Source organism: Equus caballus, chromosome 22 (assembly GCF_041296265.1).
Source record: "Equus caballus isolate H_3958 breed thoroughbred chromosome 22, TB-T2T, whole genome shotgun sequence".
In the NCBI taxonomy this organism is placed as follows: Eukaryota; Metazoa; Chordata; class Mammalia; order Perissodactyla; family Equidae; genus Equus; species Equus caballus.
Genome location: NC_091705.1, coordinates 21,592,056 through 21,653,003, shown reverse-complemented (window position 1 = coordinate 21,653,003; position 60,948 = coordinate 21,592,056). Strand labels below are relative to the sequence as shown.

Here is a 60,948-nt window from a genome sequence, read left to right as displayed (position 1 = left end):
ATCAAATAATTATAGGCAATCCATAAAAGGGAATATTACGCAGCTGTTTAAAAGCATGAGGCAGCTGTGTGTGAATCAATACGGAATAAAGTCCATGATACATTTTTAAGTGAAGCAGCAAGATGCAAAAGAGTATAAAGAGGAAGCCACTGGTCCTATAAAATATTTACATTTGCATAGACTTTTTGCTGGAGGATGCACAAATAGCATATGACAGTGGCTACGGCTAGGAAGGGGAACTGGGTGGCTGGGAAATAGAGTAGAAGAGAGACTTCCTTTTCACGTTGTCTTTTTTTATCTTTTGAATCATGTAAATGTGTTATCTATTCAAAAATAAAAAGCAGAATGAAAAAAACCTCTTGTGCCTTTCAAATTCAGTCTATTCTCTATTCCCAGGATTCCTGTGATCCATCCTGACCGCACAGAGCAGCGGGGAAACCGGGCTGTATTTTCTGCCCCCTCTTCCAGACAACCTCCATCCACCACGCGCCAGGTGAAGCTTGTTTCTCTGCGCCCCCGTTTGTCAGCTTCCCGGGAGCCACACAACCTCGCCCGCCACTGGAGGGCAGCATGAGGCTTCCTTCCGGGCTGGGAAGTATGGAGAGATTCCGGTGGGCCCCGAAGAACAGGCTGGCTCGCACAGAAAGGACTGGGGCTTTCCCGTATTTAAAAATAAACAATAAGAAATAAATTAATTAATTAATTAATTAATTAATTAATTAATAAACGGTTTCAACTTGGGAGAAAAACTCATCCCAGAACCCCATTCCAGGCACCGGAGCAGCCGGCCATACCCTTCCGTTCCCAGGGGAAGCCTGTGCATCTTCTGGGCGTTGGGAGGGCACTAGGAAGCATTGGGGAAGGGGAGAGAGGTGACCCGCAGCTCCTTGCCTGTCATCTCTACTCGGCTCTATAGAATCATTTGGGGAAGACTAACAATCCAAACTCAGGAGACCTGGAGGGTTTGCCAGTGACCCCCCCCCCCCCCCACCACCACCACTACCACCATGCGACCTTGAAAAAGCCCCTTCCCTGCTTTGAACCTACTCCACATCTGTAAACTGAAGTGGCGACTGTAAGGTTGATTAGGCACTTGATTTGTGACGTTGACTGAACTAAGCACCTTATAGACTTTCGGTCCCATTTTACAGATGAGAAAGCTGAGGCCTTAAGAAGCAGAGCTGGTAACAGAGCTGGCAAGGAGCAGAGCAGGATTTGAATCCACGTTTCCCTTGCTCCTGAGCGCCTGCTGTCGACACATCCTGTGCCTCCAAGGCCTGCGGGGGGGGGGGGGGGGGGGGGGAGGGGTGCGGGGGGGATTTCAAGAGAGATGGCTGAGAAAAGCGTTGGAAAGGGGCAACGGAGCCCTTTCTGCGTGCCAGGCGCGCACCCCTCAAGGAAGCTGCTTCCCCCTGGAGATGGCCTTGTGACATTCTTGCGCCCGGGTCGGACAGGTGAGGAGCGGGCTGGGACCCGGGGCCTGGAGCCGCCGCTGCCCGGCTCCTCCCGCGCCGCGCGGCGGGTGTCCGAGGCCGGGGTGCCCGGGTGGCTGCGCCCTGCTCCCGCGCTTCCGTAAACAGTCCAGAGGAGTCGGCAGAAGCGCGCGCGGCCCAGATGGCCGTTTCTGCCGGCCAGGGAGGGGGCGGTCTGCAGGCTCGGTGGGCAGCGCCCCCGCCCCACCGGCCGATCCCCCACCCCGCTCCCTTCCCTGCCCGAGGAGCGGCGCACAGCTGCGGGGCGCGGGAGCGCATGGCTGCACCCCCAAACGGGTCCTTCCAGCAGACGGAGTTCCTGTTTTCATGCAAATGCCTTTGTTCGCGCATTGGGGACCGACAGGACGGAACCGCAGCTGACGCGGACTGCGGGCCGCTTTTCCACCGCCGCTTCTGTGGGGCCTTGAAAGACGAATGCGCTGGGGACAAAAACGCCGGCGCCGCGGAAACCGGCGGGAGCGGCGCTCCGATCGCGTCTCTGAGCCCGCCTGGGAGAGCGCCCTGCGCCGCGGGGCGGGGCTGGTCCCTGAAGGCCCTCGCTCCTGGCCACTCCACCCCTGCCTCAGTTTCCCCATCTGCACAGGGAGGTGTTGTATATAAGAGCTCAGCGCAGTGCTAGGTCCTTGTTGGAATTCGTTTATCCAAGCACTGTGGGAGGCAGCGGGGAGCAGGGCAGGCAAGGAGACCGCTGTGGGAAGTTTGCATTTGAGAGAGAGAAGGAAGACAATAAACAGTAAGGAAATAGACAAGATAATTTCAAATAACAACAAGTGTTAATATAATAGCAAGCAGAAATATACTGCTTGTGCCAGGCTCTGTTCTAAATGCTATAAATATGTGTGTTAGCTCCTCTAATCTCACAACAAACCTACGAGATAGATAAATTATCACCCCCTTCACAAAAGGGAAAATGGAGGTTGAATCATCAATTCAAGGAAAATGAGAAGTTGAATAATATATTCAGGGAAATACAGGTTGAACAATTTACTCAAGCGTCCAGTAGATGGTGGAGACCAAATTTGGACTCAAACAGTTGGCCTCTTTATTTTTTTCTTTCAGATTGGTCCTGAGCTAACATCTGTTGCCAATCTTCTTTTATTTCTTCTTCTCCCCAAGGCCCCCCAGTACATAGTTGTATATTCTAGTTGTAGGTCCTTCTGGCTCTACTGTGTGGGACACCACCTGCCTCAGCATGGCCTGATGAGCTGTGCATAGCTTGAAACCCAGGATTCGAATGGGCGAAACACTGGGCCAAGGGGCCAGCCAGACAGTTGGCCTCTCAGTCACTCCATTCTACCACTTTCGGCTGTGCTAGGAAGGAGGTAAAATGGTGACATTGTAAAGAGAGCAGTGGGGCTAGAGGACAGCTGTTTTCAAAAGGGTGTCAGGGAGCATCTCTATGTCACGGGGCCCTCTAAGCTGAGGCCCGAATGAGGAGAGGATCCAGCCATGCAAAGAGCTGAGAGCTCCAGGCAGAGGGACAGTAGGGGCAAGGGCCCTGGGGTGAGGTGAAAGGAATAGACTCTGTTTTTCATAAACATAAGGAAGGGCAAGGGGGCTGGAGCTGAGTGAGCAACAGCAGGCAGTGGGAAAGGAGATGGCAGATGGCCAGAGGCCGGTGGAACGGGCTTGGCAGGCGTTGGAAAGGAGCTGGGATTTTATTCCAGGTGTGATGAGAAGTCATGGTGCTGTAATGGCCACAGAAGGTGTTGCGTGGGTGAACAGGTTGGACTAGATGGCGGAGGCCCTTCCTGCTCTGCCAGGCGTGGGTTGGAGGAGGAAGTGGATCACTCAGGTCTGAAACACGCCCCCTCCCACCTGATCTCCTGGCCTCTAGGAGATTCAGGCCGACATTCACCAAGTCCCCAGACCTTGGTACCCAGCACAAACTTGGAGATGTCAGATCAGCTCAGCCCTCATCTTACAGACAGGGGTGAGACTGAGGCTCAGACGGAAGGAATGGGTCCCCGCGTTTCAGGGGTCAGGGATGGCGTCTGCTTCATTCACTGATGTACGCCCCACTCAAACCCAGGCAAGGGGGGCCCTACTCTGGTCCTCGTGTTTTAAAGGGCCTCCCTCTGGCCCTCCTCCAGCTGTACATTTCAGGGCCGAGGTAACATACCCACCCAAGCCTGTGCCCCCTTTCTAGACATACTCCCGTCTCCCAGGATCCCTGAGATCCCTGCCCCCAGGTCCCAATGGACCCTGGCCCTGTGCAGGCCTCTTTCCAGTTTGTTCTCTGGAGGCAGAACACTAGGCCCAGGGTTTAGCCAAAGGGCAGTGCGGAGCATGGGGCGGGGAAGGGAGCATGGACCGGCAGCCTGGGGTGTCTACACACCTGCATGTGAGGTCTGCACAGTGTGAGGTGGAGATGGCATGAGAAGGGAGGGGAGCAGGCTGGAGGGCCAGGGGATGGGGCCAGCTCCCCCCTGCCCTCTGCGTTTCAGTGCAGATGTCTGACGAGCATCCGATTTCCAAGTTGAACGCGGCCTTCCAGGTCGTTATGAAGTTATATTCATGGAGGGGAAGGATAGGGCATTTTTAAAACAGTGTATCACCTTGATATATAACGTTTACATACTTAGATTTTGAGGGTGAGTGGGGCCCAGCCTCCAGCAGTATCAGGAGTGGGTCTAGCCTAGCACACCAAAGATACTCACTATTTATCAAAGAGATGGATTAATCTCATTTAACTTAATCCTCACACAGATTGTACAAGGGAAATAGCATCGTCTGCGTTTTATTGATGAGGAAACTAAGGCTTGGAGAGATTTCGTGACTGGCCCAATTCATCACGTTAGAAAGTAGCAGAGCTGAGCCTCCAGCCCTGATACGTCTGACTCCAAAATCCATTGCAATTGGCTCAGGAGAAGCTCACACCCATCGCGAATACGTCAAATCTACTCTGACTGCCGGAGCGTGTCACTCGTTGGTCTAAAGCATGTTTATATTACATGAAAAATGCCTTCTCTTCCTGGTTCTTCCTTTGTCCTCTCAGGCCCTTTAGGAGGTCACAGGGCAGGAGCTAATGCTCCACTTAACAATTATGGGGAAACTGAGGCCGTGAGCAGTAGCCTGAGGCATCATCAAGGCTTAAACACACAGGGTTTCCTTTTCTTGGGTAATACGAAATCTGGAGCTGGCCAGACCAGGGCTGGTGTAGCTGTTGCACCATACTCAGCAAACAGCTTCTGCTTTATGGTCTGTCCGGGTTATTTATTGCTGCTTAACAAACTACCCCAAAACACCATTTCATTATTTTCTACAGTTTTGTGGGTCAGAAATTTGGGCAGGGCTCAGCTGGGTGATCCTTCTGATCCATGGGCATCAGCCAGTCACTTGGTCGTATTCAGTTGATGGTTGGGCTCGTCTGGAGGGTCAAGATGGTTTTACCAGGATTCCTGGGGCTTTGGTGGGGAAACCTGAAATGCTGAGCTAGCTGGGTTCCTCCCCCTTTCCATGTGGTCTCAGGGCCTCTCCAGGTGGTCTCTCCAGCAGAGTGGTTTGACATTTTTCCATGGCAGCTCATGAATCCAAGAGGCCACGGCAGAAGCTACCAGTGCTCTTAAGGGCTGGGCCTTGAATTGGCAGAGTATCATTTCCGCTATACTCTGTTGACCCGAGAAGTCACAGGCCAGCCCAAATTCAGATTCCCAAATAGCCTCTTCCTCTCGAAGGAAGGACAGCCAAAGAATCAGCAGCTATCTTTAATTCACCACACGGTCCAAGATGGCTGCTTGAGATCCAGTCATCACATCTCAAATTCCCCCTGGCAAAGAAGAAGAGAAGAATAAGATGTATACCCTCTCTTTTAAGACATTTTCTAGAAGTCTCACAAAACATTTCTCATTGGCAAGAACTCACATGGCCATACTGAGGATGTGGAAGGGAAGCTGGGAACCGTAATCCTCATTCCAGGCTGCCATATGCCGAACTGAAAATTATGGATTCTATTGACTAAGAAAGAAAGAGAGAGTGGATATTGAGGAACAGCTAGAAATCTGTTCCACTGTTGAATTTTTTGCTTCCAACAGCCAAACACATTCCTAATGGACATTTCGTTTGCAATCTTGCCCCTCCTAATACATCCTCCACACTGTCACCAAAATAATCTTTCCTTCTTAATTATTCTTTTATGTTCCTAAAAGGTAAGTCTTTTCTTCATTCCCATGCCAACAGCAAGTGTCTGCAGTTTTTTGTGCGGAGGCCATGGGATTTGAATGCCTGAAACAATAATAGCATCCGCCACACACCAGGCACTGCGCCAAGCGCTATACGGACATGTCTTACTCAAGCCTCACAGTAACCCCATGAGATAGGATCACGCATGAGGAAACAGCAGCTCAGAGAAGTTAAGTGACTTACCCCAGGCCACACAGTGAGTAGGGGCAAGGTGGAGATTCAAATCCTTATCTGTCAGATTCCAGGCATGTGCTGAGGCACCCACACATGTGAAGCCCAGGGACCACTGACTGGTAACCACCCTGGAGCATGGGCAAGGCTCCTGCTTGGAGTGGGAGTGTCAGCAGAGGCAAATGAGAGCCCCGAGCCTGCAGACGCCCCTCGTCCCCGCGGTCCTCTGGCCAGGCAGCCCGCACCAAGCCCAGCCTCAGGCAGGCCTGGTTCAAGAAATCAAACTGGCACCAGGGCTTCACATCATTCTGTTCCCTTTACGCCCTGAAGGAGCCCCAGCCCATGAGCAGGAGACTCCACAGAACTGGCTGCAGGGCCAAGCGGCAGTCAGGGAACAGGCTGAGTTGAATGAAGCGCCTCCCAGCTCTGAGGTTCTGACCCCAGCTTCTTCTTGCCTTGACTTCACCCCGTTGGAGAACATACCGTGGCTCCCAGATCCCCTCGGGTTCAGTTTTACCCTGCCAAGGGGCTAGACGAGGGAAAGGGACAGCAAACCTGGGTTCACATCCTGGTCCCATCCTTTTGGTGAGTCTCCGTTCCCGCATCTGTCAAATGCGAGGAATACCCCTGCTCTGCTAGCTTATCCGGGTGTCGGGTGTCGAGGACCACACAGGACAAGGGGGAGGAACGGGCTTTGCAGACCAGGGCTGGTGCAGCATGCAGAACCCACTTCAGCAGACTGCCTGTAGGGACTAGGCATTCATCCCCTCGGAGGGCAGGGAGAGCTGGAGGGGCGGGGGACGGAGGGGCTGCACCTGCCGGGGGCTCCTGCCAACAGCCTCACGGAGGAAGTGGCCCAGAGCGGGCATTTACACATAGGCGCCTGTCGGGGGCACAGTGATTCAGAGCCATGGTTCTGGAGCCAGACAGACATGTGTTTGAATCCCGGCTCCACTCCTTACTAGCTGAGGGGCCCTTGGACAAGTCATGTAACTTCTCTGTACCTCTGTTTCACATCTATAAGAGGGACTGAAAAGGGAACCCATCTCATTGGGATTTTGTGAAGAATTGAATGAGAGCGTGCCTTTAAAGCACCAAGCTTAGCGCAGATGAACTGTCCAACCGGTGATAATGACAACAGTAATTAACTTTTTTTGAGCTCTAATTAAATACTGTGCTATAAGCGTTTCATTGATCGGATTACATGCTCCTCACCCCAACCCGAGATGTAGTTGACAGATTGTTCTCCACTTATAGATGTAGAGATGGAGGTACAGTTAGGTTGAATAAGCTGCCCGAGGCTACAGTAAGTGGTGGAGGCTGGTTTTGAACCCAAACCCAAGCTGTCTGACCCAGAGTCCACCTTAATCAATATTCCATGCTGTTATAATTACTGTTGCCACTACTGTTGTGGACCTTATACTCTGGACCCATAGCACCTCCACCGCTGCCTCAACAGCTGATTGGAGCAGAAGTCACCTGACCCAAAGGCTGCCCACAGCAGGTGATAGAGCCTGATGCAAAGCTCCACCCAGCAGGGCTGAGCGCAATTAGCTAAACCAATCAGCACCAATCCGGGCTCCCATTTGTCTTGAATTGCAGGGAGAGTTGGGACAATGCATAAAAGCTGAAAGACCCAACAAGATCAGATAATGCAAAGACAGTGTTGCAGTGCAGGGGCAATGAGTGAGCCAAAACCTCAGGAGAGAAAGGGGAGCAGAGAGGAAGAGGTGGTGCTGCCGAGGGGCCGTGAACTAGCTCAGTTCCTGGAGCACTGGGTCCTGGATGAGTCCTCAGGGGCTAAACCACATCCTGTGAGGCGTGGTCGAGACTCCAGCCTTCCAATCCCCGCAAGTTGCTTTACAACAACTCCCATGGCTCAGGTTAACCTGAGAGTTTCCGCTCTTTCAACCAAACTGAGGCTAGCTCAGCCTTCACCTTTAACCTCCGGGTACATGCTAAGAATCGGAAGAGGCGAATGGAGAGGACGAGTATGGACATCCCTCCATGAACCCCCAGGCCTGACGCTGGCCCAAGGAGGCCCCGAGAAAGAGCCCGGCCCAGTTCCTGCTACACCAGAACCCCAGGTCAGTCCTTGGTCCAATTCTCCACCTACGATCGTGCCCTTATGTTCAGCACTCCAGACTCCTATGTCCAGCAGATGACTCGACATCTGCATTCTGTGTTGTCCAGGCATCTCAGATCTAACTTGTCCAAAACAGAACTCCCAACCACCCCTCCAAAACACACCCCTCCCGCGGGATTTCCATTTCAGGAAATGCCAACCCCACAATTCTATTGCTGAGATCAAACACCTTGGCGTCATCCCTGTTCTCCCTGTCTCATACGCCAACATTCTTTCATCAGCAAATCCCGTTGCCTCCACCTTCCAACCGTATCCGTAAACTGACCGCTCCTGACCCTGCCTGGTCTGAGCTGCCATCCTCTGTCACCTGGGATGACTGCACCACACTTCTGTTCTGTCCTTGCCTTCTACGAGTGCTCTGTGCTCAGCAGCCAGGGAGCTCCCATTAAAACGCAAGCCAGATCTTTTGATCTTCTTGTTAAGAACCCACCGATTGTTCCTCTTCTCACTCAGGAAGGCAAAGGTCTTTACAAAGGCCTTCATGGTCTTCCATGTCTAGACTCACCAGTTTCCCCTACAGACCCTCCTCCCTGACCTCACCTGCCAGCCCTGTCCCCCACTCTCCTCTGCTCCTGTCACACGAGATGCTTGCTGTTCCTGGAGGGAGCACTCCCACCCCCGGGCCTTTGCATGTACTGTTCCCTCTGCCTGGGGTGCTCCTCCCACATGACTCCTCCCTCACCTTCTTGGCTCACCTCAGCAGAGAGGCCTCCTCTGGGCACCTTATTAACAATTGCTGCCCACGCTAGTCTTACTTCCCCAGCTTCATTTTCCTCTGTAGCCCTTGATGTGCTCTGACCTGCTCTGCATCTTGCTTGCTCTTTACTGTCCGGCCCCTGCACTGGAGCTCAGCTGCATGGGGGGAAGCATCTTCAGCCGTGGTATTACCTCTGTGTCCCCATGGCCTGGAACACAATGTCCAGCACGGAGTAGGTACTCAGTGAATCTCTGCCAGATGGACAAAGAAGCACCCATAAGAGGACTTCCCGGAGACATCCCAGCCCAGCTACCACCCTCGGGGGGATCCTAGCCTGGTCCCCCCACTTCCTTGACCCTTTTAGGGGTCAGCCCTAAGGCCCTGTCCCCAAATATGAGAACCGAGGAGGAATTTGTCCAAATAGGTGGGGATTTCTTTTTAAATATAACTTTTTTCCCCTTAACACAAAAGTCCTTGTGTCGCAGTGTTGGCTCTTCTGTCAAAGCCTGTCCCAGCCTGAGAGCTTGGCACTGGGCTCTGTGTTCCCGCCAAGGAGCCGCTGTCACAGAATCACTGTGAGCAGGGCCAGCTTGACAGGAGGTTCCAGGAAGCTGGGGCGCATCACCTCCCTGGGCACACACCTCAAACCCTCCCCACAGGAAGGACTCAGTGGATAACTGGTGAGGCTGCTAATAGATAATGGGGCATTGCGCTGTTCTCTCCACTTTTCTGTGTTCTGAAAATTTTCTTTAAAAAACAAAGAGGATGTTTTTTCTCTGAAGTTCCTTCTCTGCCACACACCCCCAGAGGACTTCCTAGTGCCCTCCCACCACCACCCATCCCACAACTTCTCTCTCCCGTCCGCTCTGGTTTGAGGAGAGAGCAGTTCAGCTCTGCTTACCAGCTGCCTCTTGCCACACTAGAGTCATCTGGGGACACTTAAAAACCTTTGATGCCCAGCTGGCCCCCCTACTCCCCAAGATGTGGAACCAAATGGTCTGGTGTAGGGGTGCCAGGCACTGACTGCTGATAAAGGCTCCCCAGGTAACTCTGGCACTTTCCAGAGTTGAGCAACCGTCTTGTCATCCCTCATTCTCTGCCGCACCCAGAGGCCTCCTATTCACAGGGTGTCCTTGGAAGGCGGGATAGCAACAGCTTTTGTTACCTGAGCCCCATCCTTGGGGTCCCGCCACAACTGCCTAAGGAACTTGAAGAGTTCCTTCCTCCAAACCCAGACAGCTGCCTCCTTCCCCACGGGGTGCCTGGTGGACAACATTCTTTCCCGCACCTTAAGACATGTGAGTTCCCTGTCACCATTTGGAAAGTGCAGAGAAGCTGACCCCAGCCCCACTTCAGGCCCGGGACCAGGAATTCATGAACAGAAAGGATCCATTGTCTCAGAATCACTTGAAGGGAACAGCTAAAAGATACATTCAAAGGGCCCTGATGATAATGAGTATGCTAATGTGATTTCCATTGGGTGCCCGTGCTACCTCCAAAAGCGATGTCTGACCTTCCTCATGGATTCAAAGCTCCCATTGAAGTCAACGGGGGATTTGGGTTAAAATAACATCAAAGTTGTCACTTAAATGGATGAAACTGGGGAGTTGTGAAAGAAGGGGGAGTTTCACACTGGCCCTGACACTGCTGACCTTGAGGGGGAGACGCAGGCCCTGGTGGGCTGTGAGTGGAGCTTCTGGCCAAGCAGCTGGTGCCTTTGGGTGCACTGAGCCAGCAAGTGTCAACTGGGGGTCTCTTTTACATGATGCATGAGCTCTGGAGGCCTGGGTTCAAATCCCAGCTCCCCACTCACTAGCCAGATGACCTTGGCGAGACAAATCCTTTATCTGATTGAGCCTCAGTTTCCTCATCTGTAAGATGGCATGGATGAGACCTACCTTGCAGAGTTGCCTCCTGGGTTAAAGAAGCATGTACGTGGGAGGAGCCAGGAGCTCTCCACCCTCCCACTGGGATCTGAGGCACAGCTGGGTGGAGAGCCCCAGGTTCCCATCTCCCAGCCCTACCCCCCTCCACTCGGCATATACTCGTGAAGTGCTTCCTGGGTGCCAGGAGCTGTTTGGGTGCTGAGGATTTGGCTGTGAGCAAAACAGCTGAAATCTGCTCCCAGTGGAGCTGCCATTCTAGTCGGGGAGACAGACAGCAAACACACGAACAGACAAACCGTCCGTAAATGGTGTAAGTGCGGTGGAGAAGGAAAAGAAGTCCTTGATGAAAGGGGTGGAGCTTTAGACTCAGACAGACTCGAATTCAAATCCCAGGCACCCCTCACCGGCTGGGTAACCCCTGGGAAAGTGATTTTATCTCCCTGACACTCTTCTCCTACATTCAATGGAATCCATTGATCATTCATCCGCCCATTGAACAAATATTTATAGAGTTCTGTCTTGTGTCAAGCATTCTTTTGAGCGCTGGGGAGGCCGCAATGAATAAACAGACAAAAGTCCTTGCCCTTGGGAGCCTGAACTCTAGTGGAGAGAGACAAATGCTCAACAAATATACACGTATCGAGGGATGAAGGAAAATAAAGCCAGGCGAGGGGTAGAGAATGATGGAGAAAGGTGCTATTCATAAGGTGATCGGTGGAGGCCTCTCTGAGGAGGTGACACAATGGGAGCCCTGAAGACGTGGGGAGTTAGCCTTGTGGGCATCTGGAGGAAGGGTATTTCCAGGCAGAGGAGAAAGCAAGAGCAAAGGCCCTGAGGTCAGCCTGTGCATGGCTGTTGGGAGGTTTAGAGAACCAGAGACAAGGTACGGGATGCACCTGGCATGGCACCTGGCTCAATAGACAGTAGTTATTATCTGTACCCCTTTCATGAAAAAATGGGGGCATGCGTCATTTTCCACTATCACAAAAGCTCTTGAGGGCTCTGTGGATTGACAACTTTTTTATTCCCTTTTCTTGTTTTCTGAGTGAGAACCAGCAAGTCAAACTCCCCAGCCCACCTGCCAGCCTGCCCTCTCTGTCTCCAGTCCGAAACCAACAGGAATGTTTGACGTGTGGCAGTGGCCCTGGGGGCAGGGGGGTGTGTAATGAATGATGGTCATTAAATAATAATGGCAGCATCTTGAATTTCTTTCCTCTCCACAGCCTCACAAATTAGATGCCCTGGAAACGCTGTGCCTGTCACCAAGATGCACCTCCATCTGGGGTGGAAGGCAACATCTGCTAAACAGCTGTATCTAGTTTAAGAGCCGCTACTTAATGAAATTACTCAGCTCTGGTTGGGGCGGGCAGGGCTGAACAGGAAGGGGCAGGCCCAGTTGCAAGCATATATTCCACCTCTCCCCAAGTCGACCCCAACTCCTCTCCCTCAGTGTCACTCCACATGCCTGTTGATCCCGCCAACCTGGACATCTACGCATTTCCAGGCTCTGCCGTGCTCGCCCATGCTACCTTCTTGCCTTTGCTCAAGCTGTCCCCCTGCCAAGAACATTCTCCTCCTGGCCGTCCAACTCCTCTGTGTCCTTCAAAAGGCCCAACTCAAACATCAACACCTCCTCCGGGGGCCTTCTCCAGCTCCCCAGGCTCAGTGAACTACCCCCACGAGCTCTCGCAGTACATTGTGCATTCCTTGACTGGAACATTCAGACCATTACATGGCAATGTCATGTACCCTGCCATTTTGTGAGCTCCTTATGGTTGGTTGCTGTGTTTAATTCATCTTTGTAATCCCAGAATTGTGCCAGAGTCCCAATAGACACTTAATAAGTGTGTGGTTAGTCACGGGTGGGTAGATGCATGGATGAAGGGATGGAAGGATAGAAGGAAGGCGGGCGGGGGGTGGGGGGGAGAAAGAAAGGACAGATGAACAAATGGATCCATTGCCACCATCTAAATCCAAGCCCCCATCATTTCTCACTGGGACAAATACCACAGTCCCTTACTGGTCTTCCAGCTTCCACTCTTTCCTCCAGTAGTCCATTCTACTCAGAGAACTCAGGAATCCTCTACATAAGGAATTACATTCTATTACTCCTCTGTTTAAAACCAGAAGCTTCCACATTCTTAACCTTAGCCTACAGATCTCTATAGGATGCAGCCCCTTCCTGTCCTTCTTACCTCATCTCATTTTCCTACACTCCAGCTGCTTAGGGAACCAGCCAAGCTCGCTCTCTCACCTCAGGACCTTTGAATCTTCTGTTCCCCCTGCCTGGGACTCGCTTCCCCTGGCTGTCTGTGAAGCTGTCATCTTCTTCATCTTCAGGTCCAGCTCCAATGCCACCTCCTCAGAGAGGCCTTTCTTTATCCTTCCAGTTCAAATATCCACCATCTTGATGTCCGAAGGCAAAGAGAGTCTGATCCAGCCAGCTAGGGCTTTGGCTGCTGAAATCCAGCCGGCTCCCCAGAGCATCAGCCTCACCTGGTAAAGACTTCCCCCAAGGGCTAGCCACAAGCCGCCCCTTCCCCGGAGGGGGGCTCACTCCTCCTTCCCGTCAACTGAAGATCCTTCGTGAATGGGCTTGTCTGGAACTGCTGCAATTAAACCATCAGAGCAACACTGGACCATTTGTTTACTATGGCGCTTAGAGCTGGAATGGCTTGTTGTTTTGACAGTTTCTATTTTCAGCTCCATTTCCTAGGGGTAGCAGGGAGAGGGTAGGCAATGAATCCTGGTCTATTCAAGTAAAAAGATGCTTCAGTGAATCCTAGAATTTCAGAGTTACTGAATTCTGGAATCATTGTCTTGGAATGTGAGAGCAGTAAAAATATGCAATTTTAGTTATGGGTTCCTAGATTCATGGGAGCCTAGAATCTTACACAACAGAAAATAGAATCTTAGTGTCAAACGAGTTTAGGCTCAAAGTTTTAGACTGATAGAACCTTAAGAGATTCTCTCACTTGGTTGAGTTCTCTGCTCCAATACCACCTTCTCGAGAAACCGTCTCTGATGACCTTATCTACCATGTCCCCCACACCCACCCCCACATGCTGTCATTTTCTACTGTTTTATTCTGGTTCATTTTTCTTCGGAGCCCTGATCACCACCTGACATCTGATATATTTCTCTGCTTATTTGCTTGTTATGTGTCTCCCCCACACAGTGGGTTGAGGTCAGCAACTCCGTTTTGTTCACTGCTTAAAAAGTGCTTATAACAATGCCTGGCATGTCATAAAGACTTTTTAAAAATGTCCATTCATCCAACACATATTTATTGAGTACCCACTTCGCGTTGGCTTGTCTGAGGATGGGAGGTAGGTCTCGTTTTGTACGGCAAGTCCAGTCGGTAGTAAACACCCAGAGGCTGTGCTGAGAAGGATTCTCTGGGCTCATCCAAGCTCTGTGGGGGAGGGCGATCGATTAGCAATGTCTGGCATGGGCCCAGCAATGCCGAGAGGTAGGCATCTGCTCCGGTCTCTGATCTGACTTAACTAAGCTGAGGTCCAGAGCGGGAGGGGAGAACCCCAGGGTGGCCAGCCTGGGGGTGCTGTAGCCAGGATCAGAACCCTCTGCTGTCTGTGTCTCTGCTCTCCAGCCTCCCCTCCCAGCACTGGCTCCTGAGCCTGAGTCCCTCTCTCGGGCACAGGTTTAATGTCTTCCCCCACCCCCAGCCTTTCAGCTTTCCCTCCTCCCAGGCCTTCCCAGGAGTAAGTGGCTGCTGGAGTCCCTGGCCCTGAACCCCAGCCTGGGAACCCAATTCTGGAACACGGCCTGAACGCACAAACCAGTTATTTTTAAAAATCCAAAAAGAAAAGGAAGAAAGAGAAAACTCACTGCCTGGGTCTGTGCACCAGCCTGGCTCAGAGAATAGAGACTTGAAAGGAACAAAGGGTTTCCTCAAACACGGCAGATCAAGGGCTTGGCTTGTGTGGAAACCAGTAACCGACCACCGCGCTTTGTGACAGATCCCTCAGAAGGCAGCGGCCTCTGTTCCTGCCGCAGTTTGGTTGGGGGGAGTACGGGGGGGGCGGGGGGGCAGGGGACACCCTCCCCACCCCCACCGCCAGTCAGGCTGCTTACAATCATAGACTGTTAGACCTCCGAGGCCCTAACAGAGCCTGCAGTCTGATACCCTCTCCATCAGAGGGGCAGGCAGAGCCCTGGAGGGCTCAGGGTCACTCAAGGAGCCACAGGCCAGTGGACTTCCCTCTTGACCAGGTCCCCTTACTCCTGGGGTGGAGACGGGTTAGGTCCACCCTTACCCCTTGTGCCCACCACAGCTGCCTGAGAAAGCCTTCTCGGGAACTCTCCCAGCCATAAGAACTTCCTGTTCCCTTCCTCCTTCAAATTTCCCCTTTCAAGGTGCCTGTAGGGTGTGGGTTTTACACCCAGATCTCCAGGGTCAGCGCTGATCAGTTCTGAGATCACAGGATTGTCGTTGAGCCCTATACTCCAGGATGGACGAAGTCAATTGATTCATGTGAGGTGGAGCAGATCCCATCCCCAGGCGCTGTGCCAGGCCCCTCACAGGTGGCGCCTCATTCTGGCAGCGTAACGACCCTATGATGTAGGTCTCATTATGCCCCTTTTTCAGATGAGAAAACCAAGGATGCAAAGGCTGAATAACGTGCCTAAAACGCACGGCAGTGATTGGCAGAACTGACGCTTGAACTCGGGTCCACCTGATGCCTAAGCCAGGCTCCTGTTAACCTCTCCCCTCTGCCCCCCACCTCTCCCCTATGTGTCAAAGGTCAGCCATGCTTAACCTGAGTCGTGAGACTGGGGCAGGAGCCCGAGGGGCCAGGCTGGGAAACAGGAGCTTCCCTCCCTTGGACACCATCCTGCACACGAGTCACACATTGGTCCCTAGCACAAGTCAGCCTTCAGCCCGATGGTGGCAGGGACCCCTCCGGTCACCCAGAGTGTCACTGTCTCGCTGTATCTCTCTCCCATGGCTCTTTGCTACCCCACCTGTCAGTCTGTTGTCGGCATGGTTTTCCACCTCTGGCTCCCTGTGGCCTCCTCTCACCCTCCCCATTTCGCCATTCCCGTCTTCCCTTCCTCTCTCACCATCTCTGTGCTACCTTCTCTGTCCATGCTCTAAGTCGCCTTTAATCCTCGAGCTCTAGCTGTGTCTCTCTTTCTCCCCAGCACGTCTCTGTGTTTCTGTACATCTGACTCTTTCTCCCCAGAGCTGTTTCTCTCTTGCTCTAACTCACTCTTCTCTCCGTCTCTGCTGTCTCTCACACTCCCTGTCTCTCCTGCTGCCTCTCCCTCCCCCTACTTCTCTCCGTCTCTCTGTCTCTCTCTCTCCAGCCTTCCTCACCTTCCCTCTCCCCGCCCCTCCTGAGCTTGCTCCTTCTCTCTCACAGCCCCACAATGACACATAATATTCCAGCAAATCCCAGCTTAGCTGTGGGGGGCCAGGAGGGACTGGTCAGGGCTGCTCCAAAAGGCGGATTTGGGGAGGTGGGGGTGCCATGTTAAAGAGAATGAGCCAGCCTCCTCCTCGTCTTCCTCGGAAATCACTGGTCGCTTTCCTGGGAGGCAGATGAGAAAGTCCCTGAATAGGGATTTAAAGCTCTAAGCTCTGATTCCTTCTTTTTAATATTTATAAAGAGAGAAAGGGGATAATTTCAGGAAGATCATTCCAAGGCGAAAACCCACATATTTTCAATAGAATTATTCCAAAAGCCCCTTTCCGGCTCATTGGAGTGTATGATTTCCTAAGTTACAGACGCGAGGTCTGGTTTCCAAGTTCCCTAAAATGACGCAGCTGAGTGAGGGCCAGAAAGGAAGTGTGAGATGAGAAGCCACGGACGGCAACAAAGAGAAGACTGGGCCACATGGGGGCCAAGGGGATAGCTGTGGCCAGCGGCCGTGCCCCGTCCTCCTCTCTTCTGCCTGTGTGCCTCAACAAACCAGCCGAACTCGGGCCATAACCACTGTCAAATACCCGCCCCCCCCATCCTGAGACCCCGAAGTCCAGACCTACAGAGCCAGCTGCCCATGCAGAGGGCTCACAGGCTGCTCAAACATGGGGTGTCCAGAGCTGCCGACCCCATCTTCCGCCCCAAACCTCTTCCATCCTTGGCCTTCGTCTCAGCCATCAGGTTGCCCGAGCTGGCAATCTGGGAGTTGACCTTGGGTCTTCCCTCACCCCTGCCACTTCTAGAAGATTCTACCACCTCATCTGCAGTCTCTCTCCCTCCACACTCTCATGGCCCAAGATTGGGCCTCAGCATCGCTGGCCTAGATCCCTCCCAGCAGGGACTGGGGCCTCTGGCCTCTGGCGCACAAAGCTCAGCTCTAACGATGGTCCTCCCTTCCTCAGAAACAGTCACAGCTCTGCATCACTTCCAGGTGAGGACCAGACCCCTCTAGCCCAGCATCCGTAACCTAGCAACTGTATGTCCTTGTACTCGTCTGCCCATCACAAACACTCCACTGTGGCCAAAATGAGCCACTCTCTTTGCTGCCTACCCAAAAGGAAAGAAAAACAGTTTTCTACCTCTGAACCCTGGCCGAGGCTCCGCCCTTCTCCTGGGATGCCACCCTGCCATCTTGGCATGCACAGCTCCAACCCTACCTCAAGGTCCAGCTCAGATGCCTCCTATCTGTGAGGCATGGACGTAATTGCTCATTGTCCTTCTTTCCATAGGTTCTTTCCCTCTCTCTGACCCATGACATTTCACTAGAACATGAGATGGGCTGCAGGGCCTGAGAGCACCTGAGCTCTGTGGCTAAGACAGAGGGAACAAGAAAAAGGGATCACATCCTCTGACATTCTCCCAAACTGGACCAAGCTGGATTCTGTGGTTCTGCTGGGTGTGTAAAATTGTTAGCAGGATCCCCTGCTAATCATTGCAGTCATCACAGTAATTAGCAAAGCCGTTGCAAAGACCAGTTATTGAGCACTTACTATGAGCCGGGCACCTGCTAAGTGCTTTGCACACATTATCTCACATAGTTCACCATAATCCAACCTTGAGGGGACTGTTATCACCATAGTGGTATAGATGAGGAAACTGAGGCTCAGAGAGAGGTGGCGGCCCACGCACTATCACACTGTGCGTCAGAAGGCCAGGACTCTGGCCAGGCCAGCCCGACTCTGGAATCTTAGTGTCTAACCTCAGACACACTGAGAATGCTGACACCATGCTATCAGCAGGAACTGAGCGACACGCTCCCTGACTCATCCTCACTGAAGGGGACTGACTCACTGTGAGGCCATGGTCACGTCCCCTCTCTTGGGCTCCAGCTTCCCCATCTTCTCAGTGGTCCAGTTCCCTTTTAAAAAATATGGACCTTTCAGATGCCAGTTTTGCAAACCCCAGGGGCACAGTTTTTGTCTTCTTTTCCCCGGAGAAGGGCACAGCTGGGAGAGACAGAGCACAGATCTTCAAAAGAAGTCCACGGGGGCAAAAGCACACCCCCATTTCCCTGGCCCCAGACTTGGCTTGACTTGGCCTGGGCTATCCCCAGGTCCACTTCTGAAAGCCCTCAGGGCTGCTGCCAGGCTGTTCCCACAAAACTCTCAGCCTCACTGTGATTCCTGCCAATTAGCCTCTAATTCCCAGACTCTGGCTTCCTCTCTCACCAGGGCATCTACACCGGCCTCCTCACTGGTCTCCACTCTAGGCCTTATCTGCACAGCAGCCTTGTCATTTCAAACAAAAATCACAGGGTCTCTTTAGTTCTTAAAAGCCTCCATGGGTTCTCATCACAGTCAGAATAAAGCCCAAACAGCTCGTCCTGGCCTCCGGATCCTGTTTGCTCCGGTCCCCAGGCCTCCCCAGTCTCCAGCCACATCAGCCTTCCAACAAGGCCAAGGACAAACCAGGTTCTTTTCCACCTTGGGGCCTTTGTTCTTGCTCTTTTCTCAGTTCCTTTCCTGGCGTCTTTCTTCTCCTCCTTCAGTTCAAACATCGTCCCTTTCCCAAGTCCTTTCCCAATCCTGATTATCCATAGTTGCTTCTGCCCTGCGCTCATTGTGCAGTTAGACATCGACTATTTCTTTGTGTTGTCCATCAGAGGAAGCAAAATGGCAGATTAGGAAAGCCCAAGTTCTTATTCCTTCCACAGAAGCATCAAAAAACAAACAAACAAAAAATCCCCAAATCCAAGGAATGGGCTGAACTATTTTAGCAGCTCTGCAAAACAGTCAAGAGTTTACAGCAACCAAGTGAGCACCCAGTCGAGAAAAGGCCACCTTCAAAACAGTAGGAAAAGTTTTGTGGCAATTTTACTGGCCCCTTTCCCATCTTCTTCCTGGCACAGCAGTTGTCTTAGTGGAGGAGGCAGCAGTCCATTCCCAGGTCCCTCCCTCCAATTAGAGGTTCCAAGCAGACCTTACTTGCATCATTCTAACCTGTCTGAGGGCTGCCTGAAGGACTGCCCCCTGTTTCACCTAAGTTGGATCTCAGGTGGGGAGAAGCAGCAGGCACCGTTCATGACAGCTGAAAGGAGACCATAGACCCATAGATACGTGGGGCAAAATACCATGGGTGGACACATACAATAGGCTGTCTATGGTCCCAAGGAGAATCTGGGGTGCTGGGATGACACTCTTAAGGAAATTAAGGCATTCAAAAGCGGCTGTGTATATGGGGGGAATTGAGAAAGCCACAAGCAGCGTCAACCAAGATGTGTGCTCAGAAAAGACCTGAGAAGACCTTAAGCTTTCACCTTGATGGAGGACCATTCCAGGAGAAAGCCAGTCTGCAAAGACAGGGAAAGATGGCTGTTTATTCAAAGGTTCAATTTTCAACAAATAAATCACAAGAAAGAAACAGAAAACATGGCTTATTCAAAGGAACAAAATTAATTGACAGAAATGACCCCTGAGGAAACCCAGACATTGGATTTATTGCATGAAAACTTTAAAACAACTGTCTTAAATATGCTCAAAGAGCTGAAGGAAAACACAAACAAAGAACTAAAGGAAACTAGGGAAATGATATATAAACAAAATGAGAATATCAACAAAGAGATAGAAATTATAAAAAGGAAACAAACAGAAATTCTGGAACTAAAAAAATAGAATAACAGAAACGAAAAATTCACTAGAGAGGCTCAATAACAGGCTAGAGCAGACTGAAGAAAGAATCAGTGAACTTGAAGACAGGACAATTGAAATTACAGAGTCTGAAGAGCAGAGAGAAATAAAGAATGAAGAAAAGCAAATAGAGCCTAAAGGACTTGTGGGGAAGTATCAAAAGGAGTCCCATATGTATTTTGGGAGTCCCAGAAGAGAGGAAAGAGAGAAAGGGGCAGAGAGATTACTTGAAGAAATAATAGCTAAAACTACCCAAATTTGATGAAATACATATATTTACAAATTTAAGAAGCTGAATGAACTCCAAGTAAGATAAACTCCAACTGACCCACACTGAGTTGCATTATAATCAAACTATCAAAAGCCAAAGAGAGAATCTTGAAAGCAGCAAGAGAGAAGCAACTCATCATGTACAAGGGATCCTCAAATGATTATTAGCCAAGAAAGAAAAAAGAATTTCAACCAAAACTTCTCTATCCAGAAAAACTATCCTTCAAAAATGAAGGAGAAATTAAGACAATTCAAGATAAACAACAGTTGAGGGAGTTCATGACCACTAGTCCTGCCCTATAAGAAATGCTAAAAGAAGTCCTTTAGGTTGAAACAAAAAGATGCTAGATGGTAACTCAAAAACTATATGAAGAAATAAAGATCTCTGGTACAGGCAAATACACGGCAAATATAAAGTTAAAGGTTATTGTAATTTTGGTTAGTAATTCTACTTTTTATTTTTTATAAGATTTAAAAGACAAATGAATAAAAAACTATAAATCTATGTTAGTAGGTACACAATGCATAAAGACATAATTTGCGACATCAATAACATAAAGTGGGAGAAGGGGTAGAGATATATAAGAGTAGAATTTCACCTCAAATGCAACTGTTATAACTTTATGATATTATATAATTCCCATAATAACCATTAAACTCTATATTTTTATAGATATTTTTAATTACCTATAGAACATATTTCTATCGATGTCCTAAATATCTATAGAATATACACAAAAGGAAATGAGAAGGGAATCAAAACATGTCACTATGAAAAAGCAACTAAACACAAAAGATGGCAGTAATGGAGGAAATGAGGGACAAAAATACCATAAGACAAACAGAAAACAAATCATAAAATGGAAAAAGTAAGTTCTTCCTTATCAGTAATTTCTTTAAATGTAAATAGATTAACCTCTCCAATTAAAAAGCACAAACTGACAGATTGGATTAAAAAAACCATATCCAACTATATGCTGTCTACAAAAGACTCATTTTAGCTCCAAAGACACAAATAGGTTGAAAGTGGAAGGATAGAAAAAGATATTCTACGCAAATAGTAACCAAAAGAGATGGGGTGAATATACTCATATCAGACAAAATAGACTTTAAACCAAACACTGTTACAAGAGACAAAGAAGGACTTTGTATACTGATAAAAGTGTCAATTAATAAAATTTAACAATAATAAACATATATGCACAAAACGGCAGAGCTCTAATGCATTGTCCATCCTACTCCCTTGAATGTTAGCTCCACGGGAGCAAGAACTGGATCTGTCTTGCTCGCTGCTTTGCTCCAGTGCCAGGCTCTGTGCATACCTCACATTTGCTCAGTTCCCACTGTCCTCAGAGGTGACCACGTGGAATACAGACAGGTAAGATCTGGGAATTGTCACGAAGCCTCAGGCAGGGGCACTGGTCACTGACCATCCTCAGCTCTCCCAACTGCCCCCCTCCAGGAGTTTGGGATCCTTTCTTTACCATCCCTGAGCCAATCATGAAGATGGGAATGAAGGTGCTTAGGAACTGTGGGTAACTCAAGTCTCTCCAGCCAAACACGCCCAGGAGCCAAGGGCTTGTGGCTGCGCATCAGGGAATCCAAGGGCCCAAGGGAGGCTGCGTCACAGGAGGTCATCTGGTCTGACTGGCTTGTGTTATTTATGAGGACACGGAGGCCCAGAGAGGGCAGGGAGCAGCCAAAGGTCATACAGCAAGTTAATGGCAGAGCTGGCATTCAGACTCAGTTCTGGTGACTGCACGTCACATGCTCTTCTGTAAGTTTTCCCAGGGAGTGCCCATCACGGGCAATTCCTCTAAGTTATCCCCTCCCGTTTCACTTTCCCTTCCAGTTTTTCTTTTCCTCTCCACTTCCGCATGATGCTCTTTGCTCTCCACACAAGGCCGCTTATGGCCTTTTCTGGCTTTAAGAGTTATATCATCTTATTTGACCCTCACAATGGCGCTGTGAAAAAGTACCTTTTTAAGCCACATTTGACTGCTAAGATAACAGAAGCCCTGAGATAGGAAGAGGTCAGCCGGTGAAGCAATGTGGGGTAGAAGCTTGCCCAGCCTCTTTACCCCAGCTCTCAAGGCCCCGTCTGCCTTATCAGATGCTCTTGCAGGTATTAAGAGATTTGTTTTGGTAAAAAGCATCATGCTCACTGCCAGTTTCCTTGGAAGGCCTCTTCTAAGCACAGGGACTCCTGGCTCCCTTTCTTCTATGGATTTCCTCTTTCATCTCAGGATGCCCATGGGGTATGGATGTTCTTCTCCAAACTGGAGCGTGCAGGGGGGCTGCGGCCCAGACCAGGGTGGAGTTACAGGCAAGGGTGTGGGGTGTGCCCAGGTCTGTGCAACCTCAACCCCGACAAGCTCAGTGCACTTGCCCTTGATGGTTGATGAGCTAAATGCTTTGCAGATATTATCTCAAGTTTATGCCCACCATGCCCAATAAGGTCAAAACCTCGCCCTATTTTGCAGTTAAGGACACAGGTTCAGAAGGGGAAGTGGCTTGCGCAGGAGTTCTTGTGGTCATTAGCTGGTCTATGGGACCGTGCTCGTAACCCCTTCACTGTCTTAGATCGTGGACCACTGGGGTCTGTGGCTAGGGGTGCGTGAAAACCCTCAAGATGTGCGGAGCAATCAGAGCATGAGTGAGCATGGGGATTTTCCCAGGTCAACTTGGCATCACTTGTTTTTTCTTCACGGGAGTAAGGAGCAGTGAGGGTTGGGGTTGACGAGGCCCGGGATATTTTTGCTCAAACCGCCTGTTCGAGGCCCACATCAGAAAGGGCCTGATCCACATGGGGAAGGGGGCAGAACTTTGAGATGGTGGGGGTCTGACCAGGACCCAGGATTGCGGAGGAGGGCTCAGAACTCGGTAGGCCCCGCTTCAGTCCGCGGTGGGGATCCCAGGACTGTTGTCACCCATGGGGGTTGGAGAAGGCTGGGGGGATATGGGGGAGCAAGGAGTGTTCCTGGGGATTGGCATGGGTCCCTGGTTCCTCACCAGTTTGGGGAAGGGGCCCTCGTGCCTTTTGGGAGGCAATGAGCAGTTGTCTAGAGTTTCTCTCACCCTGGCTGGTCACTTGTTTCTCTTACTTTTCCTGTCAGTAAGGAAGCTGTTTACTCCCAGAAAGTCATTCATTCGCGATAAGATCAACCTCATTGTTAACGAGCATCCTCACTTCCTGCCTGGGAGGAGGCAAAGGGCGAGATTCCAGCGCTCAGAGCCCCATAAACAGCCAGCGTGAGAGAGGCTCTGGAGACCACAAGGGCCAACAGCCCTTGTCGTAAATGAGGAAACTGAGGCTCCAGGAGAGGAAGAGTTGGGCAGAGAGTCAGAACCCAAATCCAGCCCTCCCCAGATTCCCGGGCCAAGAGTCGCTCTGCACCCCATCAAAGCACCCCGCAATTCCATGAGCTAGCTTTTGATTTTAAGATTCAACATGCCATCCTAAGAAAACATGCTAACGGAACATTCCAACTCAATATTTTAATGCAATACTCTGATATACTGTTATAACATTCGAATGCGAATACATACACCATTCTGACACAGTGTTATAGTTAATATTCTAATGCAACATTTTAGCACAGTTCAACCCACGCTCTAACACTCTAAAGCAACATACTATTCTAACACATAACATTACATAACGTCTTGCTGCAATATTATAAGACATTGTAGCACAACATTTCTAATCTAAGCTACTGAGACCGTATGATATTTCTGTATTATCTGGACACAATCCTAACGCAACACTCTGATGTAACTTGCTAAGTTATTACTCTAATACTTAGGACTTTGATTTCTAAGCCTCTAAATTCCGCTGTTCAAGGTGACACTGAGAGCCCCAGTCATGCTGACCAGCGCTCGTGGCCTAGTTACAGACCAGGCCACCTCCCCCCACATCTGGCCATGCCCAGCCTGTTTCTTGTCGGGGAAGCCAGAGCACATCCCAGCTCGGGGGACCCCGGGGCCTAGGTCAGACAGACTCAGCTGCCCAGCCTCGTCGGGGTACATCTTCCGCAAGGCTCGGGGCGGGGCTCCGTCATCTCTGATGGCTGCCCCTCCCTCCCCTTCTCCTCCACGCCTCGAGCTTCTATGGGCTGGGGTGGGATGGGGGGTGACGAGGGGGAAAGAGGAAGAGGCTGGTCCTGAGGTTCCGATCCCATTTTGAGCACACCAGGACAGCTGAGGACAATCCCAATATTTGGATCAGGCTTTTCTTGCCACCTCCTACATGGGTAACTAGGGCCAGGGCAAAGAGGATCTGCCAGGAAGATAGAGCCTGGAAGGAGGAAGAGAGTCGGGACCTCGAAGCAGCATTAACGGCTTCAGGCCTGGGGGAACCAGGCTGCTGGAGCTTAAGGACCCACGAGAGCAATAGTTTCAGGACTTCTCTTGGCCAAAGAGCCATCTGTTCATCTAGAATCTTACCCCGGCTGCTCCCCACGCCCGCACCCACCCTAGCTTTCCCATGATTCATTCCCTCACTTTCTTTGGGTCCCTTCTGCTCCAATGTCACCGCTCTGAGCAGCCCTTCTGACCAAGCTGTCTTCGACAGCACCCCCATCTCGCGAGGCCTCTTTCCTGCGAAGCTCTCCTTCACAGTATGTACTGTACACATTTGAGAGATTTGTTCATTCTTCTCCCCTGTCAAATCTGGGGTTCTCCAAGCAGCCCTGTGCAGTAGGCTCACCTGGGGAGCTGTTTAAAGTCCCGATACCCAGCTGCAGCCCAGTTGAATCAGGATCCCGCGGCGGGGCCCACGGATCAGGAATTTTTAAAGCTCACCAAGTGATTTCAATGCGCAGCCGAAGGCTGAGAGCCCCTGAGCTAGAACATCAGCCCCGGGGAGCCAGGATCTCTTCTGTCTTGTTTAATGTTGTCTGAGGAATAGTAGGTACTCAATAAATATTTGTTGAATGAATAAACACATTCAAGAAAATATTTACATTAAAAATTTTTCCACATAGCAAAAAACTGTAACAGTACAAAAAGTTTCCTAATGAAACTTGAATTTCCTCCTTCCCTAGGCTGAATTAGTCTTAACAGGCAAGGCAGCATTAACCCACCAAAAGAAAAAAAAGGAAAGCAAAGGGCACAGCATGTGCAAAGGCCCTGAGGTTTGACTCAGCACTAGTCTCTGGCTCTCTCAATATTTCTGCCTTGGAGATTATTTTACCATCTCAGGATCTACCAGCCCCTGCCACTCAGAACTCTGCCAGTGCCCTTCTAGAATGCCTCAACTCCCCAGTAGTTCAGATTCTCCAAATTTCCTTTAAACCTCAGTTTCTTCTTCAGCCAATGGGGATGACTATTCTGCCTCCTGGAAGTGAGAGGTGTTCTGAGCATACAATGAGATAATAGATGTAAAGTGATATATAAACTCTAAAGTGCTGTGCATCCTAATGACTGAGCGCCCTCTCTGTGCCAGGCATGTGCCTTGTTTTTCCGAGATGCCATCTCATTGAATCTACACAACAGCTGGAGGTGAACTCTTATTGTGCCATTTTGCAGATGAGGAAGCAGAAGCTCAGAGAGGTGGGGTGACTTGCCCAAGGGGCCAAACCCAGGAAGTCTTTTCATCTCCAGAGGCTGCGGAAGCCCCAAGGCCTCTGGACCCCATGAGCCCCAGGTCTGCAGGATTCGAGAATTCCTGCTCCATGAGTACAGGTGGCCAGGACAGGGCAGACAGTCTGGTTTCATGATTTATTTCACTTCCACCCAATTGTTTGTCAAAGGGCGGGGTGGGGGCGGCTGGTGGCTAGGAGCCTGGCTGCCCGGTCACGGGGTGGACTTGTCTGACCGCCAGCCAATCCGGGCTGCTGGAGCTGGCGTTGGAAAGGCCCTGGCCCCATCTTGCCAGGACATTCTATCTTTGTCCCCGGATACAAAAGAGGCCTTGTCCTGATGGAGCAGCGCTTACTCCACATGCTCCCGACCGCCCCAGCCCCTCTGCCTCGAGAAAGGCCCACTTTGTCGAGTCAAAAGACTAACTTGTTTCTTTTTTATCAAAACGTGTTGACTGACCTGGTTGATTTATCTTGGGAAAGTGGTGGGCGAGGGAGGGGAGTGAGGTGACAGAAACCAACAGAATCCAGAAGGCTGTGTCGTCCAGCCTGACTCAGAGGTAGGCACCCAGCCCTTGTCTGAGACAGAGGGATAGCTGCACACCAAATGGGATCTCAGGCAGTCAGGACAGTCCCCCAACCTCACTAGTGGCAGAGATTCCACCGTTAGCTATTCATTTCTTTGGCTTCAACCTTTTGTGGCAGCTAAAAATAAAAGCTTCTTTGAATGGGAGTGCTCTGTGATCACACCTGAGTGTGAATTCGTTTTCCTGAGAATAGGGGTGAGTCAGTAGCAAGAGAGAGCACACAGCAGAAAGGGAGCCTCTAGGAGCCCAGAGGGAGGCCAATGAGAAAAGAGGAGGGTACCACTTACAGATAAAATGGGATTAAGTGAGTGAGGAAACATAGACTTTTTCTTTGTTAATTTTCCCCCAAGATCGGTTCTTCTCTTTCCACATCCACCCACTCCATTACTCAGTCTTTTTTTTTTCATTCATCCATTCAAGAAATATTTGTTGAGCACCTACTCTGTGCCAGAGAGTCTTCTAGTGGAGTCTAAAATCACAGAGGAGTCACAGCGGAGGATGAAATCCCTGCCTCCAGGAAGCATCCACTCTCGTGGGGGCTGCAGCTGATAAACAAGTAAGCAGATGAGCTAATGCAATAATCTTTTTTTTTTTTTTTTTTTAAGGAAGATTAGCCCTGAGCTAACTGCTGCCAATCCTCCTCTTTTTGCTGAGGAAGCCTGGCCCTGAGCTAACACCCGTGCCCATCTTCCTCTACTTTATATGTGGGATGCCTGCCACAGCATGGCTTGCCAAGTGGTGCCATGTCCACCCCTGGGATCCGAACCGGCGAACCCCAAGCCACCGAAGCGGAACATGCGCACTTAACTGCTGGGCTACCGGGCTGGCCCCCTAACTCGATAAGCTTGACGGAGCTGTGAGCCATGAGGAGACAGGGCAGGGTGGCGGGGCTGAGCAGCTGCGGGTGGAGGAGCTGCTCCGGCCAGGCTCCCGGGGGAGGGATGTATCTGCTGAGACAGGAAGGAGGGAAGGAATCAGCCATGGGGATGCTGGGGACAAGTGTTCCAGCCAGAGGGAACAGCACACAGGAAGGCCTAGAGGTGGGACCAACATGGAATCTTCCAGGTACACTGAGGAGGCTCATGTGATGAGAACCAAGTACGTGCGAGGGAGAGCCGTAAGAGGAAAGATCCAGAAACCAGATCCGTAGGCCCGGTGGCTCCTCGGTTACGCCCTTGAATTTTTACTCTGAGTGAGCTGGCAAGCTGTTGGAGCATGCAAGGGGGTAACATGATCTAACTTTGATTTTTGAAAAGCCCCCCCTCGCTGCTGTGTGAAAAATGATTGAATAGAGGCTGCTGCAGCCATCGGGGGAGAGTTATCAGTGGCTTGGCCTCCCGGGGTGACAGTGGAAGGGGGAAGAGTGGGCAGAACAGAAAGAAAATTTTTAGTGGTAAGACACAGAATATAAATGAATGAATGAATGAATAAACAAACCCTGGAAGTGGGAGCCAGGAAATGTGGATTCTAGTCCCTATTCTGCCACTGAGTTCCAGTGTAACCCTGGGTAAATCCCCTCCCTTCTCGGGACCTCAATTTCCCCATCAATGGCGTAAGGCCCAAGGAGGTTGGGACAGCTGACGCCAAGGTCTCCCGCCGCAGGGACACCAGCCTGGAGATCCTGAGCTCCTGACGACCTCAAAGGCGGGGCCTGTGATCTAGTGACTAATGCAGCCAGGCTTTGTCGGCCCCAGGGCAGCTGTGGAAAGCTGGTGCCGATGCCGTGACTCAGGCTTGGTCCCTCTGCAGTCAGCAGAAACTGGGACAGCCAGGGGCCTGAGATTCACCCGCAGGCTCAGAAAGGCTGGCGGGATGCCACCACACAGCTGGGGGAAGGGAGCAGGCTGCCAGCCCTGGGCTTCCTGAGCCCCTCTGGGGACCAATGTTCCAGCCACTGCAGCCACCACACCTTTCTCTCTGCCCAGGCTCGGCCCCACCTCCGTGGGCTAACAGGAGGCCAGGACTCGCTGTGCACACATTCCATCTTCTCCCTGCCAGGCGCTTGATGAGGCAGACCTGACTGCCCCCATTTTATTGATGAGGAAACTGAGGCCCAGAAAGTTGTGGGTGGTAGAGCCAGAGGTCTTACTGGATTTGACTAGTTCCTTGCACTGCTCTGCTCTGCCTGCTAAGTATAGAAAGAACGGGAGTGAAAGACAAAGAAAAGAAGCTAAATATGTTTTTAATAAATATAGAAACTCAAACTCACACCCTCATGTTTATCCAGGGCTGAGGACTTTCAAACAAAAGCTGCTTCTTTTTATAGCCTAAGTACAGCCCTTTTGCAATGTCGATAAGTCACTTGGCCATTGTTCACAGCTCTTTTGCTGCTCATTTATTCATTTGCACTTTCAGCAAATATTTATTGAGAGCCTTTCACATGCCAGGACTCTGCGAGGCTCTGAGGAGGGGAATATCACGATTAACAAAAAGTGCCTCAGCATCTGTACTCACTGGCTTACATAGGATTGAGGGGGAGACAGACGTGAACAAGAAATTTTGAAGATTCTACAGTCGTTTTGTAATTCTGGCTTTGAGTCAGTTATTTCCCTCTCCGGGCTTCAGTTTCCTTGTAAAATGGGTTGGTTAGAGTTCCTCCCTCATGAGGTTATAGTAGGGATTAGATAAAATGTTGCCTGGCCCACAATACGGGCTCACTAAACGTGAGTTGTTACTGTTATCATTTGCTGTGAGTAGCGGAACTTCAACAGCCTACCAGTTGGTAACTGTGTCAGCCGGGTCCACTGAGAAGCAGACGCGGACAGGGAAGAGGTTTTGAGAGAGGGAACGGGAGAGGACAGGGAGAGCCTACAGACTGTAACAATGCGCCTCTGACCACTGGGGCTGCGTGGTGGAGAGAAGGCAGATGGGGTAGGAAGTCTCGGACTATAGCACGTTTCCAAGAAAGACTCAGCCAGGCCAGTGGGGAGTCCTTGAGCCAAAGTCCCTTATGGGAGGAGTTCTGCATCTCTCCAGAATGGGCCTGCATTGGGACCCACATCCTGCATAGTCATTGGCTGAGAGCAGCCCCCAGGAAGCGGGGGCTCACCGTGAACAAGGCGGTGTGCATCCCAAGGGGCAGCAGCTGGGACTGTCAGTCAAACACGCTCCCCGCAGCTGATCGCAGTGCTGCATCTTCACGGCTGCCACCAAACCCAGACTTGGCCCTGGAGCCAGTGTCCCCAAACCCTGTACCCGTCCATCTAAATGAGTTCATGCAGCATGCTGTGCCCTCAGCGTGATCAGTTCACTGGCTAGGGGAACAACAAGGCTTGGCCAATGTCAGGAGACACATGGCCTGGACAAGCCTCGGATTGTGCAAGGTGGGAAGTGTCACAGAAACCAGACCAAACGAGGGTCCGATTGGACCAGACACTGCCGACTTCGGGAAGGGGAAGTTGGGAGCACTCTTGCAATAGTAAGGGGAGATCCAAAAATACACCAAGGAGACAGCTGCTGAGAGCCCTTGTTGTTCAGGGGAAATGAACTCCGGGGAGGGGTGCCGTCGCCACCGAGGAAAGGTTGCTGAGGCACTTGGGATCCCACCCTGTCGGAAGGTCTGGGATTTCTAAGGAAACTTCCCGGCTCAGTGTGGGACGGGGCCTTTTCACTCATCTGGTCCAGCCCTGTCGTTACACAGCTGGGGAAATTGGGACCTGAATGGGGACAAGAGTTGCACAATCCCCTAAGAGTCACAGGCTGCTGAAGAGAGTCCTGAGCCAGGATTCCTGTCTCCCAGGGCAGGGCTGAGTGCCTGGTGGGCAACTCTGCCAGCATTTGCCAAGGGTCTGCTATGGGGAGGGGAGACGGGGGCAGAGAGGAGGCAGACGCCCAGAGAGGGAGACAGAGCTCAGAGAGGGAACAGGATGCCATCCAGAGAATGATGGAGACTCAGCAGGGAGCTGAGATTCAGAGAGGGATCTGAGAACTTAAAAGTGGGGTGGGGAGTCAGAAGGGCATGGGGCTCAGAAGACAGGAGCCCTGACAGAGAGACAGTGGCTCAGAGGTGCATGTCCAGTGGCTGGGTTCGGGCTCCGGAGACTTACAGGGGCCCAGGCATCCTGGCAGCTCCTGGAGGCACAGCCTCCTCTCCCCCACCTCACACCCCTGTTCTCCGGGGAGCCTGAGCTGCCACCCAGAGCAGGAGGGACTGACACTCTTGGGCATTAGTCAGCTCGTGGTAGTTAAAAAAAGAAACCTTGGTGGCACTTGTGAGGAGCACATCTCCAGCTTCAGATGCCAAGGGGCTGTCGCCTCCTCCTGCGCCCAGCAGTCGGGCTCCAGCACTGGGCGGGGGTGGGGCGATCGGGCACAGAGGAGGAGGGACCCCTACTCTGGGGAGGCCTTCCTCCCACCTCGCAGGTTTGAAATAATAGTAAGGACAGGGATATCATGAGTAGTATTGTTTGTGACATCATTCTTCTTGCCACTGGCCCACGTATGTCAGGAGGTCTCTGATCCCCACCCTGCCCGGGGCACATTCACATCCAGATGCCCCCTCTCGTGGGCCCTGCAGAGGGCATGGCGCGTGTGGGCCTGGCTGGGAGGGTGGCCTAGGTGCGGGTGCAAGCTGTAAGGGACCTCCGAGGTCCCCCACTTCAGCCCCCGCCTCCCACCTCACAGATGGCAGAGGCGAGGCTCTGGGAGGGCAGTGACTGTCTAATGTCACCCGGCAAGCTGCCCAGGTCACCTGTCCCCATGCCAGGGGTAATTCCAGCAAATGCCCTGTGCTCGCAGAGCCTGCCCCCGGCAGAGGCGTGAAGAGCGATCGCTGCCGCTCATCAGCGCTGGCTCCGAGCCAGGTGCGAGTTGCGATTCCTGCCGTCCTCAGCAGTTCCCGGAGGCACGTGTTACTTTGAACCCCATCTTCTCCACTAGGAAGGTTAAACGAGGGGCCAAGGGCCGCAGCCTGCAAGTGCCAGAAACAGGAGCTGAGAGCCTGCGGGCAGGCTCCAGGGCCCAGGCCGTTAGCCACCAGGCTCCCTGCCTCTTGTGAAGCTGGTGAAGACAAAGCTCAGGTAATGATAACGATTGTTGACTTGAAGCGACCCTTCACCAGCACTGACTCACAATGGCAGGTGCTGTGCTAAGTGCTCTACGCAAAGGCGTTCATTCTCTCCTCCAGCAAACACTGAGCATCTACTCTGCGTCAGACACTGGGCATCCAGCCGTCAGAAAGCAAGCAGGGACGCCTTTCTTCCCAGAGCTTGTGTTCTCATCCTCACGTGAGGTCGGTATTTTTATCCCCATTTTCAGATGAGGCGCAGAGAAGTGGTGTCGCTTGCCCAAGGTCACACAGCAAGGAGTAGCAAAGCCCACAGCTGAGCCTGGGCCTGGCTGAGGCCATGTCCTCTGCTTTTAGGGACCCTTTTCCAGCAACATCCCCAGAGGGGACTGAAGCAGACATGACTGCACTGGCATCTGTCCAGGGTGCAGATCCCTCCAGAACCCCCGAACACGCCATCCCACCCAGCCGTAGCCTGGGTTCCCGACGAGCTAATAGGCTAACAGCCCCGCTCTCCTCAGTCTGTTCTGAGGCTTCCTCCTCCCTCCCCTCCTTCCTCGCGCTAATTATGATGCCTCCTGACATTGTACAGACAGCACACAGTTTATGAAACCCCTCCTCCTCTTCTGGAGGTTATTTTTGCTCCATTTCGCCAAAGAAAAACCCCAGTGGGCTCAGAAAGATGAAATGATTCACCCAAGGCAGCGACCTCCTCAGAAGTGGAGCCCGGACATGTGTACCTCAAAGTGGTCCCGGTCGGGGTCCGGGCAGGAGCAGATGGCGCTGTCCAGTTGGGTCGTTTGATTCGAGTTTAATGAAGGGATTATTTACAAGGGGATGGGCAGGGTGGAGGAACCCACAAAAGATAAGGCAGGACCCCAGGGCTGGTGTAAGAGGAGCTGTTCTCAGCCAGAAGGGGGAGGGGAGAGAGAAGCTGCAGAGATCAGGGACAGACAGAGCCTGCTGACAGCAGCTGCGGCTGCGGGTGGGGGGCACAGCGAGTCTGAGATGACCGTGCAGGGAGGGAGCTGGAGAGTAAACACCCCAACCTCACCGTCCTGCCAGGGCTCCCCGTGGGCCAGATAGAACTAGAGGTCAGAGGACAAGGAGGTCATTGCCATGGTCCCTGCAGGCCAACCTCCCAGCACAGGGAGCAGGGAGAAGGGTGAGAAGAGGATCGTGGAGGAAAACCACCAGATCTCCCGCCACAGTCAGGTGCACGTCCCCGCGAACTCCCCTGCACTCGCATGGATGCAGCAGGCTCTGTTGCAAGGTCACTAACGAATGCATAGTAGTCAGGATGGCTAGGTCACGACACAGAAACAAACAACCCCCAATTCTCAAGGCTTCAAACGGAGTGGAGAATTTATAGCCTGCGAGCTGGCCACTCGTTTTTGGAAATAAAGTTTCATCAGAACATAGTCATAAGCACTCACTCACACGTGGTCCCTGGCTGCTTCCTTGCTCCAAAGGCAGAGTTGAGCGGCCACGACAAGCCTGAAATATTCATTTTCTGGCCAAGGAAGTTTGTCAACCCCTGGCTTAAAAAGACAAAGATTTGTTTCCTGCTCATGTAACACGTCCATCTCCTGTTGGTAGGCTCTGCCCCATGTCATCCTCAGTCAGGAATCCAGGCCGGGGAGCGCCCCCCATAAAGAACCCACCAGTCTCCCTGGCGGGGGGTGAGGGAGGAAACAGCAATGCTCACCAGCTCTTAAGGCTTCACCAGGAAGGGGCCTGCCTCCCTTCTGCGCACAGATCTTCCGCTAAATCAAGTCTTGTGGCCACACCTGACTTCAAGTGGCAGGAAAGTACCATCCCTCCATGTGCCTTACGTGAGGAGAAGCAGAAACAGACTCTGGACAGCACCCCGACAACCGCAGGACGTGGACATGGTGAATAACGGTGAGACGAAGGAAGGTGGACGCTGTGCTGTGCAGCAAATCTCACCAGATTCCTACCCAGTGGAGGGCTCAGCGAAGCCAGGCAGGGCACGCCCAGGGGTGAGAAACTGGAGAGAACAGACATGGCACTCAGCCTTGTGCCCCTAGCCCCGTATTGTGGCATCTTTGAAAACAGAAGGTTCTCAACAACCTTGAGACCAGAGGGTCCCTGGGGCCCTTCCCTAGGCCTCAGCCTTCAGGGTGTGTGTGTTTGGGGCACAGGGGTCTTGGGCATAGACTCCCAGAGGCTCCCTTCTCCCCCCATCAGGGACCAGCAGCTGGCCAAGGACCCCAGAGGCCTCGGCTCAGTTGCTGGCTTTATGACTGGTCCCCTTGCAGCCATGGGGACCCGGCAGCTCACTTCACCTCTCCGAGCCTCCGTTTTCTCGGCTCTAACCATCATGTCGTCCTGTGGTTCCAAGGTGAGGTCCTGAGAGGGGAAGCATCTGCGCTGCCAGTGAACTGATTAGAAATGCAAATTCTCAGCCGACCCACATCCAGCGAATGGAAACTCTGGCCTTGGGGCCCCAGCATTCAGGTTTTAACAAGTCTCTCAGGTGACTTCGGTGCTTGCTCAAGCGTGAGAAACGCTGGTATAACTCTAGGTGTAATGCATTGAGATGTGCGGAGCCTGTGCACAGAAGTGCTTTCCCTGCAGCCTCCCCCACCTCCGTAAAGGATAACTCCATTCTTGCTCAGGCCAAAAGGCCTGGAGTCAGGCCGGATCAGGGCTCTCCTACCCCAAGGCTGTGGCTGAACCTTTAACAGGTATCCAAAGGTGCCCCTTCCTCAGCTCCTCCTCCACCCACAGCTGGAGCCACCGTCATCTGACACCTCCACCAGGCAATCACTCTCCAGTCCGTTTCCGCCATCGCTCCCCGCAGCGCCTCCTCACCCCAGCAGCCAGAAGGATCTGCTTCAAAACTGAATCAGATTCTTCCACTCCTCCGCTCAGAACCTCCAGTGATTCCCGTCTCACTCAAAGGAGATCCTTCCAGGCCCTGCTAGGTCCAACGCCCACTGACCCCTCCACCTCCTCCCGCCAACACGGCCCCTCGCTCTTGCTGCGCTGGCCTCGTGGACCTGCCCTCTGCTCCTCCCGCATGCCAGACACGTTCCCACCCTGCCAGGCCGTGGCTCCAGCTGCTTCCTCTGCCAAAAACCCTTCCCTGGATGTCCCCACATGGCTTGCACCCTCACCTCCTTCAGATTGCCTTTCAAATGTCACCACCTCTGGGAAGCCTTCTCTGACCCGGCCATCACGCGCTGGCCCCTCCTCTTGATTTGTTTTTCTCCATAGCGCTTATCGCCACCTGACGCACATCTTCACTGTCTCTCTGTTTATTGTCTGCCTCTCCTGGCTCGGACACGAGGTCCGTGAGGCCAGGGACGGCCTGTTTTGTTCACGGCTGCATCCCCGATGCCTGGAATATTGCCTGCACACAATAGGCCCTTAGTAAATAGCGGTCAAGCGAATGAAGGAATACATAAGTGAATTTTTTTTAAATGCAACACGCAGGTAAATGCTGGTTCTCCTCCCTGCTCCTGTGGTCCATGACTCCACCCAGGGCCCTTGCTGTGGCAGCTCAGGCCACGCCCGTGGGCACTCCCAAGAGTCACACTGCAGAAGGATCCCAGGATGGAGGGCACTGCTCTGGAATCGGCAGGGCTGGGTCACATCTCGGCTTCGCCCTTCTCTAGTTCTGTGACCTGGGGCAAATTGCATCACCTCTCTGATCCTCAATTTTCCTCATCTCTAAAATGGGGATGATGCTACCATGCACACCTTGTACCTTGTACCTTATAGGGCTGCTGCAAGGACTGAATAAGGTGCCTGTGATGGGCTCAGCACCACACCTGGTACCTCTAAGACTCAATGCTCAGGAATTACTATTGCAAACATTGCTATTGTTTTGCCTCCTTCTGCCCAAATACCCAATGGCCTGGGGTATTCGGGCAGCAGGAGGGTTTATTAAGAATATCACTGGCTTCAGGGAAAGGTGACCTGGGTTTGCATTCTAGCAGCTGCCATCTTGCTATGTGACTTTGCACAAATCACTAGCCCTCTCTGGGCCTCCATTTCTCCATCTGAGTGATGGGAGAAGGGGGTGTTGAAGGAGATAGTCTTCCACGGTCCTTGCAGCTTGGCTCCCCAGGTCCTTCCGGAGGACCAAGCGCATGCTCGCTGAGCCCTCTACGTGGCCCACACCGTGCAGGTCCCGGGCTGAGCAGTCCAGTTGAGCCGCATGCTGCCTTTTCCTACCATCTTCACTGGCTCCGCAGCCAAGGCAGAGAGGAGCCCTGATCAGGGCAAGGGGCAATATCAAGTTGTGGCTGAAAGCACCCGACTTCCAGATCTAAACCGGAGGTCTACTTCCGGGAGCCGTGTGACTTGAGGAGAGTCACTTAACCTCTTGTACCTTGGTGTCCTCGTCTGTAAAATGGGAATACTTGTAACTTGTGAGGATGAAATAAATTACCATGCACCAAGCATTTACATAAGTGGCTGGCACAGAATAACCACTATTTTTACTAACAGCCACAGCTAGTCTTTGGATCAGGCACCATGCTAAGTGTTTTACAAACTTTTATTTAAGTCTCACAAAAACGCTGTGACATGTTTGTCTCCATTTGAGAGGTGAACAAGTTTGGCTCAGAGACTTAAGCCACTTGCCCAAGGTCACACAGCTTGCAAATAGAGGTGGGCTTGAATCCAGCGCTCTCTCAGGCTGGGTTCTTTCCACTCACTGCGCTGTTTCCCCTTAGCTCTCTGTTTACTGATAGGGAAACTGAGGCTCAGAGGGCTCCACCCAGGCTCAAGTCCTGCTGGGCCTGAATCCAGGCAATGTGGTACCCGGATGCGTGCTGTAGGGCCGTTACTCTCATTCATGGAGAAGGAAACTGAGGCTCAGTAGACAAAGGAGCTCTTCCAAGGCCACTCAGCTTGGGGGCAGGGACAGGACCGGGTCTGGCTGCCCACTAGGTAGATGGTGAAGCCTCTGAGGGAAGAGGCCCCAGCACCCACCCCGGGCAGTGGGCCCCCCCTCAGCCCCGCAGCCCCGACTGCTCCTCCCATTCCCTCTGCTTTATGACCTGTTTTATGAGCACAGCCTGGCGGCTTCCATGTTGCCATGGGAACCACCCTTTGCAGGCTCCTGGTAGCTTGATCTAGGATTGGCAATTTTAAGTCGGGAGCCAATCCTGGGGGGCAGTGGGGTCCGAGGGTTGGGGGTCTAGGGGGCCCCAAGGACGCGTGGGACCTACCTGCCCCTCTGCTCTGCCCAGCTCCCAGAGGCCAAGGGGCTCAGTGAGATCATGGCTGGGAGATTGTGGGGCTGCGGGAACCCAGAAGGGGTCTGGAGCCCTCAGGGAAATGAGATGGGCCACTGAGTGTGGGCACGGAGAGCCAACCGAGCCAGAGGGGTGGACACACACACTCAGGGACACACAGCAACACAAGGAGAGCCAACATAAAGGTCCTCACAATGGAATACATAGACACACACAGACTCACACATGCAGAATCAGAGAGATGCACACAGCGCTTGTGGGGAAAGAGACACAGACACGCAGAATCCAGAGGGATGCGTGAGTACCCGGAGACACACACAGACACACACAGACTTCCAGAGACACACACAGGCATCCAGAGAGACACACCGACACACACAGACATGCAGAGACACACACAGAGGATATCTGGGCACCCAAAGACACAACGCAGATGCACACAGACACACAAAGGGGCACACAGACATGCACCCTCATCAGCTGTGTGACCCAGCCATACAGCCTGACCTCTCTGAGACGCAGTCTTGTCATCTGTCAAATGGGCATCACAATCCCCAGCTTGTGAGGACAGGGGAGGAGTAACGGGGGACACACCCACAAGTGCTTAGAGGCCGTCATTCGTCCACTCAAACATCAACATCAAGCACCTCCTGTGCGCCAGGATCTCCCCTGAGCTGCAAGGAGCGAGCTAACGAGGGCTTGCCCTCAGGAACCTCACAGTCTAGTTGGGGAGATAATAAAACAAACACAAACAAAACAATTTTGAATTATGAGACTTGCCATGGAGATAATATAACAAAATAAGAGTGACTTGGTGGAGAAATATGTTAGGCTAGTCAAGGACAATGTAGGGGAGGGAGGGAGGACCACGTAGGGAGGAGAGAGGGGGAGCGGGAGGGAGAGAGGGAGGAAGGGAAGGGAAGGAGGGGCCGAATGGTTAGAGAGAGCAAGGCACCTATTGTTTAGTGGGTACCTGGGTACCTACTAGAGGGAGGGAAGCCAGTGGGGGAGGGCAAGAGCTCCAGGGCAGGCCTGGCTACTGTCTCCGTTTGCCCAGGGAGCCCTGGCCCATGGAAGCAGAATTTCCTCCTTTCATCCCCTAAACTTTCATCTGCCAAAAAGTTAATAAAAATACGGGGAGGAGGGGAAAATGTCCCCAGGAAAGGAAGGCCACTGATGCTGTGCCCTCACTCGGGACAGACTCTTCCAGCGGCTCTGTCAGAACTCCCGCTGCCCTCAGGGTGCAAAGGGGAGGTCGTGGTAACAGAGCTTAGAGTCAGAAGACCTGCTGGGACCCTGCCTTTATCACTTTCCCACCTGTGACTTGGGCAATTCCCCCGCAGTGCATTTGCTGGTGGCCTGACCATAAGCTCCTCCCTGGGTGTCAGGATGGAGTGGGCGGTGTTCACCAAGGACCTGACCAGGAGCAATGGATGCTGGTTGCCCTCCTTCATTTTCCTGAGCAGATATGCAAGGTGGACTGGCTGGGAGTGTGTCCTCCCACTGACTGGTCTGACGAGGCCTCGGAAGGCACAGGAAGGCATGCATGGCCACCAGTGACTGGTCTCAGGGCTGCTAACCTTGCCCAGAGACACCCCAGCCTTGATGCAGCTCAGCAGGTTGTCCCCAGGGGTAAGCCCCTAAGCTGCAAATGAGCAGAATGGATTTCCTGGGCCGCAGGCAGGCAATGAAGGTGCTGCCACCCACCGCTCTCCAGGTCCCAGGATGCTCCCAGCTGGATTTCAGGCTCCTTGGTGTCTTGGCACAGACTGGCAGTGCCTCTCTGGCTGTGAGCCCTCCAGCCGCCCAGCCCTGCCTGACAGGACTGGGGAACTGGAGGAGGACTGGCCGTGCCATGGTCCACCCCCCAAGTCAGCTCCAGAGTCAAGGCAGCTGGCTGAGAAGCCTGCCCTCTCTGAGCTTCATCCTATCTGTCCAAAGGGGATCTGAAGCCTTGTGCCACCTGACTCCCAGAGCAGGGGAGAGGTGACTTCAAGGATGGAAGTGACAGGGCCGTGAATCGTTGGAGACACGGGGCCCTCTGTGGGCCTCCGCAGACGGATTCTACGCAGGATGGTGTGAGTGTGGTCAAGTGCCCGTGGGGCAGCCTGCCACACGCTGGTCTCCCCGCTTCTGCCCTTCCCTGGACCCCTCTCCCCCAGCAGCCCTGGGATTCTGTTATGTAAAATGCGAGGTCAGAGAATGACCATAGGATCCAGCGATTCCACTCCAGGGTATAAATCTGAAAGAGCTGAAAGAAAGGACTTGAACAGACGTTTGTACATCATGTTCACAGCAGCGATATTCACAAGAGCAGAGGCGGAGGCACCCCCAGCGCCCACCGATGGATGAACAGATAAACGACGTATGGGACTCACATACAATGGAATATTATTCAGCCTTGAAAAGAAAGGAAACTCTGACACATGCCACAACATGGAGGAACCTTGAGGACATTATACTCAGTGAATAAGCCCGCCACAAAAAGACACATACTGCATGATTCCGCTTTGATGAGGTATCTAGAGTCGTCAAATCCATAGTAACAGAAAATAGAACATTGGTTTCCAGAGGCTTGAAGAGGGGAGGATGGAGAGTTATTGTTCAAGGGGTACAGAGTTTCAGGTTTTCAAGATGACAAGAGTTGTGGAGATGGACGGTGGTGATGGTTGCACAACAACATGAGTGTATTTGAGGCCACCGACCTTTCCCTTAACAATGGTTACAATGACCCCGGTGACGGATGGTAATTAGTCTTTGGGTGGTGAACGTATCGTCTACACAGAGACTGAAATATAATGATGTACACTTGAAGTTTGGATAATGTTATAAACCAATGTTACTGCGATAAAAACTAAACAACAAAAAAAAGAATACAATTGTAGATGCTGGAAAAAAAAGAAAACAAAAGAAAAAAAGAGTGGTCCAATCTTTCAGTTATGCTCTAGGTTCTTAAAATCTATTCTGTTGATGAATCATTTGGATACTAGTTAAAAATTCAGACTTCAGGGCACCAACTCACCAAACTCGGATTCAATAAAACTGGATTTTTAAAACCAGGAAAAAATGATTAAAATGATAAATTTTATGTTTACATATATTTTATCACAATAAGAAAATGGCACACACCACACACACAAAATCCACGGCAGACCGAGCCTCTCTTCTGCTCCGCATCTTCCCGTGGCTCCACCACACATCCCTGTGGCCCCCAGAGCCGCGTGCACTCTGCACCCCCGACCTCTCTGACCCCATCTGCCACCCCTCCCCTCGCTCCAGACCCACTGGCCTCCTTGCTCTTTTTCCAACCCGCTAACTTCACGCCAGCCTCAGGGCCTTGGCACCTGCTGTCCCCTCTGCCAGGAAGGCTCTGCCCCAGATCTCTACAGGGCTCCAACTCTCTCATCCTCCAACTCTCAGGTCAAGTGTCCCCTCCTCAGAGGTGCTCTCTGACCACCCGGACTGACAACCCACGTCCCACTCCTATCATCCTTTGTCCCTTTGCCTGAATTTATGTCTCTTCACAGCATCAATCACCACCCGGAACAATACTTTATGCTTGTCTGCTTGTCCCCTCTGGCAGAATGTCGACTGCAGAGGGCGGAATCTCATGTTCGGAGGCCCTAGACAATACCTGGCACGTAGTAGGTGCTCAAAAGCAGCCACTGGACGAATGGAGGATGACCCCACTGTTGGACAATGTGTGCCTATGACACCCACGTCTGGTTATAGCCGCACAGGTGTAAGTACATAGGAAAGCCAGGAAGGATGCCTGCCGGGCCCACAGTGGTGAACCAAGAGGGCCAGCGAGCAAAAGGGGCACGGGCAGGGGCTGGCAAAGACCCTTCATGGTTTACCCCATCCACCCAGGTGTCGCCTGAAACCTACAATGGAGAATGGTCATGTGGTACCTACGCACTTTCCACAAAGAGCTCTGAGATGGTGATGCCGTGTCCCATGTAGGCAGTGTCCATGTGTGATTTTCTCACTAGCCTTCCCAACAACCCCTGGGGGACTGTTACGACCACCCCATTTCACAGCGAATCTCATTCTCCTTTCCCCAGAGAGTCACTGAGCTGCTCCCCGCCAGGCACAGCTCTGGGCTCAGGAGCCGCCAGAGTGGAGAAACCATCCCACCTGCCTGGACCTTACCCTTTAGTCAGGGAGACAAGCAATTAACAAGTAAGTGACACTTGTCTGTGAGGGAAGAAGGCTATGGATAGTTGTAAAAGAGGGACGGTGTGGGAGTGGGGCAAGCAGAAGAGGCGAGTGGAGGAGGGGTTGCAACTGAAGTAGAGAAACCAAACCCTCACTGGGAAGGTGACATTTGAGCAAAGACCTGAAAGACGTGAGTGAGAGAGTGATCCATGTGGATGCATGCAGGCAAAGGCAGGTGCAAAGGCCCTGAGGCAGGAGCATCCTTGGCATGCTGAAGCAGGAGCCGGGAGGCCACTGTGGCTGGGGGCCATGCTTTCGGGGAGGGAGGCTCAGAAAGACGAAGTCACTTGCCTCACAAGTAGGAAGGAAACCAAGAGCAATATCTTGGGCCTGCCTGACTGTGAAGTCCGGGCTCTTAACCGCAAAGGGCCTGGCACTTGTCCTAGCGAGGGAAGCCATGGGGGTTGAGCATGGGTTAGGTGCCAGGCACTGCACAAGGCACACTGGGGGATCCTGTGGGTGAAGACCCACCCTCCTGGGCCTGCGGCTCCAGGGGAGAGAGGAGAGGAGCCTGTGAGAGAAGTCAGCTGAGAGCAAGGCAGATTTCCACAGGAATCCACGTGATGGCTGTTTCCATTTCTGTGTGTGCTGACAGGGGCACGTGTGCACACGCGTGCTCCAGAGCGTGTGTCTGTGTGAGTGCAGAGCTCCCAGGTGGCCGGTGGGGGTCTCGAGCTAAGCCGTGGTTTATTCAGCCCTCCACATCTGGGTGAGTGTGAGTGAGTGAGGGCTGCCTTGCTAGTCCTTGTGACTGTCCGTGCATCCCAGGAGGGCTCCCTGTCCCTCGGGGGTACGTCTCTGTATCTGCACATCTAAACTCGAAAGCATGTCCTTGCATGTGTGTGTCCGGGCTTGTGCAATGGCTGAGTTCTGCCTCTGTAGCGTGACCTCCTGGGTTGGAATCTAGGTTCTGCCACTGACTTGGAGTGACGTTGGGCAAATGACCTCACCTTTCCCTGCCTCACTTTCCCCATCAGTAAAATGGGGCTGTTAATAAGGCACACCTCATGAGGTTGTTGTGAGGATGGAATAAATCAATATGTGGGAAATGCTTGGATCAGCGTCTGGCACCTGCTCAGAGCCATGTGTGAGCTGTTACGTTAGGGCTCAGTCTGCACGTGTGTCTGTCTGTCTGCATATGCGTCCTGTCCGTATATCTGTGTACTGCTTCGTCTCCTCTCTGGCCAATGAGAGAGAATGTTCCAGCTGGGGTGGGGGCCGGGGTAAGGACCAGCAGGAGGGGCCTCCACCACGGCCTGGCCAGCTGGACTTTTCACAGTCCAGTGACTTTGCCCTCTGAGCGGCCGAGTGGCTGGACAGGTGGGCACAGAGGGTCCCCTCCTCTGGGCGGCCCCGGGCCTATACTGTAGCCGCCTTGGCCCGATCACAGGGCCTGGGTCTACTGTCTGACGCCCCTCGGGACTAGGAGAGCTCAGAGGGTACAGTCACAGCTGAGCCACCTCTGTGTCCCCACGTCACAGCATTCACTCAGTGACAGCTGACAGGCACTGAGAGCTGGCTGAGTGTCATGGTACCTGGTCGGAACCATACACGGCCCCGCTTGCCGAATCCTCACATCGGTTTTCTGAGATAGGGCCTCCCATTATCCCCACTTTACAGATGGGGAAACTGAGGCACAGATTAAATCTCACAGCAGGTAAGTAGAAAGATCAGAATTTGGACCTGGTTGTCAGGCTCCAGAAGCTACAATCTTCTATCATACCTCTTTTACTGAGCTCAATATACTGAATGAAATTTACTGATTAAATGAACGTTAAATGAGTGAATCAATGAACCAGAGAGACAAGAGAACGAGGTTCAGGGTGGGGTGAGGAGGCTGAGAAAAAGGTGGCGAGTGATTCTGGCAGAGGAGGGGACCAGCTTGGCGCCCTGCTGGGAAGCCCTGGGGATGGGAGGGGACGGTGGATGGCGCCAGATGGTTGGGGTCTGGAAGGCCCCGCAGAGGGGCCTGAATCTGAGCTGGCTCCACTCTTGAGAGACCTGGCCGCACTGAGGTGCCCTGGGGACAGACCACCTGCATCCTTCTTCGTGGATAAATTGGTGAGCTGAGGCCAGGTCTCTGGGAGGGCTTGTGGCTGAAGGTGGACTAACAGAGTCAGAACAAAGCTCTGCAGCCAGTCGGGTTGGAGCCCTGGTGCCCTTGCTGCTGGCCAGGCGACCACGGGGCAAGTCACCTCCTGCTATTGAGTCTCAAGTTTCTCATCTGAATCAACTTGTTGAAAAGATGAAAGTCATTAGCCTCATGCCCAACAAGAGTCCTCAGTAAATGATCATCCACCGTCAAACAAGGGCTTTATAATAACCACAATAAATCAGTTAGAGGATGGAGTGGAAAAGGTGGAGAACATGCACAAACAGATAGGGAATTTAGGAAGCAAGAAGGACACTATATTAAAAAAAAAAAAAACAGCTGACTGGAAATGTTAGAACCATGCTAGAAAAGAAAAACATGGTATCGGAGAGGAAAAATTGTTTTGATAAGATTATCGGCAGATTGGAGTCAGGAGAGGAAAGTGAACTTGACGATGGGTCAAGAGAAATTCTCCAAACTGAAAAGAGAAAATGAGTATAAAAATTTATAGTGCAGGCTTCCCAGATTTGTTAAGATGGCTGAAGCCGAGTGCCAGACACACAAAGCTCAATGGTATCATTCCTTCCTTCATTTAACAAATACGTATTGAGCTCCTAGTGTGTGCCCAGGCAGTGTTCTCGGTACTGGGGTCTCAACAGTCAAAAGGACAAAGGCCCCAGCCCTGAGGGAGCACACACCTAAGGGGAGAGACAGACTCACAAATAAGTAAAACGTATAGTACGTTAGGTGGCAATGTGTCCTGTGGATAGCAAGCACCCCCCACACAGGAGGGGGTCAGGAAGAGGAGAGGTGGGAGAGGCAGTCTTAGGGTGCTCAGGGAGGCCTCAGTGACAAGGTGACATTTGAGCAAAGACCTAAAGGAGGTAATGGAGGGAGTAGGTGATTTTCTGGAGGAGTATTCCAAGCAGAACGGACAGCTGGTGCAAAGGTCCTGGGGCACGAGTGCTCACGGGCAGCTAGTAGAAGAGACAGAAGGCCAGGGTGACCAGAGCTGAGTGATCGAGAATGATGGGAAATAAGGTCAGAGAGGTAAATGGGAGGTAGGGGCTACCAGGAGGGAAGCAGATGATCCTGTAGGGACTTTTACCTCAACTGTGAATGAAATGAGATCCACTGGAGGATTTCCATCAGTGACATGACCTGACTTCTATTTTAACAGGGTCCCTGGGGCTGCTATGTGGAGAGCGGACTGGAGGGGGCCAGGTGACAGCAGGGAGGCTGAGGGGGGCATCTGCAGTGATGACCCAGGTGGGACTGTGGCACCTGGAAGGAAGGTGACAGCAGTGGAGACAGTGACAGGTTCTGGATTCAGGGTGTGTTTTGAAGGTTGGGCTGATGGTGGGAGGGTTGTAGTTGTCCTTGTTGCATCGTTGGGGCTGACCAGCTCCCCCAGCTTCTGCAGAGAGTGCCACCCAGACACGCAGGAGGAGCTGCCCACCTGGCCCCTCCTGCCACAGAATCTCACTGACCTTGTGGGGTGGCCAGATGCCCGGGAGCTGGGCGGGGCAGGCTCCTGGCCCCCGGGCAGCACAGGCTGCGGGGTGGTGGGATCCCGTCTGCCCCGCCCAGCCCCAGCTCCGCGGCTGCCAGGCTCAGCTGTTTGCTTACTCAGAATTAGCAACGGTCCACAGCAGGTTCATTGGAGAAGCTGGTCCCCAGCGCCAGGCAGACCCCTCTCCCCCTGAAGCCTCATGGAGAAGGAGGCAACCTCCCCAAGACACCCCGATTCGTGCTCTGTTCCCGGGCCCTCCTCTCCTTCTCCACAGCCCTGCCCAGTCTGGCCCCTGGCTGGCTGTCCCCGGCTCCTCACTGGTGGCTCTGCATCCACCCTGCCCTCTTCCATCCACCCCACTCAGAGCAGGAAAATATGACAATACAACAGTAGTGTGGAATCCTCTCCCCACCTTCCTCTACCTGGCAAACCCCAGTTCATCCATCACGCCCAACGTCAACGCCCCCTTCTCCAGAAGGTTTTCCCCACCACCGCCAGGCTGGGTTCTCCTTCTGGCTCCCACTGCCCCCCGTGCTCAGTCCTCCTTATTCCACGCACATTGTATTACAGGGATGAGACAAATACTGCAGGCGTGCCCCCCAGCCCCCACTGTCCATGGCAGACATCACTAAACGATCGGGCGCTCTTCCCAACGAACCTGGATACGGCTCAGGATCACAGCTCTCTAGGACTAAGAGTGATTGCAAAGAGGTGAACAGAGAGGTTAAAATGTATTTTTTCATTCCCAGCTGCCTGTTAATTATACGCAGTCCCCCCCCCGACACACACACACACACACACACACACACACACACACACACACACGCCTTTAACCATGGCCTCCTGGAGGGCAGAGTAAAGCGGCTTCTTCATCACTCTTCCCCTAGAGGAGGGGAAGGGGGCCTGGCACTGAGGAAGCGCTCACGCTCGTGGAGGCTCATCCTACTCCCAGCCCTGAGAGACCCTCCTTGACCGCCTGGCCCTGTCCCCCACCTTCAGAGGAGACAACTGTCTTCCAGAAGAAGGCGTCCGCCCAAAGCCGCAGGGAAAGACCAGCGGTGCCACCCAGGACGGGAAGAGCCCCCTCGCTCCCCCTCCCCACAGCTGAGCCTCTCCAGGTACACCCCGCTTCCTGGAACTTTCTCTGTACCCAATTCCACTTAGCATTTGCATCTGCCCTCTTTGACATTGGGCCTCCCGCAGGAGGAAACTCACAGACCTTTTGGGGGGGGAAAATTTGGGGAACCGAAACCTTCGCTCTTTGTCAACTCCCCTCCCAGCTCTGTGTACATGAGCTGTGCTGGCCCATCTCAGCCTAAATGCCAAAGCGTAGAGGGGAGGGGGGAGCCTCCACAGAGTTTCCCAATGATGTCGTATGTCCCGTGATAAAAGGATTCTGGGGACAATATGTTCTGGAAATGCTGTGAGGTCTCCCCCTCAGGAAGCTTCACATTACATTTTATTATGCAAAAGAATCTACTCAAGCAAAAAGAATGGTTGTCAAACTTTGCTTAATCTTCAAACTTAATAACCACACAACCCTTTTTTTCCAAGTTCCTGTTTGCGTTGCTATCAGTTACCATTCTTTTAGTTGCATCAGAAACCTCAGTTGAGCTAGTTTATACAACAAGGAGTGTATGTTGGCTTTTGTGACAGGAAAGTCTAGAAGTCAAGCAGCCCTCAGGTATAGTTAGATCAAGGCCTTGGCTCCATTTCTTGGGAATTCCCCTTGGATCACTGTTCTCTCCCCTGTGCATTTGTCAGCCTCATCCTCGGTCTGGTTTCCCTCACAGCAACAAAATGGCTGCAGCAGTGCTGGGCATCACATCTGAGTAACCCATTGCACAGAGGAGCCTTCTCTTCTCCCTATATGGACTGGATGTCCTGGCCTCATTTAGCCAAGTGCTCATCCCTGAATCAATCACTGGACAAGAGGAATGGGCTTCAGCCAATGAGAGCCCACCCCGGGGATGGAATCAGAATGTCTTCCCCAAAACCTGTGGCAATGTCCTCTCCCTAGTAACACTCGTCCCACCTACCCCCACCCCATTTTTCCCTGCTAAGAAAACTTTGATGTGTCCCTATGGCACTGGTGATCCACTGATCTTCGGGAGGGTAGGGCCCTACCTGAGCCCTGGGGGTGACTCTTGATTGGTGGAAAGGCCATGTGACCTTATTCCTCGTCACTAACAATTGCTTCAGGAATGGCTGTATGACTTGGTTCTGGCTAATGAGATGCAAGTAAAGAATCTGCTGGGTCGGGCTTCTAGAAGAGCTTTGCTTTTCTCATATAAAGAACAGACCTGGCTGGCATGTCCCTTTGCCCCATTTCTTCTTTAAACCTAGGAGAAGGACTTGATACCTGGAGGTGTGGTAGCCATCTTGGGGCCATGAGGCAACAACTGTGAAAACAAATGCCACCGTGCCAGAGAGGGCAGAACAGAAAGCTGAAGCCTGAAGCCTAGACAGCACTGTTGGGCAGCTGAGCATGCCCTGGACTGCTGGATTAAGTAAAAAATTAGAAGTTCATTCTTGTTTAAGCCAAAGGCATTCCTAACTGACGCAAAGCCAAGTCATTTTTTGCAAACTAGCACTTGTGAGAACGGGAGACACAGCCTTGGAGACGCCGCTCGAGTTTCACTGAATCTTAGACACTTCCTCAAACACGTTCTGCCCCAGGAATGTCTGCGAGAACGCGGATCAGACAAGCCTGTGCATCCCCTCCAGCAAAGGGTTGCGTGTTCCCTGCATTGAGCAGCACTCCGGGAGCCGTGGAGCAGCAGGCCGCAGGGACGGCCGTCACCTCCCCTACCCCATCACAGCGCAGCCGGGCTTGGTTGGAGCTGATTTCAGAGGCTTTGGCGATGCCAACACAAAAGAACGTTCTTGAATCCAGAGACCGTTGGGGTTCAGCAAAATCTATCCCGAGCCTTAAACTCATCTCCCCTTCCATCCCAATCACCTCACTTCTGGGATCTCTCTTGAGAAAATAACCCAAGATAAGAAGAGAAAAAGTGAAGAAGATGAACATTTTCGTCACAGCCACATATCCAATACCCAAAAAACTAGACAAATCTAAACGTCCTACACCAGGGGAGGGATTAAGAAACCGTTTGATGGAATATTACATGGATGTGAAAAATTACGTTTACAAAGTCTGCGACAGTGAAGAGAAATAGTCATGATATTCGTTAATGAGAAAGCCAGCTACAACATTTATATACATGGTATGATCTCAATTATATAAAAATTGCAGGGCAAAAAATAAACCAGGGAAGAAATACACTGATATGTTCGCTGAGATTGTGCCTGCTTGGGGTTATTATGGGGACTTGTTGGGAAAATTTTCCTGCTGTTCTATATTTTCCCCTTTTGCCTATATGTTCTACTTTTGGAAGCAGAAGGAACAAAATTGACTTCTTTTTAAAGCTACCAGGACCCTCCACTGTGTGAGATCATTGCTGTTGTCTCCCCTCCAGTAAAGCGGATAATCAAGGGCTTCCTAGAACAGGGGACCCCCTTCTGCACCGGGCCAAAATAAAAACAGCTTCCAGACCCGGCGTGTTTGATTAATAGCTTGAAATTCTTTCAACAGGCAAACAGAGCGGTGGGAAAGGGGGAAAATCAACACCCTATTTTTAAATGGTGACGTGAGCTCACAGGAACTTAAGGCAAGAAGAGGTACACGCCATTCCAGGCCTTATGCAAATGTATGCAAATGAGACACTCCCTGGCTAAGCGAGAATTCTGGGTCGGAGCTCCCACCTGGATTCCAGGGTCTCCTGAGCTGAGCAGGGAAGGCAGAAGGGAGAGGAGGGAATAGTGGTGACCCCCATTCATGGAACACCTACTAAGTGTCCAGCTTGCAAAGCATTTCCACAGCCTGGAGCCCTTCTGACCCTCACCACACGCTGAGGTGTAGATAAGATGATCCGCCCCACTTTGCAGGTGAAGGGGAGCTGAGAAAGGGAAGTGCCCTGTGCAAGGTCCCAGAGGGAGGGGCAGATCAACTCCATAAGCCAGTGGTGCCTGGGACCAGGATAGACAGCCTTGGGATCCAAGACCATGGTACCTCTGATGGGGAAGAAGGAAGGAGGTAAGAGCTGCAGGCTGCCAGGAGCCCACGAAGCGCAAAGCTCTAGAAGCCCTCAGTGCAGTGCTATGACACATCCGGTGGGGCTCAGGAGCAGAACCTAGTCCTCGCCAGGTCCTTGCACACGCTGTACCTCTACCTGGAACACCCTCCATGCAGAGACCTATCGGCTCGCTGTAACTGCCCAGTCAGCTTCTGCTCCAAGGTGACCTTATCAGAGGGGCCTCAGCTGACCACCATCCCCAGAAGCACATCACCTGGCCAACCCAACCCCAGCATCTGCCCTGCTTGGTTTCTCTTCATGGCACTATCACCCTTCTGACTTTTGATATGAGTATTTGCTTATGACAAGAAAGTGCACTCCGTGAGAGTGTGGCTTTTGGGTCCCCTCTGTGTTTCCAACACCTGGTACATACTTGGTGCTCAAGACACAAGTGTTGAAGGAATTAATGAACAAATCAATGGATCTCAAGTCCCTCAGGATCTAGTTACGCAATCTTGGACAATAAACCAACAACAACAATAATAACACAATTATTGATGGGACATTGTTATTATAAGCAACATTTCTGAGCACATATTTTTACATTCCTTCCCTCATTTAACCCTCAGATCAACCATGTGAGTGAGGCAGGACATGGAATTATTCCCATTTGACAGCTGTGGAGACTGAGGCTCTAAAAGGTTAGGTAAGCCGCCCAGAAGCAGAGAGCGTAACCAGCCGTCAGATCTTGAATCAAGTCTGTCTGACGCGAGAACCTGCTTCCTTACCCGCCACGTGATGCTCCAGGTGGATTCCACCCATGAGGGCGCAGGTTCTGCATCTGCCTTATTCACCCTGGACTCCCCGTGCCTGGCACTGAGAAGCTCACCCTGCATAAGTATTAGTTAAATAAATCAGTGGTTCTCAAAGTGTAGTCCCTGGACCAGCCACAGCAGCATCACCTGGAACGTGTTAGAAATGTGGATTCCCAGGTCCCCCTGCAGACATGCTAGATCACACCAATGTGTGACAGCCGTGTGAGAACCACGGAGATAAACAAATGGATGCCCCCGGATCCGTTGCTCCATCCCTGAAGCAGGGCTGACGGACCAGGGAGGGTCATAGTGAGGGTAGAATGAGACTCTCACCCGGCTGGACCAACAGGAATTTAAGCTCTCCGCATTTCCTCCCGCAAGTGATTGGAAGAAAAGTTTTCGGCTCCAATTTCAGGCCTTTGATTTCAGCCTCAGCTGGCCCAGAAGATGCCAGCTTGTCAGAGGGAGTGGGGAGTTGAGAGTGATGGAGCTGGAGCAGGAGGATCTATTATTAATTACCATGTATCATTGATTAAGAGCCCACAGGGCACCGCAGCTGCAGGAGCTGGGGAGAGCCTCCGCTCCTGCCTGGAGTGGAAAATGATTAGCCACATTATGAAAGGAAATATTCATCCTGTAGCAGCCCTGAGCAAACACCTGGGGGCGGGGGTTTGGGGGTTGGGGGGGTTCTCCTTTCCTGGGGATCCCTCCTTCTGGAGCTGGGCAGCTGCCTCCCTCCACGGCCTGGGGCAGGAGGATGGACCAGCTGACCCTACCTGGCATGGGGCATAGGGTGGATTGGCAGATCAGAGAGCACACGGTCCTCCACTTAGTACTCGGGGCTCAGAGATGTCCAGCTTGGCCTCTTGAGAAAGCGGTTCAAGGTGGCTGCATCTTTCTGATTTTTCGAGAGAGAGAGGCACACGGGATTTAGATGTCAAATCTCCTCTTTTTTAAATATGGCTAAGACAAATTCTGGGTCGGCAAATTTTCTAGCTTCTCAGCTGCCATTGTCACATTTAATCCTTTCAACAACCCCATCTCCATCTTCCAGATGAAGAAACTGAGGCTCAGAGTGGTTGCTCACACAGCAAGTGGGTGGAGTAGCTGGGAGTCAAGCCCACGTGTGCTTCCTGAGTCTTCACTTTCTCTACTGGATCTCTCGGGTATCCCACCTCATGTGTCCCCACACCGCCTAAAAATAGTCCAGAAAGTCTCCAGTCGCTGCCCAGTCCAGGCTACACCCCTCCACACTGTGTCTCACATCCAGAAATAGCACAGAAACCCCCAGGCCGACAACACATCTAGGTGCTTGGGTTTGAACGCCTGGCCACCCCGCTGTGCTGTGTTCCCTGTTCCTCCCAGAACCAAGTGCCCGTGAGCCACCTCCAGTCTCCGGGGGCCACTTCTGACCTTTGACCTCACATTTCCCAGAGAGTCAAGTGGGCCTGACCAACCCCCTCTCTCTTTGGGACCATGAGAGCACCATGGAACTCTCTTTTTTTCTGCTGCTGACCAGCCTCAAGCTTTGAGCAGGACACCACCCTTCCCTGGGACTCAATTTCTTCTACACGCCAAAGAGGACTGTTTGCACCCCAGAATCCAGCTCCCAACCTCAGTGATTCTATGATCAAGCCATCGATCCAGCCACTTCTAAAGATGAGTGAGGAGATGGACTTTGCAGGTGGCGATGGTGATACCAAAACACTAGCTAACATTGCTTTAAAGCTGTCATGCACCAGACACTTATTTTGTAGATTATTTTGTTTAATCCCCATAGGGCCAACCCTATGAAGACGGTGCTATTGTAAGTGCCATTTTGCCGAGTTGAGACTAAGGCCCAGGGAGGGAAATTGCTCCAGAGCGCATGCTCTGAGCCGCCACTGTGACAGCCACGCTAAGTCCTCTCCCATGGCACCAAAACATGAGGCTTGTTGGCTCCTTCTAAATTTCTCCATCTGTAATCCGGACCACACCAGGCCCCTGGGGGCTGAGCAAGCTGCTCTGTTTCCCAGGAAACCATTTGGAGCCCTGAGGACTTATTAAGGAGTTCACAAACTTGGGGGAGAGTTTTCAAACTGGTACAGGTGACCACAGATCCCCAGGGAGACAGTAAGCTCCCCATTCCTGCAGGCGTGCAAGCTGAGACCGGGCAATGAATCTGGGGGCATGCTGTGGCAGCGATTCCAAGGCCAGACAAGGAGGCAGAGAGGATGAGCTAAGTCAGGGACTCTCTGGGAGAAAACAGTAGCGAAGGGCCAGACCGCCTAGGTTCTAATCCCACTTGCCGTGTGACCTCGGGCAAGGTACCAAACTTCTCTTTGCTCAATGTCCTTGCTTTTGAAACGGAACCAGTAATAGGACCTATCTCATTGTATTGCTCTAAGATCACACAAATTAATGCGTATGAAACATTTAGCAGTGCCTGGCACATGGTAAGTCTATAAAGCCTTAGCTATTACTTTCAAACTTTTCATTTTAACTTTGGAGTCCTATCTTCCAGTCAAAACTGGAGTGGATGCCAATACAAGAAAGAGACAAAGAGAAGCTGCCCACCTGAGGAGGTGCGGGCCAGGGCACGGGGGCCCTGTCAAGTCCGCCCCCTTCCCACAGCAGTCTCAACACCACTTCAAGGGTCTGTGGGGCCCAAGTGCCGACCACAGCCGAGGCCACCGCAGGCCCTCCGGCTCAGAGGCTCTGAAATGCTGCCTGCCGTCAAAATCCAGTCTGCTCGGGCCTCTCCAAACTATGGCATTCAGCTGCCACATTTCACAGATGGGGAAACTGAGGCCCGGAGAGGCGTGGGAGCTCACTAAGGTCACCAGCCAGTTGAGGGACAAGTTCCCCTGGGAGAGCAGAGTGCTTCTCAGTCCCCTTCTCCGAAAAAAACACACACGGGGGCCCAGAGGGGCCCAGGGAGCCTCCTCGGTGCCCCCGCCCAACATAGGGCCTCCCCCTGCGAGGAGATGGCTTCAGAGGACGGCTGTTGACTGTGGGGAATCCGCAAGAGGAAGTAAGATTTAGAGAAGGAAAGAAGAGTGACAGGAGCAAGAGTGAGTGATGCAAGAGGAGAGGAGGTTGAGGCTGGGCCGGAGGAGCAGGGGGCCGGGGCAGCTCAGGCCTCCCGGAGACGGGAAGGCTCCACCGGGCCGCTGCCTGGGGGGGGAGGGGGGCCTGGACTCAGCAAACCTGGGAGAGCCCCCAGATTTGCCAACATTTCCCTCCCCAGGCCACTGCTGCCCTCCATAAGACGACCCACCCCAGGGACGGCGTGATCCCAGGCTGCCTGAGGTGTGGCGTCGGATAGGATTCTGTCTGAGTCCCATCAGGCGAGGCCTGTAGAGACCAGAGGGTCCCAGACCCTCAATGTACAGAGGGGACACCAGCCCAGAGAGGGGCAGCAGCTCATCCAAAGTTACACAGCTGGTCGGGCAGAGCTGGGACCAGCCCCCTCAGACCTTTGGGGCCGTATTGTTTTCACTGGCATCAAAGCCTAAGCCTAGAAACCACAGTCATAATAATAATAACAACAACAATAACTTAAGAGCTACCTTTTTTGAAAGCCTACTGTACAGCAGGCACAATCCTAATTTCATCCTCATAAAGCAAGCCCACGGGGAAGGTCCATGATCTCCATTTTACAGATGAGGAAACTGAGGCACGTCAACATTGCAGAACCAGCCTGAGGCCGCACAGTTGGCACCTGGTGGGGGGAGGACGAGGGCCCGGCAGTCTGGCTGTACAGCCCACATCTTGATCGCTACTCTGTTGGCAGGGAGAGGACCCTCTTTGCAGAAGTTCGACATCAGTGAGGGGGTGAAGGGAACTTCAGGGTTTGGGGAACCACTCTAAGGCTGTTGAAACTGCGTGTGGGCAGCTGCCTTCCACAAGGCCAACAGCTCCTGTCATACTAGCTACAAAAAACCCAGAAAACTAATCATCCCAGCTTCCTTTTTGGCTAGGGGTAGCATGTGACACTGGTCTGGCTGATGAGATTTAGGTAGAAGTTTGAGAAACAGCGTTTCTCCACAGTTAGAAAGCCCTTTCCTTTGCACTTATCCCCTCCCCTTCTTCCCATATGGAACAAAGATGCAATGCCTGAGACCTAGCAATCATCTTGCAACCATGAGGCAACAGTGATGAGGACAAAGGGCTGCTGGCTAAAGATGTCCAAGGCACTGGCAGGTAGAGCTTGGGTCCCCAGTGGCATCAGTGAGAGCCATATTTGTCCCATTGGCCTACCCTGAACTTCCTGCCATATAGGACAATAAGCACCAACCAGGTAGGCCTTGATAGTAGGGTTTCTGTTATATGTAGCTGAATGCATTCCTAACTTTCCTAATAGTGGAAACAAGATGGGACCCAAGGACTGCCTGACCCCAAGCCCACGCTCACTCTGTGGAATCATGCTGCCTCCCAGGGGTCACATTTTCTCCCTTCCCATCTCTCCCAGAATCCACTGGCATTAGGCCTCTCCTGGATCAGGGATCAGAAAAGGCCCCCTGAGCAATTGCCCCTCAGGCCCCAGTGTCACCAGCCCACAGACCGCCAGTGTGGACCACTCGAGACTGTGAGGAACGGAGTGAGGGTCTAGCCCTGAGCCCACATACCATGAAATTTCCAGGCTTCCGAAGGGAACCTCCAGGCACCAGTCTGGGTTTGGCCCCCAATGACCAAATGCACCCATCACTCATTCGACTATGAAACGCATATTTATTGAGGGCAGGCCGAGTTCCAGGTGCTCACAGGTGAGGAAAGCCAGCAAAGTCCCTGCTGTCAGAGCTCACAGCCTAGGAGGGAGGCAGACAATAAGCAAGTAAGCAGATGTGTTCTTCTTGACACCAGCCTCGCCTTTACAAGGCACTTTACAGTTCACGTAACCTAACTCCATCTGCTCAATGACCCTGCAAAGTAGGGGCCATTTCCCCATTTTACAGAAGAAACAAAGGCCCCGAATGGGACCTAAGAAGAGACTCCCAAGGTCACCCCGCCACGTCCAGGAGACAACAGGCTTTGCCCCCAGGTTGGCCTGGCTGCAACCGCCCGCCCCAGGGGACGCCCTCCGTCCACCAGGACAATCAAACCAGGCCCCTCTGCCAGCGGGATCTGTGGCTCCAGGCACCACCGAAACAGCCATCAGAAACAACGGCCTCAACCCAAAAACAGAATCTGGCTGGGACACAGTTTTGCCAGCTACACAACAACCCCCTCGTCAAGCTGTTGGCGCCTGATGGTTCTTCAATTATTCATCCTCGCTGAACACGCGCGCCTAGGGCTTCAGCCATGCTTTCTGGAGCTCGCCCATGGGGGGAGCCCGGGTATTGAGTCCAGACCTGTCAAGAAGTTTGGAATCTGTCTGCCCACAAAATGTTTCCTGGTCCTCCCACACCGGCCCCGTCAGGCACAGCGGAGGATGATAACAAGCCAGGATGCTTCAGAGACACCAGGGCGAGCCTAGGTTTGCAAACTTGATGACTAAAACCTCTTGGCCTTTTCACTCCATCCAGCCCAAGGTCTTTCAGACTTTGAGCTAAGCAGAGTGTTAGGCAAGCTGTGAGGGTTCATGAGGGGTGACAGTAGGGGAGAGTCATTTCTTCAGGGGCATGGGTGGCAGGCAGTGACTCAAAGAAGCCACCAGATAGGAAGATCTCCTTTTTCAACATGGACAGAGCCAAACAGACCTGGGTTAAATTGTAGCTCTGTCACTTTCCAGCTGTGTGTCCTTGGACAAGTCACTCACCCTTTCTGATCAGGCACCTTAAATATAAAAAGGAGATTCATTCATCCCATAAATGTGTGTTAGGCCCCTAATATGCACAGGCGCGGGGGATACAGCAGTGAAGATAGTGGACAAGATTCTGCTCTCACAGTGGGGCTTTGCAAGGATCAGAGTTCCTGGACCTAAAGCATTGTGTCCCATATTAATAAGGACTCAATACGTGGTCATTATGATTACTTTTGTTATTATAAGAGAATTTACACTTTAAATATACGATTATTTTCTATCACCTCCCCTGTAAGATGATTTTTACCATAGCAGAGAAGAATCCCCCTGTGCCACCCACGCACACACACTTACCCACACACATACACACGCACACACATACACACACGCACACATACCTACCCACACACATGCATGCATGCACGCACATACACGCATGCACACACACCCACACACATACATGCATGCACACATATGCACACACACTTACACACATACATGCAAGCACACACGTGCCAACGGTTTTGAGGGAATTTATTTCCCCTTCAAAGTTAACTTTGATATTTATCTCCTCTAGCCTGTGAGGTTTCCGTCTGATCCATTTCCCCTGAGTCCTAGCCTATCCTGACTTACCCCGGCCCAGCCTGGCATTTAGCAGGGACTGATAAATCTTTCTTCACCCACTCACTCGTTCGTTCGTTTGGTCCTACGCTGTGCCAGGCCCGCTGTGACTGACACAGATGAAGTCCCTACCCTCGTGGAGTTTACCTCCTAGAAGGGCAGACAGACGACAGAAGGACAGACAGAAAGCACACTGTCCCCCAGTTCTGACGGCTGCTGCAGGAGAGAGGGGCAGGAGGGCCATTTTGGATCAGCTGGTGAGGGAAGGCCTTGCTGGGGAGGGGACGTCTGAGCAGAGACCTGGGAGGGGTGTTGGGGGGAGCCTGGTGAACTTCTGGGGAAAGAGAGCTCCAGGCAGAGGGCAGAGAAGGTGCAGAGGTCTGAGGCAGGAAGAAAGTTGGGAAGGAAGGGAGCCCACAGGGTCTCCTGCCCTGGATTCCCAGGCTGCCGAGGGCAACAGCCAGACAGAAGCACAAAAACAGGCACCACTGATGCCTGGTAACTCCCCAGACTCACTTAGACTCCTAGAATAGGGGCCCGAGAGGTAATCCCAGACTCCCACCCCTCCCTGAAGAATTGGGAGAACATGGACCAGAGAGGGAAGGGGGTTTCCCAAGGTCACACAGCCAGCAACGGCTGGGCTTGACCCAGATCCCACAGCTCCTAACTCCAGCCAGTGTTGTCGCCACGAAACCACTCGTTGCCTTTCTGGGTGTCACATTAAGGGCTCCAGGAAGATCCCAGGAGACACGTGGGGTCACACAGTTTCAGAGACAGACCAGAGAAAGAGAAACTCACAGTCACCCTCCACCCCCCGCCATGCTTGTCCCCGTGCTCAGAGAACCACAGGAACGCAGAGAGAGCAGCCCTGCTCCTGGCTGTGCATCTGGGAACCATGGTTACGGCTGCCTCTTGATTGGCAGGGGTCCGGAACGCCTTCGAACCACCCCCTGGCTCCTGGAGGTTGTGTCCAAAGCAGGAACGAGGGCCAGGGTACAAGCTGGGGTCACCAGCAGCCCCAGGACACCACTCGCTTCTCCTTCCCCTCCCAGGCCGTTCATCCGGGCACCTCGCACCGCCACGAAATCCTTTTTAGAGCTCTGAATTAAAAATAAATTTGCAAGCACATAACCAGATGTTACATGGGGAAAAGATAAATAACTCAGCCTGTCAAGGAACTGCCTCATCTCAGTCAACCCTCTCTCTTTCACAAGGTTTTAATTTTTAATTTCACAGCGGTAACTATAGCAACCTGCAAAAATAATGTATTCCAAAGCAAAACAACTTTCTTGGCTCTGGCTTGGCATCTCCGTGTCCCTCCTTCCCTCCCCTCTACTGACTTCACGCAGGTCTGTGCCCAGAGTTGATGCACGTTCCCGGCTTTGAACTCCCTTATTCATTTCGTAATTAATTCATTCACACACAAGCATCTGTTGCCGCCCAAATCCATGCCACTCCTGAGCGCAGACTACAGGATGGTGGACACAGGTTCAGGATCACGAGGGAGGCCACGTTATCCTAACCCATTTGGTTCTTAGTTTGGAGTGTAGCAGAGCAAGAGTTTGGCTAGCAAGGGACTCCTGTATTCGCTGGAGCCTAGTTTGTCCCAGGGACAGGGCTGGGCACTGGGGAGAGGGAGCCGAGGAGGACCAAGCTTGCCTTCAAGGAGTCCACAGTCTGTGGGGGAGGCAGACCTATAAACAGATAATTGCAATAAGTGAGGCCAGTCTGGGATAAAAAGGGCGAATAACACACAAATGGGGCACAAAAGAAAGGAGGGGTTGTCAATAGCTAGGGAGGCCTAGGGAGGCTTCAGAGAGGAGGTGGCTTCTGAGATGGGTCGTGCTGGATGAGTAGAAGTTTTCTGAATGACCAAGATAGAAAGGGTATGCCAGGCAGGTGGAACAGCAAGGGCAAAGGCAGAGACACGAGAGACAGGTGAGCAGGATCCAAGCACAGGGTGAGGGCTGTCATTCTAGAGGCTGCTGGAGAGGTCGATGGAGGGGAAATGCACCAAGCCTGGAACGCTATGCTGAGGACCTCACTTGGAGACGAGAGGACATCAGCACGGTAGTGGGGGTGGACAAAACATGGTTTTAAAAAGTGACTTTGGGGACAAGTGTGCGGAATGATTGGAGTGGAGAGAGCCTGTGGGGAATGTGGGTGGGAGCGGCCTGCAGTGGGTGGTGGCTGAAGGGAAGAAGAGATGGGGAGGTCTCGGTTTGGGTTCCCTGAGAAGCAGACGCTGAGCCCAGGATTCAAGTTTACATGGGAGGCCATCCCAGGAAGCACTGATGGGCCTGGGGAAGTGAGACAGAGGAGGGAAGGAGGCCAAGGAGAGCTTATTATCAAGTGGCTGGGGCTGAGCCCTGCTGGGGAGGTCTGGGACCCAGCGCCAGGGCTCAGAGTTGCGCCTCCTGAGGGTGAGGAAGCTGCAGGATGTCAATGCCAGTTCCTGTATTCATGCCTGTAGTAACTGGCTGGGAACCGCTCCCAGGAGCATCCATTCCTGGCACTTCTGACCTGCCGTGCAGGCTTGGGAGCAGAGCTGGCTCGAGTGCCCAGCACACAGACTCACGTGCTGGCAGCTGGACGCAGGGCCAGTGCCCTGAAACAGGAAGGAAAGGCCAAAGGGATGTGGGAGGGGCATTCACAGCATCTGCCCCTTGGAATTCTAGAAGATAGTAAGTGGGTATAAGGGCAGACCCTGACGTCTGGGACGGTGGGCAGACACACCAGCACATGCAGCCTGGTACAGGGGCTGGGGCAACATGTCCCAGGTTAGGACAGACTCAAGGCCATCCTGCATCCAGGCCAGCTAAGGCTGGATAAGTGGGGACTGACCAAATGCTGGGCAGCAGGCCCCAGTGCAGCCTTTGGGGCCCTGCTTAGGGTGGGCCAGACCTTCTTTCCAAATGGAGGGTCCTGTCTCAGGGAAGCAGAGCTGTCCCCTAGGTCCCTGAGTAGAAGTGGAATGTGGCAAGAAAATGTGTCTATCGGGGAAAATGCATGTGTGGGGATGAGTTCAGGCAGAGATGTAGCGAGGACGTGTGACCTTGGGAGAGTGACTTCACCTCTCCTGGCCTCCGTTTCCTCATCTGTAATAAGATCTGGTTCATAAAAGAACCTACTGCTTAGGCTCGTGGTGAAGATGCAATTAGATGACACATTGTGATGCCCAGAAGTCACCTAGTAAATATGACCTGTTAGTATTGTTATTTTCGATGGTATTTTTTGAGCACGATTCTTGCTAGGCCCTAGGGACACATCGGTCCACAAGCACCTCGGTTCCAGCCCTGACCTCACACTGCCTACAGCTTCATGGACATGCTGAAAGGCTTTATATAGAATGTTAAAGAAAGCAGGATAGGAAATTATGCAGAAAGCATGATTCTAATTTTGTTTAAACACACATACTCACAAAGGCCCGAGGGACAGACACCAACATGTAACAACAGTTAACACTTGATGGTGGAATGGAAGGTGGCTTGCATTTTTATAATTCTCTTCTGCTTTGTCTTTTTCTTTTAAAATTTCACAGTGGATTATATTATACGAATAGCCATTTTCCAAAAAGAAAGGAAAACAGACAAGCCTCTCTTTCTGACTCCCTGCCCCTCACAAAATCCACCTGCTTCCTCGGGAAGCAGGAGCTCCCCTACTCTGGGGATGCTCGCTGGTCCTCCCAGGGTCTCAGGCCTGGCCTCACCGCCCCCATCACTCCCAACCCTGCACGGTTGGGAAGGGGCGGGGCCTTCACCATGGAGGACAATTCTGGGCTGACTGGTCGGTGAGTAGAGAGGAGGAGCCCAGCTTCCTGCCAGCCTTCCTGTGAAGACGACGCGCTCTGCCCCGGGGTCCGAGGACAGTGGTCTGTGCTTGTCCATCTGCCTGTGACGGGAGAGGCGAGGCTGTCCAGTTCTGAGGGTCCATGCCAGCAGCTCTTCCACCTGCATGCCCAAGCCACGTTCTCTAAACGTCTTTGTCCATAAGCTGACATTCGTTCTTCGTCTCTAGACTCCTTGGTCTTCTGAACTTAAGTGGGGGAAAAAGAAAAGCTATGTGTATACCATAAAATCATGTGGTCCACACCTGGCTCCTAGAAATTGACTATTAATAAAGATATTAATTAGCCACCGATTTTTCTCAAGTTTCCTGTCCCCTTTGATGTCTAGGACTGTGTGATAGGCCCAACGCTCTTGGAAAGTTCTAGTAAGGTCCCTTGTAGTGGACTTGATAGTATTATCTGTCTGAGTTCCATTTGGGGAAAATGGCCCCTCCCCAATACAATATGGGCTTCACGGGGCCTCCATCAAGGCCAGTCAAACAAGGGTCCCACGCAGAACCAAAGTGGATTTCCGGGATTGGTATATGGACATACACACGAAGGTGTGACAGACAGGAGACAGAAACTCTCCGCACGCAATCTTGGGGCATGTGATTATGGGTCCACCTGTTAGTGGCCATCTTCCTGCCACATGCTGAGAGCCTGCTTCTAGGATAAAGACAAGCAGAGAAGACGACTCTGTTGGGTCCCTCTGTCCAGCCACCCCTAAAACTGCCTTCCCTGACCAGAACCAATTCATGCTCTTTTTGTCTTAAGTGAGTTCAAGCTGGGTTTTTGTCAATTGAAACTGAGAAGATCCTGACTAGCAGGCTGGAGTAGGCATCTATTGGTTAGAAGTCCTGGCCACTCAAATTCATGCCTCCTTCCTAAGCATCCTCATTGTTCAGGAAAACTGTCTCTCCCCCATTGAAAATGCCTGGAGGGATTTCCGGGTGCTGACACCCCTCCCACCTGCGCTCCTAGGTCACTACCTGCATCCCCAAACAGACCAGGTGAGCTGGCCATGAGTCCCTTCCAAGGCTTTCCATAAACCTCCTACACAGTCCTCCACACCCTGCCCTTTTCTCTTCTCCGCTGGGGGATTCAGAAGATCCAGAAAAGAACTCCAGACCCCAAAGGATGTCGGGACCACTGGATGGCAGGGCCTGGCTCTCTGAATGACTGTGAGGAGCTGACCCACACAGGACTGCGATATGAGTGAGAAATCAACATTATTGTGTGGAACCACTGAGATTTGTTACATCAGCTGGCCTAGCCTGATTAATACGGTAGGGTGGCACTTCGGGGAGCGACCCAAGAGCTATGATTCTGTGAGAGTCTCAGAGGCTTTCATTCAACCACAAATATTTGCTGAGTTCCCTATTCTGTGTTTGCATAGCCCCTGCGTTTCTCTCTATCCTGCTTTGCCCACAGTTGCCTCTGTCCTTGGCTGTCTGTCTGCTCCCCCTGGACCCTAAGCTCCCAACAGCCACGTCCTTATCCGTCTTCTTCCTCTCTGCTGTGTCCCTGGTATCTAGTTTAGTGCCAGGCACATAGTAAGTGCCCAGTAAATATTAATTTATTGGCTTTGCAAAATGACCAGATGCACAAAATCATCATAAGGCTTGGTAAGATTTTGACTATGATGCTACATGGCCCACAGTAGGTCCTCAGCAAATACCCACCGAGTGAAAGGGACTAAACAAAGACAGCTGTGGGCTGGGGAGGGCTTCCAG

The 60,948-nt window shown here is 52.2% G+C and overlaps 2 long non-coding RNA genes across 3 annotated transcripts; one reads left to right on the top strand and one right to left on the bottom strand.

Annotated features, from left to right (window-relative positions):
- Window positions 1-1,297: 1,297 nt before the first annotated feature.
- LOC111769969 (uncharacterized) lies at window positions 1,298-4,464 on the top strand. Its single transcript, XR_002802828.2, has 2 exons — window positions 1,298-1,454; window positions 4,203-4,464. It is a non-coding gene; the product is annotated as an uncharacterized lncRNA (long non-coding RNA).
- On the bottom strand, window positions 4,207-52,810 carry LOC102150639 (uncharacterized). 2 transcript variants are annotated; one of them, XR_011430589.1, is made up of 5 exons: window positions 52,592-52,810; window positions 13,877-13,990; window positions 12,830-13,184; window positions 5,358-5,450; window positions 4,207-5,262 (listed from the first exon to the last, which is right to left on the bottom strand). It is a non-coding gene; the product is annotated as an uncharacterized lncRNA (long non-coding RNA). The 2 variants fall into 2 exon arrangements; XR_001379449.3 differs by lacking the exon at window positions 52,592-52,810 and having other exon boundaries at window positions 12,830-13,287.
- Window positions 52,811-60,948: the final 8,138 nt, after the last annotated feature.